We start from the raw sequence: 72,089 nt of genomic DNA on the forward strand, positions 1-72,089 counted from the left end.
TTCTCTCTGAAGGCTGAGGGACAGAAAACCCTGATCAGAACAATCAGACACATACACACTCCAAATTTTAAGCCAATGTTTTTCTCAAATGCCAGATGTACTGTGCTACTACCATCATATGTGGGAGACTGAAATCCAGCCGAAGTGTGTGAACATTTCCAGGATAAAGATACATGCAAATATGCCTCTCTTTTTAAAAAGAAAAGAAAAGTAGCAAATGATTCTATCGAGCTAGATTTGTTTTCAAGGCTTACCTGATAAACAGGAAGAAATTTGTTAACCAAAATGTAATCAAAGTGCAATGCCCTTTCTTATGTACCCACTCCCATCACAGCTGATTGCTGGGGAATAAATAGAAACAGCATCCTTTTATAATGAGCCTGCAAGTCCTGACTGGTTCTTGGAGAAATCACCATCACTTTTCATTGTGATGTCAGACATTTCAGCAGCAAGGAGAGGAAGAGGAATGAGGAAGTAGGAATGTACACAATGTTTCGACTTAGAAACATTTTGACTTGAAACAAGCCTTTTGAGTGTCTCAAGCTCAAAACAACCCCCCCCCTTTAAATAAAGGACCTGTTGCGAGCTTGAAACAAAACAACCCCATTTCGATACAAAGTGTTTTGATGTTTTGAGTGCCATTTCGGAGGCCTCTTTTCCCTTTGTTTTTTGGTTTTCTGGCACTGGCTTCCAATTGGTTTGCAAGCCTATGAGGGTTGGAGGAAAGGGTTAAACATTTGTTTAAAATTGCCTGCTGGCCCATTTCTTTTGTGGATTGGGAGGTAGGTAGCACCCATCATGCCCTACAACTCAATCCACTTTGGTTTCTCTAGGAGCAACCCATGGGGAACAATGGGGTGTTTCGAGTTTCCCCATTGTTCCCTATGGCCAAAACACTCGAAACATCATCATCAACTTTATTTGGTCTCTGGCCAGCAACACAAATAAATACATAACAGCACAAAACAAAACAACCATAAATTTCAGCTTAGCAATCTTATGTCTTAACTACAGTGGATACCATCATCTGTCTAATTCTATTAGCTGCCACACAGAACTTTGCCACACAATATGTAACATCAGAAACCTGGTCTGAGAGCAAGTAACAAATGTAAAAATCATCTGAACAGCCTGGAAAATTACTTAAATGAGGAGTAATACGTAAAGTTCAAATATCATTATAAAATTTACACTGTAATAGAACATGAGAAATTGACTCGAACATTCCATCACCACATGGGCACAAATGTAAGGTAGCTTTTTTAAAACTACCTCCAAAACGGCAGACTTTTTAAAGCGTGCCAATGAAAACATTCTTCTGTATTTAGGAAATGGACGTGATCTAAGATATCTTGTCGTTGCAATATTAAACAAATGATTCTCATAGATATTTTATTAGAGACACAGCTTAGCGCATCTCGCTGTGCAGTATCCAGAATCCTCTGCTTGAGGGCTACTTTGGCCTGATCATAACTCCTCTCAAGTATTAATTTGGGGGAAAATCCATATTGATGCAATTTCCTTTCAATTTGGGCTCTCTAGCTAGACAGGAAACCATCTGCCAGGACCAAAGGGATCAATCCCTTAAGGGGGGAAATCAGCTTTAAACAGAAATTACATGTCAGCACCCAGGCTCTAGTTTCCTTTTTAAAAAAATACCCATCACTAGGCATAGAACAACATTGGCAGCACAGCATGGGACTTGAAATAAGCTCCTCAAAAATCTTGTTTGAATCGTTTCCAATGATGCAAAGTCACTATATAGCGCACGTGCACCATAGAAAACTTGGGCCAAAGCTTTTGCGTTATACAGTCTAGCCATCTAATGGTGCAGCGGGGAAATAACTTGCCTAGGGAACAAGAGATTGCTGGTTCGAATCTCTGCTAGTGGTGTGCATGGTCCGGTAGAAGCCCAGCCCGGCACTTGCGGGGGTGTCTCTTTAAGGGGGGGATGGTACTTACACCCCCCCCCACCGCTCTTCCCCCTCCAGTGCTGGTGCTTTTAAAGATCTTCTTGGGGTGGCAGAGTTCCTCCCTGCTGCCCCTGCCCCCGTCGTTGTCCGTCAATGGCTTAAACGAAGAAGAGCTGGCGGAGCGCATGTGCCCTTCGCGGTGCGCACGCTCGTCTCCGCTGTGGGCACACGCACCGCGTGACGTATGCGGCGCGCGTGACCACTCTCTGTTATTGGCTTAGATTATCCTCTCGCCCAATTGGTCTTGCCCCCTAACCCTGCGCGGTGATTATCAATCTAGTTGGATACAGACAATTGAGGCCAAAATGGCTATCTTGGGCATCTCCCCTCAGGTCTTTGCATTGCATGGGTTATGATCAGGCAAAAGCAACCATCAAGCATCACATTACAGACATTGAGCGACAAACTGATCTCAGCAGAGTTCCAAAATTTTACATCAGTGACGGGCTCAGATATTCTGCTTCTTCTGCAGCATATCTCATTCAACTGGAGACCCTAAACCATAGAAAGGCATTCACTTTGGCTCACTGCTATGGCCTCCCCTCAGCAGTGCAGGGAAGCCGCTATAGAATGATTTCTTTTGCAGAGAGACTATGCTCCTGTGGCTCAGGACAGATCAAAACTACTGAGCATGTCCTTCTGTACTACTCATTCTATAAAGCTATCCATGCCTCGCTTATCCTCCCATTGCTGAACAAGTATCTGGGTCGTCCAAGCCAATTCTATAGTTTCCTGATACTCTCTGATTCTAAGCCTTCCATTACATACAGTGTTGCCAGGTTTTGTGCGGCTGCAATTGGCATCCGTTGGAGGTTGATGGTCTGTGAGCCCTTTTAGCCCCAATCTGAATCCCGGTGACTCTGGATAGACTTCATATTTGCTCACATCTCCCTTTTCTTTGATTTTATTGTTCTTAATGCCTTTTATAATTTTTGCTTTTATTGCTTTTTGTAATTTTTAATTATTATCCATTTTTTAAAAGCTTTTTTCTCTTTTAATATTAACACATATATATGTGATTATTTTATCTATTTTATAAACATAATCATTCTTAGTTTTGGAATTTTTATGAATTTTATGATTTGCAATCTGTAATAACTATCAGTGCCTTTAACATTAATCTGTATATGAAATTTTATGCAGGTCTCGGACCGTAATAAAGGTTGATTGATTAATTGATTTGTTATCCATGAGATCATGTGCATTCAGGAAAGAGAGAGACAACAAGCGTCCCACACAGACTGGAATTTAAAAGGCTTTATTGAAACTATGATTACATTCAGGCAACTAAGCATGCGGGCATGTAAGCAAAATACTTATTCATTGTGATGTAGAATTCTCAGCAACAATTTAAAATCATTCATTCTCACTGGAAACAGTTAACAGATTGTATGTGCATTGAACAATGTATGAATAGGTTTGCATGTCAAGGGCACAAATCCCATGACTTAACTTACATTGATAATATTACTTATGTAAAGCTCACTTTTATGTAAAGCTTTTGTACTTTGTGTTTTGCTTGTCAAATGACCGTAATAATAAAGATTTGATTTGATTACTAGGGTTACTAGAAAATATAGAAGAGGTCATAGCAAATGTTCTTTCAAAACATAGTTGTGATTTTTTGGTAATTTAATATAATCTCACATACTGTATATCTAACAGTCCTCTAAACCTGACTTTTCTCTCTCCATCTCACCCCGATCTAATATGATGTTTCTGATAAGGAAGCCATCACACAGAGAAAATAAAGAATAGTAAACTTTTTCTCAGCAACTGTGTGGTAGCTTCCTTATCAGAAACGTTTTACAATGCACATAACCACCTTTCTGCTGTAAAGCCCTAAAGCTTTTCCCTTGTTTTCTTGCTGAGTGGTGCTCAGTAGTGGTGTTCAAAGCACCATGTGACCACAGTAATATATTTCCACCTTTCACACCATGAAGAAGCTTCTCCTCCACCCCACACATAGCTTCCTGCTGATATGGTATGTGGAATCATGCACTGGTTGCCCCATCTCAGAAATACATGTACCACACATCAAAGGACTGGTACAGGAAAAGGCAACTAAAATGAGTGAGTGTCTAGAACACTTTCCCTGGGATTTTCAGTTTTGGATAAAAAAGGCAAAGCTGGGGAGATTATCTATATCTATATCTATATATATCTCAAACATATGGGATGAGTGAATGGAAAGACAATTTTCTTCCTCTATCATCACAATAATGGAACTCAGAGTTACACAACTCTACCGTTTTTAAAAGCTGGGGGAGGGGATAAGAGAAAGGAAGGAAGTGGAGGAGAGGAGAGTCCTGGGCTAGAGTAGTGTGCTGCTGTAGACCAGCACTCTGCTCTTCTCCTTTATATTTCCTTCCTCTCCCTTCCCAGAGGTCGGAGCAGAGGAAGAGATCAGCAGCAGTAGTAGTAGTGGAGAGTAAGGAGAGAACAGTCCCACGGCTGCGGCGGGGGGAGGGGGGGAGCACACTTGCTACAGCACTGGGAAGATGTGGAGTGAAGAGCTGGAGTCAGGGAAAAACAGAGGAGGGGAAGAGTGACGCACTTCTTAGGAGAAAGGGATGAGCCAGGAGAAAGAGTGGTGTGCTTTGTGCACTGCAGGGGGAATGGGGATGGAATGGTGTGGGGACAGGGGCTCACTGTGCCACCTCAGATCCTGGGCGGCAGGAGGGAGGGTGGTGCTTGGACCAGTCCCAGTGAGAAAAGCTGCACCTGTCATAAATTCCCTCTTCTTTACAACTATTAAAAAGGTACAAGACTCAGTAGGCTACCCTACACAAGAACAGAGACGCTCTTACCCCTGGACTTCAGGGCTGAAGTCCAGGGCCTCCACAGCCCCTGCCCCCCCCCCAAATTCTCTTTAGTCTGTCCCGGGTGGTGTGGCCACCCAGCAGACTATGATGATTCTTAATTTGCAGGGGTGGGGGGAGCTACAAAGGACTTTAGGTCCAGGCTCCAAAATTACCCAGGTGCACCTCTGCACAAGAAACATGGGGTAGGCCTAGGAACTGAACTTGGGATATCCAAACTAGGGATGTATAGAAGCTCCCTAGGAAATGCCACTTGTCTGATAAGAACTTATTGAGCTTTCCTTGAAAATTCTCAGACGCTTCTCCTGAGGAGGAGCTCTGGAAATAGCTCTGGATTTCACTTTTTCACATTTCTGTGCCCGCCCTAAACTCCTCTGCACATTCTTCTGTACAGTACCCCCTCTTATGACACACCAAAGATCGCCACACTAACCCATTTCATGGCACACCAAAAGGAAGAGAGCTTTACAAGGTCTCTGTTCCTCAGCTTTTGTCCTTCTGCCTCCATCTGCAATTGAAGGGATAATCATGTCGAACGGCAGCATTTTAGTTGTTCACCTACATGTCAGGTGTTAAATGTTACTGATCACAGTGGGCATGTTGATAGTGTTGGAGCTGCCATTGCAATCAGAGCACGTCTTCCTTCACAGGGAAGTGACAGCTCCAAGATGCTCCCAAGGACTGCCCAACACATTCAATCCCCATCACCATAAGCCAAGTTGCACATTACTACTCACAGCACATCCCAGGTCAGTGAATATTCTAATGAAGAGCTTCAAGGATAAGAAGTGGCCACTCATCCAAATGTCTCTTTCCTCTTCTCAGTCACTCAGAATGCTTCCTCCTGATTCATTTATGACTCGGGATGCAATGAATATCCATTACTTCTGTATTTGAGAATAAAACCTGCATATTTGTAGTTGGGGGGAAGTTTCATGAAAACAATGAGAGATTTCTCAGCAGTTAGTGCTGATCTGTGAAAACACAAAGGCTGTGACTTGTTATGCATATGCTGTACTATTGGGCCCATTGCAGAGCTGGTTCCCATAGCCAAACATGCAAAATAGCAAGCAAGAAGGTGTTTGGACTGGGAATGGTTAGGAGAAATAGTCCAATAGTCTATATACAAGCTTGTTGTTTTAATGAGGACATATTTTAAGCAGCACCCTGGCAGTCTGTGAAACAACAAGCTGCAACAGGGTTGCAGCTAGCTGAGTGGGTAAGGTATTTGATTGCTAATCCTCTATATTCTATATCTATATGGGTGGTTGGTGTCCTTTTGCAATGGGACCATAGTTCAGTGACAGAGCTTCCACTTTATGTGCAAAAGGACCCAGGTTCAATCTCTGGCATCTCCAAGTAGGGCAGGGTAAGACCCATCTGAAACCCTGGAGAACTGCTGCCAGTTGGTACACTGATCTGATCCAGTATAAGGCACTGCGAAAAAGCCTAAAACCACTAGGAAGCTATTCTGACAATCACTGAAAACTGGGCTAGGGGAGCCCAGCCTGGTTTTCAGTGACCATTGGAACCACCAGGCTTGCCGGCAAGCCCGGTGGTTCCATGGCGGCTAGCCTGCCTAAAATCCCCTACCCCTAAATGAGGTCAACGGAGCAAGCACTCCATTCACCTTGTCCTTTTGATCGTGTGTCAGCTGTGGCTGCCTGCAGCCATGACTGACACATTTGGGGTGGGGTGGGATGGGGTGGGAGGGGAGGGGGGACCCCAGGAAGGCAACATGCACTCACACCATGCCTTCCTGGGGTTTGGGGGGCCAGGATACTGCACTGCGGTGCTCCCCATCCTGAAACCCCCAGAGCTCCCCAATAGAGCACAGCTACTTATCTGAGTGGCCAATTTGACTGCCCAGCAACAAGCTACTACTCATGTGTGGGGAAAGTGGGCTAAGCCTGCTCTTTCCATCTGGCACTTCACACAGGTTGTGTGAAGCACCTCTAGGTGAACTAGCAAGACCATCAGGAATTTGAAAAAGAACCAGTGATGAGAAATAGCAGTACTCTTGTACTTTAGCCACTATTCAAAAATAGCATTCAAACTAATCATTCAGAAGCACTTTCTTTGTAAAAGTTACATATCCATTTTTAGATAAAGCCATCCCAAAGATGAAATGCCCCCTTTTCAGCAAGGGCAAAGTTTTCATGGAAAGAAAAAAGGAGTGTCAAACATCCTTATTTGTAACTCAATAGAAATGCTGCAAAGGATAGAGGTTGTATTGATTCAGACCTTTAGAAAGGGAAAGATGTTGCAAGAATTTGGCAAAAGTGGATAGAAGGATATCTCACCAAGCCTTAGCCATAAAAGCTAACAGTGGGACCAACCAATTCAGAGGTTTTTATAACTGTGATTGATCAGGTGCTGCAGGCAACCAACAGGGGTTGACTGGCTCCAGTATGTGTGAGGAGGGGTGTGCATGGAACCCGCTCTGGGTGGTTCAGTTTGAATTCAAACTGAATTCAAACCCAAACCACCAGTCTTCACATAAGAGGTGAAGGCCCGAGAGCATAGCGAACAGAGCATAGGCAACAGGGATAGCAAACAGGGCATTGGAGTTTAGTGGGAGTTTAGCAGGAAGTGTGCGGGAGAGCCTGGAACAACCAATGTGATCACAAGGAGCCCCGTGGAGAAGAGAAGGCAAGTACAAATCCCTCCCTCATATTCCTGAGAAAGGCTGTTTGGACAATTAAATAGCTGACCAATACAGCTGAGACCAATCCTTCTAATAAACTATCTCTAAATACTGTGGTCAGCCAACAAAACCAATTATGAAGATAGAAAGACAGCAGGGGAGGGGGCACTTCCCAATGTACTGCACAGAGTGTCACATGTATGACTATTTGCCCCATGGGCAGAAGTCATGGGTGTGTGCTCAGTGCAAGGAGCTCCTGGCTCTCAGGGAACAAGTTTGTTCCCTCGAGACCAAGGGGGTGGATACAGAGAAGCTCAGAGAGACAGAGAGGCATGTGAAAAAGATCTTCAGGGATGTGGTAGAGGCATCCCTCTCCAGGGCTGATAGCTCCTCTGCTATCAGGGAGAATGAAGGTCTTGGGCAAGGAGGACATCGGCCTGAGGAAGAGGGAAATGCTCCTTTGGAAGGGACCCCTTCCGTGGAAGATGAGCCCATATCCTCTCGCACAGGGGATACTCCTCCGGGGGGTGGGAGCCTCTTTGTAGCGGGCAATTCAATCATTAGAGGTATAGAGAGATGGGTTTGTGATTGTGTTGATCACACATTGACTTGCCTGCCTGGTACAAATGTTGCGGACATCACACAGCATCTAGATAGGCTGTTAGGCAGTGCTGGGGAGGAGACAGCGGTCGTGGTGCACATTGGCACCAACGATGTGGGGAAATGTGGTCGGGAGGTCCTGGAAGCCAAATTTAGGCTGATAGGTAGCATTTTGAAGTCCAGGACCCCCAAGGTAGCATTCTCAGAAATGCTACCTGTTCCACGTGCAGGTACAGTGAGTCAGGCAGTGCTGAGGGGTTTCAATGCGTGGATAAGATGTTGGTGCCTGGAGGAGGGGTTTAGATTTGTTAGGCACTGGGATAAATTTTGGGGCAAGCAAGGCATGTACAAAAGGGAAAGGCTGCACTTGAACCAAGATATAACCAGACTGCTGGCGCTTAAAATCAAAAGGGTTGCAGAGCAGCTTTTAGAATGATGCCTGGGGGAATAGCCGAAAAGAGTTGGACAATATCCGGTTCAGCAAATGCCATCCGAGAGTGCAAAGGATTCAGATAAAACAGACGGGGACAGAGCAGAACCACATAAAGAGAAGACAGAAGGCTGTGCCAGCTGGTCAAAGAGTCCAAAGAACGGTAGCATACATCAGGTTAAAAATTCAGCATATAGGTGCTTATATGCCAATGCCAGAAGCCTCCGAGCCAAGATGGGCGAGCTAGAGTGTTTGGTTGCTAACAACATGGTGGAACAGTGAGAACCAGTGGGACACGGTTATCCCTGGATATAAACTCTATAGAAAGGACAGGGAGGGGCACCTTGGAGGTTGAGTAGCACTGTATGTTAAAGAAGAGATAGAATCTAACAAGCTAGAAAACCTGGGTGGACTGGAGTCCTCCACAGAAACCCTGTGGGTGTCAATACAAGGCCTGAAAGGAAATGTGCTACTGGGGACGTGCTATCGTCCTCCAAATCAAAATGCTGACAGTGACTGGGAGTTGCAGGAGGAAATCGGGGAGGTGTCAAGGAGAGGCAGGGTTGTAATTATGGGTGACTTCAATTACCCACACATAGACTGGGTAAATTCACAGTCAGGTCATGATATGCTGAATGACTGTGCCCTAGAACAGTTGGTCTTGGAACCAACCAGAGAGAAGGCGACCTTGGACTTAATTCTGAGTGGCACCCAGGACCTGGTGCATGATGATGTCAGTGTCATAGACCCTTTAGGGAACAGTGACCATAGTGCAATCAAATTCAGCATACATGCGGGGAGAGAATCACCAAGGAAGTCTAACACAGACACTATGAATTTCAGAAGTGGAAACTTCTCCAAAATGAGTATGGTGAAAAGAAAGATGAAAGGGAAAATCAGGAGAGACACTTCACTCCATTCATGGAGTTTACTAAAAACCACAATACTAGAAGCCCATTTAGATTGTATACCCAAAAGGAGGAAAGGTACCACCAAGTCCAGGAGGATCCCAGCATGGCTAACAGGTAAAGTCAAGAAAGCTATAAAAGAGAAGAAGACTGCCTTCTGGAATTGGAAGTCCTGCCCAAATGAAGAGAACAGAAAGGAACACAAACTTTGGCAAAAGAAATGCAAGGTGACAATAAGGGAGGCAAAAAGAGAGTTTGAGGAACATTAGGTAAAAGCATCAAGGGGAATAACAAAGATTTCTTTAAAATTCATCTGATGCAAGAAACCTGCCAGGGAGGTGGTTGGACCATTAGACAATGAGGGAGTGAAGGGGATTATTAAGGAGGATGTGGAGGTTGCAGAGAAGCTAAATGAGTTATTTGTGTCCGTCTTCATGGCAGAGGATACTGAGCATATACCTGTTCCTGAACCAGGCTTTTCAGAGATGGAGGCTAAAGAACTGAGTCAGATAGAAGTAACAAGAGATGATGTTCTAAACGGTCTGGAAAAACTGAAAACTAGCAAATCACCAGGGCCTGATGGCATCCATCCAAGAGTCCTTAAAGAACTCAAATGTGAAATTGCCGACCTCCTTGCTAAAATATATAACTTATCCTTGCAATCAGACTCTGTACCTGAAGACTGGAAAATAGCCAATGCAATACGTCCATTCCTGTCGTAAACCTTTCCCACTAATCTGGAGCTATAATATCAGCCGCCGGAGAATGAAACACATGGCGGAAGTCAAACAACAAAGCCAGGCAGCAAGCAGATTCTTCAAACCATAGTTCAGTCCGGGTCGTAATCTCACCAGTCAGTCGAACAGAGTCCAAATCGTAATCCACAAACAGAGTCCAAAACATTCCAAGGTCAAAACACAGACAGACACGGCAAACAGGAACACAGCCAAGTATCTCAGTAAGAACAACATTGACACCAGCACAGTGGCTGTGGCAAAGCCGGCTAATAAAGGCTGAAACCATGTGCTGTTAATCATAGATCCTTGACTCAGCAACCTTGCTTGTTAGTCTAGCCATTCTGTGCATGCGGTCCTTTATCTCCTGCTGTCTCTTTGAGTGACACCTCTCCACCGCTGAGATCGGCCATCCTTCTTCCATAGGAACTGCTATGACAGGCCCTAACTCTTCTCCAGCCTCCTATGGGCTGGTCCTGCTCTCCTCTGCAAGTTCTGGACCTTGCACTCCCACCTCTGCTGCCATCCCTTCTGTCTCTTCCTCCTCCTTCTCCTCGGAGTCCATCCACGTGCTCATGACAGTTCCAGGCAAATTGATGGAAAGCATCGTTAAGGATAAAATTGTAAAGCACATAGAACAACAGGCCCTGCTGGAAGAGAACCAGCATGGCTTCTGCAAAGGTAAATCTTGCCTCATAAACCTTTTGGAGTTCTTTGAGAGTGTGAATAAGTGTGTGGATCAAGGTGATCCAGTTGACATAGACTTCCAAAAAGCATTCGACAAAGTTCTTCATCAAAGGCTCCTGAGAAAACTTAGCAGTCATGGGATAAGGGGACAAGTACATACAGTATCTGTATTGCTAACTGGTTGAAAGACAGGAAACAGAGGGTAGGTATAAATGGAGAGTTTTTACAATGAAGGGAAGTAAGAAGTGGGCCCCCCCAGGGATCTGTTCTGGGACCAGTGTTTTTTAATTTATTCATAAATGATCTAGAAGTAGGGGTAAGCAGCAAGGTGGCCAAATTTGCAGATGATACCAAACTCTTTTGGGTAGTGAAATCCCAAATGGATTGTGAGGAGCTCCAAAAGGATCTCTCCAAATTGGGTGAGTGGGCAACAAAATGGCAAATATACTTCAATGTTTGCAAGTGATGCTCATTGGGAAGAAAACCCCTAACTTCAAGTATACGTTGATGGGATCTCAGCTGTTGGTGACTGACCAGGAAAGGGATATTGGGGTGGTGGTGGACAGCTCAATGAAAGTGTCGACTCAATGTGCGGCAGCTATGAAAAAGGCCAATTCCATGCTAGGAATCATCAGGAAGGGGGTTGAAAATAAAACTGCTAATATTATAATGCCTTTAAACAAAACTATGGTGTGGCCACACCTACTGTGTACAATTCTGGTCACCACATCTAAAAAAGGACATTGTAGAACTGGAAATGGTGCAAAAGAGGGCAACCAAGATGATCAGGCACCTAAAGCACCTTTCTTAGGAGGGGAGGCTACAGCACCTGCGGCTATTTAGTTTAGAAAAAACATGACTTCAGGGAGATGTGATAGAGGTCTATAAAATCATGCATGGTGTGGACAAAGTAGAGAAAGAGAAATTCTTCTCCCTCTCACATAAGTCTAGACTACGGGTCATCCCATGAAATGGATTGCCAGGAAATCTAAGGCCAACAACCTGGATGGCTTTAAAAGGGGTTTGGATAACTTCATGGAGGAGAGGTCTATCAATGGCTACTAGTCAGAGGGCTATAGGCCACCACCAGCCTCAAAGGCAGGATGCCTCTGAGTACCAGTTGCAGGGTAGTAACAGCAGGAGAGGGGGTATGCCCTCAACTCCTGCCTGTAGGCTTCCAGTGGCATCTGGTGGACCACTGTGTGAAACAGGATGCTGGACTAGATGGGCCTTGGGCCTGATCCAGCAGGGCTGTTCTTATGACTATGTACCAGTTCAACCCGGTTTGAGTGCACAAACTAAACCACCTAGAGGAGCTGCTGCCAGCCCACCATCATGCCACTGTGAACAAGGTGACCTCCTGCCCTCCCACCCACCCTTTTCAAGCCCCTTTTAGTTGCTAGGGATCCCCCTTTGCTTGTAAAGGGGAGTCCTTACTGGATTCTGCTTTACAAGCATCTGAAACTGGTTGAACTGGGTGGAATCAGTTCGATCCCAAACAGGCCTGGTTCAGCTCAAACTTTGATCATCCCCCCCGCCTTGGGGGGGGGGCAGTCAGGTTCAAGCTGGAACCAGTCAAACCATGCCAGTTCAAATCGAACCAGTTCTGCATACCCCCTACGTGTGAGCTTCTCAGGAGCATCTGCTAGAGGCAGAGTGCTGGTCTGGGGATCTTTGGTCTAATCTAGTTAAGCAGTTCTTGTGAAAATGTACTTCAGAGAGAGCAGACTCCAGGTTTTTCAGGGGGGTCCCCCAGTCAGATGGACAGTGCTGACCATTGGCCCATGATAGGTTTCTGCCTGAAACAGATTACCAAATGGTGCCCCCTCCAGGGGCATAGCAAGGTTGGAGCGGCCCTGGGACAGGAAATGAAGATAGGCTCTAGGCCCCTTGTCTTCACACACACACACACACACACACACACACACACACACACAACCTTTGCTGCATAAGAACTGTAAGGTCATGATTAAAAAAAAAAAATGTTCACAGCAAGCTTAATTTATGCAGGTTGCAGAATCTGTCCAGATTTTCCTTGAGCAGAATTTAAGTTTCATTGTGAAGGGTTCGCACAAGGTAGACACTCAGCATTGGATACTGTCTGGGACCCTCACATAAGCTGGCTAAGCTTTCTGAATAAAGAGTAGGATATACATGTAATGAATATGTTCTTACAAAAAAGGCCTACACAACTGCTCACCTACCATACCAAATGCAGCCTACTTATAATCTCGGGTAGTTCACCCGGGGTCATTAAATCTGTTGGTTTTGCTCCCTGCCTCAGAAGGCCAAAATCTGCCTTTTGTAGATCTGCTACAATAAAGAAGATTAGAGGCAGGCTCTGGTCCAAAGATGATGTGAAACCTACAGATTTCCAAATCTAGCATTAAAAGATGAGAAGATACAGATTGTCTCATAAATCCATTCTTCGCCTCCCTAGAAAGCTCTCCCATCATATTTATTGGATCTAAGCAATAGCCTGGTATTCAGGGAAGTAGAGTACATAATAGCATGCTACTTTTTTCTTTTTGTGAAGGCAGATAAAAAACCAATTTCTTTGTTAGTTTTCACTATCACACATACATAAAACCCAGAACAAAACATAAAAATACAAACACATGCCACCTGGCTCAAAATAAGAGCAGAAGTGAATTCAAGCATGCAAAATAAAAATGCGATTAAGACTTAGTAACAACCATACATTTTATCACCGCATATTAAAAATACATGCAAGGCATCACCAGCCTGATTGCTATTTTTGCAGTCTAACAACCTTAGTTAAATTGGCGAAGGTAGTCACTCAGTAAACATTCTTTTGGCATTTATCACTTAGTAAATATGTCAGTTTCCCAGAAATTGGAAGATAATTAAAAGGAACAAGCCAGGTTGATGGAGTTGGTTATTTGTTTTAGATTGTTTTCTTTTGACACATTTGTGTCCCACCCTTCCTCCATCAAGCTCAGAGCAAAATCATAGGCTCAAAACAATCTGGTGAGGTAAGTTAGGTTGAGGGATCCTGAGCCCTTTCTTACAATCCTGTGAGCAGGCTTGACAGAGGGTAGCAGGGAAGGCTGAAACAGCTTACCTTCCCTGCAATCTAGGACAGTTGCTGGGCATGCACGTTGTGTGCCCAGACATGCCGCTGCTACCCCAGGTGGCACAGAAGGTCAGGGGACAGGATGTGTCCTCCTGGCCCCAAGAAATCCCACAATGTACCATGTGAGTGCAAAGTGCATTGTGGGGAACCCCCCAGAGATAGCTGGGAGCCCGATCCTGTTTCAATGCCGTCTGGGAGCAGCTGGCACTGACACATGAGCAGTTAACCCGGGTTAAGGACATTGTTAATGAAACTGTTCTGGAGTGCTGGCTAAACACGTCAATCGGGCTCTTGGGCTAACTTAGGGAATCAGTGTGACTATATGGAACAGTTTATTACAGTATCGATTTGTGCAAAGTTTTGGACTGGGAATGATGAGAATGCAGAAATATGACACAATCCCCTTTATTTAGGGATAACTAAAATGAAAAGATTGGTTAGGCAAGGTGATGAGGCAATAGAATCTTAACTCACAGTATTAACTAGAGTCTCACAGAGAGGCGTTTTAGCTTAAGGTCCAAATTATCAATTAAATCAGCTTAAGGCTTTACTTGAGAAAGGACCCAGTTGTAGACTTAAAGAGGAGAGAGAAGGGATCGAGGAGATTTAGAGGGATAGACAGTTAGTTTTACTGGTCCCAGTCCATTGGTGCATTGGGTGCACTTGCAGATTGGAGTGTACAGGTAGAATTCCTTGCAGGGGCAAGGTAGCAAGGCAGGAAAGAGAACAAGGAAGCGGTGCAGCATGACCACTCACGGGCTAAAGAACCAGCACGCTATAGGTCCACATAACTGTGGGAGTAGGTCCTTTCTCCTTGGGTCTGGGGCAGGTTCTGAGAGTTCTCTGGGTGTTTTGGGTGCTCTAAACATGTGCTTGGATCTGGGATACAAATAGGCAAATTCATTACCTGGGGCAATGCATAAGTCAGGTGCCCTGACTGCAGGGGCTGAAACTCCCACATAACAAAGAAGTTCATGTTTGCATGAACCAGTCAAGAAGGTGAGATCTTTAAGAAACAAAAGATGGATTGGCTGATCGAGAGGTATGCATGGTGTACTGAATAGGTGAACCCAAAAGCTTTATCTGAGACCAGGACATCTCTTCCTGGGAAAGAGATGGGTTTTCTCTGCCTGTTAACTATCCTACCTCTAGGTCTTTGCCAGCTCATTAACATTGTGATAGGAGACTGGGGGTGTGCCATCCTTATCTCGGTTGCTGTAGAAATGATTGCGAGGCTAATCCCATTGCCAAAGAAGGGAGTTAGCTATTTCTCATGTGAAGGTCTCTTTGACCTGGATCTGCTTGCTATTTTCCTTCTTTTTACAAGAGACACCATGGGGGACTACTCCCTACAGTTGTTTATGATTCTGACCTTGGGCAGTGTTGCCCCATGTTTGCTTGTGCGAAGTGACCAATATTGCATAGTGTGCCAAATATGGGCATGTGCAGAGTTTACGATCCCATGAGCTCAGGTGTCCAAGATGGAGGTTGCAAACCAGCAGCTCTGAATCACATAGAGGGATGCTGTTTTGCAACCACAAAACCAGCTCTTTCGGCAACAACGTGCTTGTGCCCTTAATCTCAGCCAACCAGCTGGCTCCCTAGGTGGGTTTGCCACCGAGACACCGCCAGGAGCCACACAGTTCCATAGTTCTCATGGGCAGCCAAGTCCAGGCTTAGCTGCTCGTGAGAACAGCCTCCCTGAACTGCCCAGTGCTACCCAGTGAACGCCACAACTGAGTCATAGCCAAACCTCTAGCTCAGTGGCAGGGAACATGCTTGCTGTGCAGAAAGTCTGGCAAAGTTCAAGGGCAACTCTGTTCATCACAGAGCTTGCTTTAAAGAGCTTGGTGGCTGGGCCTCTCCCCACTTGGGAGGGGGGAAAGGGTCACACACACAAGCACAGCATCCATGAAGCTTACAGTACAGCTCACCTGTTCTAGGAGGTGCTGTTCCCATAGTCTGGGAAACATATCAGCAGGGATTCAAACCAGCAACTTCTGGCTTGCTAGTATGAAACTAGGAGAGTGGGGTTTGTTTGTTTTTAAGTGTCAACTTTTGCAGTCAAGTTTATGTATCTTCTCCAGCCTCCAAGAGGGTAGACGATAGATTTATTTTATGCAGGAAAAATATGCAAGCAGCAATCCACACTTTAGCGTACATATATGCCCAATGAAATAAACAGGCTAAGCATGCCTAACTCTGTGTCTGCAGCTAAAGCAGCAACTACATCCCTCCCCAAATTATCCCCAAATTTTCAGTATCAGATAATAATAATATTCTGCAGATATTATCTGAGTGCTCAATGATTGTCAAGTATTCTCTGAATAGCTATAGTCTATATAGTGGATGCCATAGTAAATTTCAGTGTTTGACATTGAACGTTTGATAATATTGAAGAGCCACACTTGCAAAGGTGTTTCATATCTGACAGCAAATAATTTGTGGGCATGCAACTTTATTTAGTATTTCACAGCATTTAGAAGTTGATATGCAATAGTTTTAATCTTTTACAGCATTTAATATATGACATGCAATGGTATTTTAGACTCTCACAGTTTACAAAATTTCATCTTTGAAGACTGACATAATAATCAGGAGATTCCGACAAGTCTAAATCACTTGAATTGCGTGGTAACATTTCATACGCATAATGCAAATTTGAAAGATTTTGAAATTTCACATTGAAAAAATTGAGTAGTAACACTGGAAAATTCAGCAAAGATCAATTATTTTTGAACACTTGTTCCAACTGTAACTGTGGTCCTTTCAGTTAGATGCAGTGGGGTTTAATCAACATGTGCCAAAAATTTGGTGACCTAGTTAGTTACACAAAGTTAGTTAGACAAAGGAATAAGAAATATCTCTCAGGAAACAAGCAAAATTTGTCATATAGATCTCATTCTCATGGGCAGGAAATAAGCATGTGTTGTTTACCTTCGTTTCTAATTTCCCATTTTCCTCTCATTAAGCATTTCTAGATGAACTGGCTATCAGCATATGGTGCAACGAATAAGTGTGGGTGGCTGAGATAATGTGTGTGTGAAGAAAAGATGATATTTGAGTGGGTTGGAGAATGAGCAGATGGAAACATGGGAGAATAAGCCATTGGCAGGGGGAAAAGGTTTGTAAGTTCACAAACAACCACCTTTCAGATCAGAGTTAAATGGCAAATGCTGAACTGTGGGGGATTTGGAAACTCAGGACATCAAGCATAATTAAGGGTATGAAATTAAGTTTGTGATGGGAGCGTCTAAAAGAAGAAAAGAGAGCATTGTTGTAAACTGAACAGTGACAGCTGATGGGTTTGTGGGGACTCTTGGCATATGAGCTCCAAGGGTCTACGGCAGGGTTTCTTAACCTTGGGCCCCCAGATGTTGTTGGACAACAACTCCCATCATCCCCAGACATGGCCTTTGTGGCTGAGGTTGATGGGAGTTGTAGTCCAACAACATCTGGGGGCCCAAGGTTAAGAAACCCTGGTCTAAGGGGTAGGGGTTTTTTGGGGGCGGGTGCAGCAGTGATTCTTCTTCCTCCTCATTAGTGAATTGGGGGTGGGGGGTACCACCACCAGCTTCTACTTCTCCTACCCTCTGAGAAAGGAAAGAGGAAGAGCTGCTACCATGCATTCCTCTCATTCACCAAGGGAGAGGGGAGGGAGCAGTAGACATCATCAAGCCTCTCAACAGTGGCTCCTCTCCTTCTCTCCCCACCAGCACATGTGCTTTGAGAACCCCAAAGAGTGTACATCCCACAAAGTCTAATTACTCCTCCACTCCCGGATCCTTTCAGTTGTTAAGTGGCAGGGCCCCTTCACCTTTGAAACAATCATTTGAGGAGGGAGGCTTAATATCCATAATATTTAATGCACCCCTTCTTGGAATCCAATCAGCATCCCCCAAGGATGGGGGTGAATGCCTTCACAGAGGCTCAGAATTGGCTTTGGGAAAGCCAAGCTATTTTCACATCCCTCTGCTTATAAAGAGCCACATTCAGACCCTTCTGCATCCCCAGCAGAGGCTAGGAGGGAGGATATAAGGAGGCTCTGCACATGAGCAGCCCTATACAGGCTTGGGCAGCCCTACCTGAAGCACTGGGATCGAGGAAACCCCAGTGTTACTAATGGGGACAATGTTGTGATGACAGCCTCCCTCTGCAGTGAACACTGGGTGGTCCAGCTTTCGGGGACAGGGAACCTAGAAGGTAGTGTGTGTGTCTGTGTTTGTGTGTGTCCTTATGCACAGTAGACTCTAGGAGTCTTTGAGGTATATAAGCCCTCCACATTCACACACAACCATCAAATATTGTTGTCATTAAGAGTACTTGCCTCTGTATTGCCTCCGTATTGCCTCTGCGAGTTCACGTCCAGCGGAGTTATTCAGGGTTGTGAGGGGACTAGTATCTGCCCCCACTCCCTTGAACCAGAATTTGGAATCATCAGTTACCTGTTGCGATGTACTTAAAGAATTTTTCGCAGATAAAATCTCTCGGATTCGGACCAACTTAGATGGAGACTCCACAATTAATTTGATGTCTGAACTGGAGGTGTCCAACTGTTCCTCTTATGTGATTTGACTGGATCAGTTTCAGTTTGTGACTTCTGAGGATGTGGACAAGCTGCTTGGGGCGATGAGGCCTACCACTTGTTCTCTTGACCCTTGTCCAACATGGCTTGTTCAATCTAGCAGGGAGGCTGTTGTAGGCGGCCTGGTGGAACTCATAAATGCTTCTCTGAGGGAGGGCAGGATGCCTCCTTGTCTTAAGGAGGCAATTATTAGACCTCTTCTAAAGAAGCCTGCATTAGATCCCTCAGAGTTGAGCAATTATAGGCCTGTTTCCAATCTCCCATGGTTGGGCAAGGTAATTGAGAGGGTGGTGGCCTCTCAGTCTAGTCGGTCTTGGAGGAAACTGATTATCTGGACCCATTTCACACTGGTTTTCGGGTGGGCTATGGGGTAGAGACTGCCTTGGTCAGCCTGATGAATGATCTCCAACTGGGAATTGACAGCGGAAATGTGACTCTGTTGGTCCTTTTGGATCTCTCAGCAGCTTTCAATACTATCGACCATAGTATCCTTCTTGAATGTCTGAGTGTTGGGGGTGGGAGGCACTGTTTTACAGTGGTTCCGCTCCTACCTCTCGGACAGATTCCAGATGGTGTCGATTGGAGATTGTTGCTCTTCAAAATCTGAGCTTAAGTATGGTGTCCCTCAAGGCTCCATACTTTCTCCAATGCTTTTTAACATCTAGATGAAACCGCTGGGAGAGATCATCAGGGGATTTGGAGCTGGATGTTACCAGTACGCTGATGACACCCAGATCTACTTCTCCATGTCAACTTCTTCAGGAGATGGCATATCCTCCCTAAATGCCTTCCTGGAAAAAGTAATGGGCTGGATGAGGGAGAATAAACTGAAGCTGAATCCAGATAAGACGGAGGTACTTATTGTGCGGGGTCAGAACTCTAGATACGATCTTGATCGACCTGTTCTGGATGACGTCACACTTCCCCCAAAGGAACATGTTCGCAGTCTGGGAGTACTTCTGGATTCACACCTCTCTCTGGTTTCTCAGGTTGAGGCGGTGGCCAGGGGTGCTTTCTATCAGTTTCGGCTGATATGTCAGCTGCGTCCATTTCTAGAGACCAATGACCTCAAAACAGTGGTACATTTGTTGGTAACCTCCAGACTGGACTTCTGTAATGCACTCCATGTGGAGCTGCCTTTGTATGTAGTCCAGAAACTTCAGTTGGTTCAGAATGCGGCAGCCAGGTTGCTCTCTGGGTCATCTCGGAGAGACCACGTTACTCCTCTATTGATGGAGCTACACTGGCTTACAATAGGTTTCCGGGCAAAATACAAAGTGCTAGTTATTACTTACAAAGCCCTAAACGGCTTAGGCCCTGAGTATTTAAGAGAACGTCTTCTTCGCTATGTGCCCCACCACCCATTAAGGACACTTGAGGAGGTCTGTCTCCAGCTGCTGCCAACTTGTTTGGTGGCTACACAGAGACGGGCCTTCTCGGCTGCTGCCCCGAGATTGTGGAATGCGCTCCCTGCTGAGATACGAGCCTCCTCATCTCTGGCAATTTTTAAGAAACTTCTGAAAACACATCTCTTCAACCAAGCTTTCTCAGCTTTTTAAAATTTGTTTTTAAATTGTTTGGCTATTTAATTGGTGTTTTATGATGTTTTAATTGTTAATTATTTTATGCAGTTTTACAATTTCTGTTTTAATTGTTAATTGATTTTAATGGTGTTTTAATGTAAACCGCCCTGAGCCTTTTGGAAGGGCGGTATAAAAATTTTAATAATAAATAAATAAATAAATAAATAAATAATAAATTCACAGTGTCCTGTGTAGCACTGACTGGAAAGGAATGGGTGGGTGAGTATTCCATCTCTTGGCCCAATCAAAAGCCTGTGAGGAGAAATGGCAAACCTTGTGACTCTCCTGAAGGATGCTGACCTCACACTCAGACAACTGTAGTTCTAGCCCATTAGCCATCATTTGCTGCTAAGCATCAAGCTCTCTGCCTTGAATCCTTGGGGGTGGGGGAGAATACTTGCCATGCCTAATAATTGGCTTTGGCTTACCACGTGAGATTAAGGCAATATTTATAATTGGGCAATGGCTATTCTGAAGTGGGAGGCAGCATGAGTCATGGATAATCCAAAACTAGTTTTTAGCATTTCTAATTTCATCTTCGTTGAGTCCCTTGAAAATACAATTTGTCTTGCAATATGCTGTTTCAATAAAGCCAATTAGTGTGCCTGTGGTGCATCTGATTATCAAGAGCCGTCCCTAACCTTTGGGAAATTGGAAGGACTTTGGCTGCCCCTTATGTGTGCCTTGCGATGCAATTATCTCATTACAAGCATATCCTCTGTCATTAGTGTCATTTATGAGTATTTTGCAGAAGGCAGGAGAGGAAAATCCACAGAGGAGGCAAAAAAAGAAAGAGGCATCTACCCGCGTCAACAAAATTAAGAAGGGAGAGAGAAATAGATGTCATTCCTGCTGAGAGCCAGAATGGGGCCATGACCCATAGAGTGTATTCCAAGTGTCGCCACAGCTCTGTTGACCAGGTAAGAGCAGAAGACAGTCTCCTAGTTTTCATATTAGGCCTGGCCCATAAGGTGTAGGGTTGCCAGCTCCCAAAAGACTCAATTCTGGTACGTAGGCAGAGCTAGTAAGGATAGAGGCAAAAGCACAGTGCTGAGCGCAGAAAAAAAGATCCAGTTTAAATCAAGGTTTTAAATCAATTTTCCCCAATTTGAAATGCTTTTCCTAAACAAACATAGTAACTGTGTGCTGAAACAGTGGCCTGGTTTATGTAATTAGTTAGTTAGTATATTAATTTGTATACCTCCGCAAACTCATGTCTCTGGGTGGTTATTTTTGACTCTACCAACCAAACAGCAAGCTTGTTTACTTTCTTTCCATCAAATTGAGAAACCCTGTTTTGCCCAGTAACTGATGCCCTTTGCTTTTGGAAAGTTCTGGGCCTTTGCTAACGTGCAGGTCAGTGATATTTTGCCATGCAAAAGATACGTGGACTGCATTGCTACAGCTTTTTAATTATGTTCCTAGACTGGATAAAGATTTTATTTAGTGGCATGTATGTTTTTAAATTACCTTGCTAATTGGTCAAAGAGGCACCTTTATACATTGTTAGCTCTCTTATATTACATTCATAATGCTTAACTCATTTACATTCATCAACATTAACTAGCTGGATGTCAGAGGCGTATCTAGGGAAAATAGCACCTAGGGCAAGCACTGAAATTGCGCCCCTTGTCCAAAGTTGGATGTCTAAACATCTGACACCCATCTTTCAGATAACTTTACCATAATATCAGCTGAAAAATACAAGTCAAGCTCGTTAATCTTTTAATTTTTCAAAAACAATTTAGAAAACTACAAATTTCAGTATGCTGGGGCTCATGAAATACCCAAATACTATGTGGAGGTATACTTGGAAAACTAATGTCTAATTCTCTACTATGCATTGTAGCATCACTATTACATAAGTTTTTAAAAGAAATGGAGAATTTGACTTTTCCCTATTTACTCTGAAAATAATTAAAAGATATGCAGAGTAAACTGTGTCACTGCTTGGAATATATTCTAGTATTTCAGAAAGACAGTTAAAATGAGAGAAAGAGAGCAAGAAACTCCCAGTGGGCCTTAATACTAAGGATTTCGCACTGATTGAAAGATAAACTCACCATTAATAGCCATATTATTAAAACATCACATTTAACTCACTTATAACAAGAAGCAAAGTAAGAGCAAATGAATACAATCCTAGCTCATAAGCTTCAGCTCATTATTCACAAGCCCTGATTCACTCTGTACATAGTGCCAAACTGAATATGTGTACAGTGACTTATATTATATTAATTTTTAAAAAAAATACCTGTAGTCCCTAAAGGCTGTGGGGTGGGTCTGCAAAGGTTCCCGCTCCCCTCGCTGGCCTCTAGGGCTTTGCAGGGACCATTTGAGCATGTGTGGTGGCCATATATATATATATATATATATATATATATATATATATATATACTGTATATATGCCGCTGAAAACAAAATGGCTGCCACACATGCTCAAATGGCCTCTGCGAGGCCTGGCATGGGGGCCTCACAGAGGCCATTTGAACATGCACAGTGGCCATTTTGTTTTCAGTGGCCTTTTAAAAAAAAATTAATTTTTTAAAATGGCGCCTCCCTTCAAGTGGCGCCCGGGGCATGTGCCCTGCCTGCCCTACCCCTAGATACGCCCCTGTGAGTGATTATAGGCAGGGCTCGTGGAAGGGAAATTGTGCATTGGCTTCCATTCATGCCAGTGCATTTTCATACATATGCACTAGAATCAAGATAAGTGTTCCCTGTGACAAGAATTCCCAAATGTTGCTGACTACAACTCCGATAATCCATAGTCAAAGGCCATTGTAGTTGGGGATGCTGGCAGTTTTAGTCAACAACATCTCAGAATTCCTGTTAGAGGGAACACTGGTCAAGATAGACAGCATGGTGTAGTGGTTAGAGTGCTGGACTAGGACCAGGGAGACCCGAGTTCAAATCCCCATTTAGCCATGAGACTTGCTGGGTAACTCTGGGCCAGTCACTTCTCTCTCAGGCTAACCTACTTCACAGGGTTGTTGTGAAGAGAAACTTAAGTATGTGGTACACTGCTCTGGGCTCACTGGAGGAAGAGTGGGATATAAATGTTAAATAAATAAATAAACAAACAAACAAACAAACAAATAAATAAAATATGCTTCTGTACCCTTGCTGAAAGATGCGGCTCCTAGAGAGCCCGGAGAGTAGTCTGAAACCCGAAGAACCCAAAGTGACAAACACATGTGTGCAGATGACTGTCATTTTCAAAAGGCATCTGCAACCTCTCCCTCAAAAGGCAAAATAGAGACCATGTGAGGACACTGTTTCATCAAAAGCTAGTACCAGGATACAGTGACTGTCCCTGGCAAACAGAGGCCTTTGGAGCATATGCTTCCTCCCTGGGACATGCTGGATGCAACAACAGCCAGTGGGTAGCTTCTTGGTTCTGTGCCCCCCAAAATCTCTCCCTATCTGGTTGTAGCTGCTAAACATCCTTTGAGAGAAAACAGAAGTTACCGGAAAGTAATTTTCTTCGAAGTCCCTCATCAATCTTGAGTAGGAGAAGCCCCCCCCCCCCAGACCCCTGGCTTCTAATACAATGAAACGTTGCCATGCAGTTGAATAATTATTTTGATCTGAATTGTTTACACCCAGCTAAGACTGTTTAACACAAAGCCAAGGATAATCAATAGTTTCCAGACTGACCCAGATTCCACTGGCATAAATACATTCATTAAGACCGCAGCGGCTCCTATTTGTCCTGGGGCTTTGTATCAGCTAGTGCTGTCATTGCTTTTTATCTTTCACATTCTCGCTCCCTTTTTGCATCTCCTGGGACTCCGAGTCCTTGGTAACTTTAATGGCTCTGTTAATCAGGTTTTTGCTTCTTGCCACAGAAATGAACTGGTTTTGCCCTCATGCTCATTTCTCTGTTGAGGTCCCCTTCATTCTCAGGCCCGGCCCCCACACACCGTGCCTTTTCTCTATTGCTTGCAGCCCAATAATGTATGTTTTCTTCTTTTTCTCAGCTCTGCCTTCCAAGGGCACCACAATGCTACAGCATGAGGACAGTTACTTATTTAATTTTAAAGGGGTGAGAAGAAAGGCCAAATTCCACACCACCCAACTTCTGAGCTGGCTAGTGGCCTGACGTCCAAAATGCATTCTACAATCTTTTCTGGCCACTCAGACCGACCTGGGGATACCTGGAGAGGCCTCTCTGCTCATTAGTTTACCAATGCCAAGGGCACTGCTAAACTGTTTCATAAATTATAATTAAACCAATGCCAAAGTCATTGGTACCTTGTTTTTCAGACTATTGTTGGTTGGTTTTTACAGTTTTGTGAGCCAATCCAAATAGTTGAAATAGAAAGATGACTCAAATGTGTAAACAAAATAAACAATACTAGCTGAACTAGCGCACAGCATCTGCGCTGCTAGCCTCTCCTTGCCGCTTCCCCCACTCCCTTCCGTCCCATCTTTCCCCAGTCATTTTCGCCCACTGGCCACCTCCTTTGCCAGGGCCCGCTGCCTCCTCCACTGCTCTCCCCCTCCCAGCCCCCATGCCCACAACAGCCCCAATTGCTGCGCCAGCCTCCACCCGGCCATTTTCGGGAGCCCGCTACCGCCACCCACCCAGCCAGGCTCCTCTCGGCGGCGTGGCTCAGCCGCCTGCTGCCTCTTCCCCTCTCGCCGCCTTTTGCTAGCCGCCCCCAGCCGCCAGAGCGCCACCCCCTCAGTCTCCTCGTCCGGGATCCTCCAACCCCCAACCGACGTTTCCCTCAGTCACAAACTCTTGCAGCATGTCGCGAGAGTTCCGCCACCAAATTCTGGGCACGCATGGTCCCCAGAGAATTAAATATATAGATAAATAAAGGGGCAACTGTACCAGCACTTGCTGGGCATATCGGAGGCCTCAGAGGAGCTGAGGTAAGCCTAAGGCGCCAAGATATGACCCCCACCATTTCTGCTCTGTGGCAGGCAAAATGGAAGGCAAGTTAAACACCTGATAGCTGCTATCCAGTGGAGGGAGGGGTAGAGACATGACATTGGACAGCAGCTATCAGATTTTTATTTTTATTTTTATTTTTTTGAACAAGAGCTCTTGAGAGGAGCAGTCAGTCTGTCTGAGCAATGAGAGACATTCAGAAGCAGTATTTTCAAAGGCCCCTAACCATGCTTGTTCCTGGAATGGTGACATAGAGTTGAGAGCCTGTAAAGGGTGTTGGTGGCATTGATGGAGGAAGGATCAGGTCCTGGGTAGCAGTGACCAAAGATCTTGCAAAGTGGAATTCAGTAATTTAGGACAGCACTTGGCATGCAGAACATTCCAGGTGGTATTCAGTGGCTGAATGTGCTATACTGTGTTAGGCTGTAGCAGCACAGGCTATTGAGAAGCTATAAGAGTGCCATTCTGCCTGGCCTGCTGCCCTTGCTAAGCCTCTGAATAAGCTAATATCTAGATTTCATTAGCTATGTTGAAAAAAGTCTTAATTATCCATGCTGCAAGTAAAACATTATACAATTAACTGTATAACATTACATAATTTAATAATTCAATATACACTATGTTTTATGCCCATTTTGAGCCCTTGTCAAGCTTGTGCTCAGAACAGATGGCCGCATAGCCCCATCTGACTTAACACTACTGTCCTCCACTTCAGCTCTCAGTGTAGTCACCACATACCTAATTCAATCTTCTCTCTGCTCCAGTCTGGCTATAGCAAACAACTCATTTAAACAGACTGTCTGGCTACTAAAAAGAAGTACAGGTGAAACTCAGAAAATTAGAATATTGTGTAAAAGTGCATTAATTTCAGTAATGCAAATTAAAAGGTGAAACTGATATATGAGACAGACGCATTACATGCAAAGCGAGGTAAGTCAAGCCTTAATTTGTTATAATTGTGATGATCATGGCGTACAGCTCATGAAAACCCCTCAGAAAATTAGAATATTACATGGAACCAATAAGACAAGGATTGAAGATTAGAACAATATCGGACCTCTGAAAAGTATACAGTGTACTGTGCTTGATTGGCCAGCAAACTCGCCTGACCTGACCCCATAGAGAATCTATGGGGCATTGCCAAGAGAAGGATGAGAGACATGAGACCAAACAATGCAGAATTGCTGAAGGCCGCTAATGAAGCATCCTGGTCTTCCATAATACCTCATCAGTGCCACAGGCTGATAGCATCCATGCCACGCCGCATTGAGGCAGTAATTGCTGCAAAAGGGGCCCAAACCAAGTACTGAATACATATGCATGCTTATACTTTTCAGAGGTCCAATATTGTTCTATTCTTCAATCCTTGTCTTCTTGGTTCCATGTAATATTCTAATTTTCTGAAATTGTGGATTTGGGGTTTTCATGAGCTGTACGCCATGATCATCACAATTATAACAAATTAAGGCTTGACTTATCTCGCTTTGCATGTAATGCGTCTGTCTCATATATCAGTTTCACCTTTTAATTTGCATTACTGAAATTAATGGACTTTTGCACGATATTCTAATTTTCCGAGTTTCGCCTGTATTTTCACCTTCTGCCATGTTGAATTTTATTTACTAGCAAACACTCATCATGATGAAAGGATTCCTTGTTGAGAGAACACTAGCTGATATTAGGGGTGTGCACAAAACCAGTTTGGGTGGTTCAGTTCAAATTCAAACCAGCCTTGTACCGGGGAGGCTAGGTTTCAGTTTTGGTTTTGCTCCACACCAAAAATATCCACATACTAAACTTGTTGTGACCTCTAAACTGTGTGTGGATGCTTTTTCTCAATGGGATTCATTCACTGAGAGAAGAGAAAACGGTCAAACAGGCAAAAAACTAAAACCTTTTTTTAAAAAAACCCATGAACCCCACCGGCTTGGGGCTTGAGGGGAGAATGCTGGCCCAATGTGCCTTGCCCCCAAATCCACTTTGGGGTTCCCAGGCAGGCACCCCCCCTCAAGGGAGCAGATGAGGCTGCCTCAAATCCCCATTATTCCCTATGGGAAAAATGCAAAAATTGGAAAATCTTCAAAAAATGATTTAAAATTGCAGGAGTGTCTGATTGCTTTGGGGTTCAGTGGGTGGTAGGCACTCATGGGTGCCTACCACCCACCCAAGTTTTGTGTCCCTAGCAGGCCGCAATCCAACAGGCAGTGACACAACTAAAAAAGACACCAAGCTCCAAACCCAAAAACGACCACAGAAACAGACCTGCCTGCACAACTGCAAAACCAAGAACACCAAAACAAATGCCAAAGATCACTACAGCCACAACAAACATCTAGCAAGATGCTATGGCACAAGGGAGCAACACCAACCCAGCATGCAAACTGCAAAGAAAGAGAGTGAGCCAAAAACACACCACATTGAATGAGAACTTAAAATAACACACCCTGAGATGTTTTTATTCTCTTCTCTTTGGGCATGCAGTTACAATAAAGGAAAACCTGCCTCAGACTGGCAGGTCCACCACATCTTTGCTGGAAGCCGCACTGGCCCCAGACATGTGGTGGCACCAGATGACTTACTCATCATTGGCAGTGCATGTGGTGTTTGGTGTGCGCCTGTACGTGCTAGAACTAAACTGAAGAGGAAAAAGAAGGGAGGCCTATATACACATTTTACAAATACATTATTTACAAGTATATACACACATCCATCTATAAAGCTGTAGTATTTACACACCATCTACACAAACCAGAACTTCCAGAACACTATCTACACAAATAAAGGAAGATTTTTTTTTTAATGGCCACCACGCATGCACAAATGGCCTCTGTGTGGCCCTGGGCCATGCCAGGCCTCACAGAGGTCATCTGCACATGCACAGTGGGAGGCAAAATGGCAACTGCGCCGATCTGTGGAGGCCCGAACGGGCCAGAAAGTGTGGCCGAACGGGCCATGGCAGTGATTACCGAGGCTGGTGGGGGAGGGGGGACCTTCACGGACCCCCCCCCCCCGCGGCCTTTAGGAAGCCCCCCGAAGGGACTGAACCAAACCGGGGGGGGGTGTTCGAAGTGGGGCCAGACCGAACTGGTCCTGTCAGGTTCTAGTGCAGTTTGCACTCGAACCAAACGGGGCCAGCCGGTTCTGTGCACACCACTGGGGCAAATGGGCCTGCAAAGTCGGAGCCGCTGGAGGAGGCAGAAGCCCTGGCAGGCCGAGCACAAAGGCGGGATTGTGCGCCACTGCTTTGGAGGGAAAGTATTACTCAGAGAGGAAAGTATTGGTTTCCATGGCATGTTCCATCACGGTGGAGATAATGTGGCAAATAAACATCAGAATCCTATGATTTTTTTCCCCTCAGAGGGGGAGGAGTGACAGGCAAGTCATTCACTCTCTGAGTGGCGAGAAACGCCAATGGATAGGATACTTCCCCGGCCCTGGCAGCAGCAGCCAGCCAGTCTGCAGCAGAAGAAACCCCTGCTGGCTGCCAGCCCAAACGACAGCAACATTGCAGCCTGCTGCTGTCCCGGTCCTTCCACCTGGCCAGCCAACCATGACTAGAGTTTTCAGACACAGAATACATAACATAAATATATTTATTTATTGCAAAAAATGCATCTGGGGTGATATTTGCCACCGTAGGCACCCGCCTCGACTGCCTATTCCACAATCCACCTATGGATCGATAAGAATCTAAACACAGAATATTTCCCCAGTACCACCACCATCGACAGACCATGGGAAAGTACTAGTTCCCTGTTGCTTTCATTGACCATCTCTTCTCTCCCGTGATCCTAGCCTCCAATCCTACTCTTCCCCCTCTTCAGATTCCACTTCTTACACCAAAATACCAATCCCAACTCTCCCTCTCTCCCTCCCTCCCTCCCTCCCTCCCTCTTTCCCTCCCACCATCCCCCATCTTGGCTTCATCTCCCTCTGCCATGATGCATGCTCTCTTCCCCACGCCCACCCACCCCTCTCTCCTCCCATCTCCCTGAGCATGTTCTGTTCCCAGCCAGGCTTCAATACTACAAGCACAATACAACAAAATCAGATACATGCTGTGACTGAATAGCAAACTATGACCTGGCTGCCCTTGTGCTGTAAAAAACTTTTACATTCCTATTGCGACTCAGCTCGCCTGCTCTTTTCAGACTTTTCCAAAGGTCTGTGAACTGAATACATTTAATTCACAAGCATGAATTTAGATCAGAGAAGTCCAAACTGTGGGCTGTGGAGAAGATCTGGTCCCCAAAGCATATTTATTCTACTCAAGCTATGGATAAGAAAAATGCTCACATTTTCAGTTGTAATGGAAATACTCATTTATTATTGATTCCATGTCTATTTCATATATTAAGCCACCTAATGACGCAGCAGGGAAATGCTTGACTAACAAGCAGATGGTTACCGGTTCAAATCCCTGCTGGGACTATATTGGGCAGCAGCGATATAGGAAGATGCTGAAAGGAGGCAATGGTAAACCCCTCCTGTATTCTACCGAAACAAACCACAGGGCTCTGTGGGCACCAGGAGTCGAAATCGACTTGATGGCACACTTTATTTACTATTGTATTGCTCTCCTATGTGCATTCTGGAAAGGACAAGCTCTCAATATTCCTCTTGAAAATAGCTTACTTCAAACCATGCATAATTTTTAAATCACTTATTCACCCCATTGCATTTTTCCTAAACTAAAAAGCCTTTAATTTATGCTCTAGTTTTTCTGCACCTTTTCCAAATAATTGTCAATAAGCATTTTGAGATGTGATGACCAGAACTGTGCACAGTATTCCAAATGTAGCTGCAAAATAGATTTGTACAAGGGCATTACAATCCTGGCAATTTTATTTCCAATCTCATTTCTAATAATCTCTAGCATCAAATTTTTCACAGGCATTGCACACTGAGTCAATATTTTATTGAGCTATTCACTATAACCCCAAGATCACTTTCCTACTTAGTCATCATCAATTCAGACTCTATCTCTGTATATGTGAGTTAAAAAATTTTCCCCAGTGATGGAGTGTGCAAACTGGCTCAAATTGAATTGGGTTTGATTCAAACTCGCCCAGTTCAACCAGTTGAACTTAGAACCAGACCTGCACTCCAAAAAGGGGAGGGCAGTCCGAGTTTGAGCCAAACTGGGCCCAGTTCAGATCAAACCAGTTTGGCCTGGTCTGGCTGGTTCTAGTCATTGCAAAGGGGAATCTGGTAAGGATTCCACTTTACAAGCATCAGAGAAACCCTATGGGGTTAGAAAGGGTGGATGGAGGCGGCTGGTTACCTTATGCCTTGTGGTGGGCTGGTGGCAGCTCACCTAGGCCCTGCCAAAGCTCCCCCCATCAGCACAGGAATCCTTACCGGATTCCCCTTTGCAAGCACTAGAACCGGGTTGAACCAGTTCTAGGCATGAACTGAACTGCCGGCTGTTCTAATAAACTGGCTTGTGGATTAGGCGGTTCAGTTTCAGTTTGGTGTGAACTCAAACCGAACTGCCCAAAGCAGTTCTGTGCACATCCCTATCCAGTGATCATCACCTTACACAGGGGCGTAACTACTATTAGGCAAGGGGAGGCGGCTGCCTGGGGGCCCCCACGCCTCGAGGGGGCCCCCAGAGGCAAGTCACATGTGAAGTGTGTGTGTGTGTGTGTGTGTGTGTGTGTGTGTGTGTGTGTGTATCAGCGAGGGGCCCATTTTAAAATTTTGTCTCTGGGCCCACTCCAGCCTTGTTACGCCCCTGACCTTACATGTACTTGTATTGACTATCATTTGCCATTTTCTCCCAGTTCGGAGAGACAATTGTGGAGTTCTACATAGTCTGCTTGGGTTTTCACCATCTTGGGCAATTTGGTGCCATCTGCAAACTTGGCTGCTTCATTGCTCATCCTAACTCCAGATCATGTATGAGCAAGCTAAAAAGTGCTAGTTCTGATACAGATCTTTGGAGGATCCCACTTCCTTCCATCATCTATTCCTCCTCTCAGCCTCCAGTTCTTTAATTTGTTATTGATTCATAAGTGGACTGGTGGTCTTATCACTGACTGCTGCAAGACACAAGCTTAAGAACATAAGAACCGCCCTGCTGGATCAGGCCCAGCCCAAGGCCTATCTAGTCCAGCATCCTGTTTCACACAGTGGCCCACCAGATGCCTCCAAGAAGCCCACAGGCAGGGAGTAAGGGCTTGCCCTCTCTCCTGCTGTTGCTCCCCTGCAACCAGAGGCGTAACTAGGGAAAACGGTGCCCGGGGCAAGCACTGAAATGGTGCCCCCCCACCGTGCCCCCCCCACCGCCCCCCCAACATACTACATTATACTTAGGTTTTTCCTCACAAGCGCCCGCCGCCGCCGCCAAGCCAGGCTACTGACTGGCCGCCAGGCACCAGCAAAGCAATGGGGGGGCACGCAGGCGGCGCGGAAGGGACCGCTCGTGGGGAAGGGGGCACCGACGCGCTCCCTTGACTGCTGCAGTGCTGCTGCACTGAGCAGGAAACATTTGTATTAACAAAAAATAAAAAAATAAAATAAAATAAATTGGTCATGGCGGCGCCCCCCACGTGACCAGAAAAGATGGCGCCCGGGGCACATGCCCCCCCTGCCCCCCCTATAGTTACGCCTCTGCCTGCAACTGGTATTGAGAGGCATCTTGCCTCTGAGGCTGGAGGTGGCCTATAGCTATCAAGACTAGTAGCCATTGATAGATTTGTCCTCCACACATTTGTCTAAGCCCCTTTGAAAGCCATCCAAGCTGGTGGCCATTACCACATCCCATGACAAAGAATTCCATAGATTATGTGCTGTGTTTTATTATTATTACATTTATATCCCGCTTTTCCTTCAAGGAGCCCAGAGCGGTGTACACAACAACCCTGTTGTTGGACACAACAACCCTCACAACAACCCTGTGAAGTAGGTTAGGCTGAGAGAGAAGTGACTGGCCCAGAGTCACCCAGCTAGTAACATGGCTGAATGGGGATTTGAACTCGGGTCTCCCTGGTCCTAGTCCAGCATTCTAACCACTACACTATTATGAAATAAATGTTTACTAGGCCTGTGCAGCTTTAAAATGTTGGATGTGATCTCACCTGACATCCCACCCACCCTCTACCGCAAATTGTCAGGTCAAGTCAGATCAGAAGCACGACATTTCCTGGTATTGTCAGTTCCCTTTAACTTCCCAACATGGTTGGGGTTTCCCTTTAACTTTTAAATGGCAACCAGCCAAATGGCAACCAGTTGCCCTCGTAGCTGAGAGGCAGCAGACTGGCAATTTAACTTTCAAATGGCCCGCAAGGGATCTCTCAACTGAGAAGCAGCTTGCTGGTCATTTAACTTGGGGTCCAACAAACATGAGAGAACTCCAGTAAAGTTCTGCCAGGACAGGAGGAATTGTAGTTGGAGTTCCAACTGTTGGGGGTCCCTTCTGTTATGGTGAAATGCCTGACAAAGGCCATATCACTCACATGCCTGCCGGAGTGACATGATTGCACAGCTCTCATATTTACAACTTAAAGGCTGGCTCCTGCGAAACGTAAGAAATCAATGCCAAGAGAACAATAACTGAATAAGGTTGGCAGACACTGCTTCATAATACCCTTAAGACACAACTGAAACAACAGAATATATAGTAGTCAGCATATCTTTTCCAAGCTCTCCAAGGAGCTTGTGCTTTCCCAACAAGCCTCATCAAAGAAGCTTGACAGACTGAGCTGTTAGTAAGCACTTCCTTTTAGACAGAAGCTTTGAAAGGTTGCTGTCACTCAATAAAATGCTACCATTTGCTCAGTCTAAGAAATGGTCACACCATTTCTCTGCATTCTTTTCTAGCTTAGTTAGACCAATAACTAAGTTCTCCATTTATTTATTTATTTTAAATGGCTAGGCTGACATTAACATTAATGTTATAGCCCCTGGTGGCGCAGTGGTAAAACTGCCACCCTGTAACCAGAAGGTTACAAGTTCGATCCTGACCAGGGGCTCAAGGTTGACTCAGCCTTCCATCCTTCCGAGGTCGGTAAAATGAGTACCCAGAATGTTGGGGGCAATATGCTAAATCATTGTAAACCGCTTAGAGAGCTTCGGCTATAGAGCGGTATATAAATGTAAGTGCTATTGCTATTGCTATTAACATTATTATTTTTGTTTACACAGTCAGACAGGTGTTATTGACTGGTTTGTTTTATCCAGACATTGAGTCCTTCCCAAGGACCTGGGATGGCTGAATTTTATTATCAGTGTTGTTGTTATTATTACAAATATTGTCAAATTTTCTCACTTATTTCAGGTGAAATAAGTGAGTTAAAAGTGGAGAAGAAAGTGAAATATTTGGGAGTTTGGTTAACAAATAATAACTCTGTGCTGTTTTCAAATAATTATGTTAAAACATGGAACTCAATGAAAAAAGATTTGCAAAGATGGTCTAAAATGAATTTATCTTTGATGGGAAGAATTTCAGTGGTGAAGATGAATGTTTTGCCTAAAATGTTATTTCTCTTTCAGACTATTCCTATAATTAATAATTTGACTTGTTTTAGGCAATGGCAGAAGGATATAACTAAATTTGTTTGGCAGGGGAAAAAGACCAAGAATAAATTTTAAGAATTTAACAGATGCAAAGGAAAGGGGTGGTCTTACCTTGCCAGACTTAAGGTTGTATTTTGATGCTGTATGTTTGACATGGCTAAAGGAATGGATAACATTGAGAAACCCTAGAGTCCTTGATCTGGAGGGATTTGATAGAAGGTTTGGATGGCATGCTTATCTATGGTATGAAAAAACTAAAGTACATAAAGATTTTTTGAATCACTATGTAAGAAGGAGTTTAATGAGGGTATGGTTAAAATATAAAAATTGGTTGGAACCAAAAACTCCGTTATGGATATCCCCGATAGAAGCTTTAGCACGTAAAGAAGTAAATATGCAGATGTCTGGGGGTACATATAGAGATCTGTTGTATTTTCATGGAAACGATTGTAAGTTAAAATCTTTAACTGAATTACAAAATGTGGTTAGAGATTGGTTTCAGTACTATCAGTTAAATGAGGTGTATAAGAAAGACCTTAAAGTTGGATTTGAAGATCAGATTTTGAATTTTGAGAAGGGATTATGCCAAGACGATGAAAAATTAATTTCTAAAATGTATAAATTATTACTTTTGGAGGAGACTAGAGAGGAATTGGTTAAAACAACCATGATAAAATGGGCTCAAGATGTTGGACATAATATAGAAATGGCAGCATGGGAGAAGCTATGGAAAAGTGATTTAAAATTTACTGCTTGTTATGCTTTGAAGGAAAATTATTACAAAATGATGTATAGATGGTATCTAATGCCTAAAAAACTGGCATTAATGTATAAAAATGTTTCAAACAAATGTTGGAAGTGTGGGCATACTGAAGGTACTTCTTTTCATATGTGGTGGACCTGTGGGAGGGCCAAGGCCTATTGGGACATGATATATAATGAATTGAAGAAGATACTTAAAGTGACATTTCCTAAGAAGCCAGAATCCTTCCTGCTAGGAATAACACAAGGAGCAATTCCTACAAGTAATTTAACTTTTTTTAATGTATGCTTCTACGGCGACCAGAATATTATATGCACAGAAATGGAAGACTAACAAACTGCCTTCAAAAGAAGATTGGCTAATAAAAACTTTAGAATATGCAGAAATGGCAAAACTTACAACACTGATCAGAGACCAAAGTTTAGAACGTTTCAAGGAAGATTGGAAACCTTTTTTGGTTTATTTAAAGAATTATTTTCCTACTATGGATCTTACAGCAGGATTTGAAATTTGAAATGCAAGTTGGGCAGATTAATGGTGGTGGAAGGTTTAAATTTGTGTTGTTGTTTTTTAATTAATATTACAATAAGGGTAAAATTTATAGTTGGTATCACGAAAAGAGGTGCGTGGGAAGTCAACCTGTAACTGTGTTTATTATGATTGTTATGGTTACTATTATTGTTAAAAGTTAATAAAAAATTTGAAACACACACACAAAAAAACAAATATTGTCACAGAATATAGGCTGTTCCCAGTAAAGTTGTTTTTGGTAGTTGGCTGATGGTGATTTCTGTGGCCCCTATGGTGCTCTTCAAGTTGTTTTGGAATTGCACCTAGGGCAACAATTACTACTGGGATTTATATTTTTTTAACTGTTAAGCGATGTTTTTCCAGTGAAGCAACATATTATTATTTCTTGTTTACACAGTCAGACAGGTGTTATTGACTGGTTTGTTTTATCCAGACATCGAGTCCTTTCCAAGGACCTGGGATGGCTGAATTTTATCATCAATACTGTTGGTTATTATAGATATCGTAGCAAAATATAGGCTGTTCCCAGTAAAGCTGCTTTTTGTAATGGCTGATGGTGATTTCTGTGGCCCCTATGGTGTTGAGGTGCTCTTCAAGGTCTTTTGGAACTGCACCCAGGGCGCCAATTACCACTGGGATTATTTTGGTCTTTTTCTGCCACAGCCTTTCAATTTCAGTTTGTAGATCTTTGTATTTTGTGATTTTTTTCTATTTCTTTTTCTTCTATTCTGCTATCCCCTGGTATTGCTATGTCGATTATTTTAACTTGTTTTTCTTTCTTCTCGACTACAGTTATATCTGGTGTATTGTGTGGCAGATGTTTGTCTGTTTGTAGTCGGAAGTCCCATAATATTTCTACATCTTCATTTTCTACCACTTTTTCAATTTTATGGTCCCACCAATGTTTGGCTACAGGTAGCTTGTATTTTTTGCAGATGTTCCAGTGTATCATCCCTGCTACCTTGTCATGCCTTTGTTTGTAGTCAGTCTGTGCGATCTTTTTACAACAGCTGATTAGGTGGTCCACTGTTTCATCTGCTTCTTTACAAAGGCAGCACTTACTGTTTGTTGTGGATTTTTCGACTTTTGCTCTTATTGCATTTGTTCTTAGTGCCTGTTCTTGCGCAGCCAGTATTAAACCCTCTGTTTCTTTCTTCAAGCAACCATTCTTAAGCCATTGCCAGGTCTTGGTGATGTCTGTCCACTTATATTGTGCAAATATTGACCATGCAGGGGCTTATTTTTCCATTTTTCTGCTCGGTTCTTGATTTCTTCTTTCTTGTAGGCCTGCTTTGTTTCATTGGTGTTGAATAGTTTCGCATTATTGACCATTTGAAGTGCAACTTCTTCACTGTCCTTGATATATTCTTCAAGGCCTCTTTTCTCCTCCTCTACTGTTTGATGGACTTGCAGCATTCCTCTTCCACCTGAGCTGCGAGGGAGGTAGAGCCTATCTACATCACTGCGGGGGTGCAGAGCATGATTGATGGTCATGATTTTCCTGCTCTTACGATCTAGCGTCTCTAGCTCTGCCTGGGTCCAGTCTATTATTCCTGCAGTGTATCTGATAACAGGTATAGCCCAGGTGTTTATGGCTTGTATGGTGTTCCCGCCATTGAGTTTGGACTTGAGGATTTTTCTAACTCTCCTGATGTATTCACTTCCAATTTTTCTTTTAACTTCAGTGTGTGCAATGTTATCAGCCTGGAGAATGCCCAAGTATTTGTAATGTTCTTTCTCTTCCAGGTTCTTGATCTTGCTTCCATTGGGCAGTTCTATTCCTTCTGTTTTTCTTATTTTCCCTCTGTTCATTATTAATGCAGCATACTTGTCTAGTTCAAACTCCATTGCTATATCGCTACTGAATATACGGACAGTGTTTAGCAGTGATTTGATTTCTGACTGGGACTTTCCATACAACTTCAGATCATCCATGTACAGCAGATGGTTGATTTGACTTGATGTTTTAGATGTTTGGTATCCGAGGCCTGTTTTGTTTAGTATTTGTGAAAGTGTGGTCATGGCGATTACAAACAACAGAGGGGATAGTGAGTCTCCTTGGAAAATGCCTCTTCTAATGCTAACCTGTCCAAGTGTCTCACCATTGATTGTTAACTGTGTACTCCACATGCTCATTGCTTTTTTTATAAATATCTGAATGTTTTTGCTGACACCAGTTGTTTCTAAACATTTTAGTATCCATGTGTGAGGCAATGAATCAAAGGCTTTCTTGTAGTCAATCCATGCAACACTTGGATTGGTTTTTATTATAATAATAATAATATTATTATTGTTGTTGTTCTTATTGTTATTACCCCACACCCAAGAAGACATGAGACATGAGTGTTGATGTAAATTAGGGCTACAATTTATTTTAACTTTTAAACAGCAACTTTAAATAACAGGGATTGACTGCCCACCCCATACAGTGCAGTATCTATAGGCACGCGCCACCAGGGCATGCCTAGCCTATGGTATGGGGTGACACACCTTGGCTCCAGGCAGCCCCCAATGCTCTAAAGCATGGGCTGCCCATCCTAGCTGGCCTAATGCCAGGCCTCTGCCATAGCCGCACTCCCTGGTAGCCATTCAGTGATTCTGGGAAGCTTAGCCAGACCGAGTAGGTTGATCCAGGGCAGATCTCCCTGAGCCGTGCAGCCTCTCGAGAGTTGCCCTGTCCCACCTATAGCCAAACGCTTACCTGAAGGTGTTCACCAGCCTAAGATGTTATTCCCAACCACACTGTACCTGCCAAAATTGTGACCGACAGAAATTAGCCTGGCTATCTAACTAGGGTTAGTACAGTCAGGAGCAGGCAAAAAAGGATGCGCACCCCCGACCAATCAGGTGAGTGCCCAGAAAACTCCTGCCCAGCACCAAAAGGCGACCAGTAAGAGCCCAGACTGTACCTTAGGGAGGGCAGGTGGGTGCTTTCACAGAGCAAACTGAAGGCCAGCAGAGTCAGAGCGAGACACACGGCTGAAGCCCTCCAGCCAATGGGGCCTCTCCTTGCCTCATGCTTCTTGCTGGGTGGGCCGGGCAAACACGCCACGCCGCTCTGCTCTTCCAAAAATGGCTCAGGGTGGTTTATACAGTGAAACAGCAAACAAATAAGATGGAACCCTATCCCCAAAGGGCTCACAATCTAAAAAGAAACATAAAATAGACACCAGCAACAGTCACTGACCTGCATTCACAAGCTCTTGCTTATGTTAAACAGCTTGGTTTTGTTCGAGCAATCTAGGGTTTGTGGCTGTGGATGTAAAAGAGATTTCTCAGGCAGTCGGACTTCAGCAATGTTCTTGTGGTCACTCTCCAGGAATTCATTGTTGCTTTCCCATGCTCCCCACTTCTGCAAGCTGTTCATACATTTATGTTCACTGCTTGAGGTCTACAGCACTTGTGTGTGTGGATGATCTAACACCAGTGATAGAATTCCCATATAACTTCATGTTGTCCCAAACATAATAGTAGTCAATAGAGTCACATCACACAATGGGGGCATTCACACGACCTACCAGGCAACTGGATTGGGTGGAAGGCTTCGCAAACCTTGCCTTCCCCCCCCCCCCAGATGATCATTTTTTGTTTGGTGGGAGTACGGAGCATGCCCCCACACAACCCCTGCTGCTCCATGCAGCGCGGATTGCTCTGAGGCCAGGACTCATTGTCCCATCCTCCGGGTATCCCACAGTGCACCAAGCACAGTGCATGGGGGGTGGATTACCCCAGGGTACGGGTGCTCTAGGTGCCCATATCTGTGTCAGCGTGAGCTGCAACTAGCTTGTGCTGCCACACAATCCTGGCAACTGGGTTAGGGGCACGTTTGTGCCTTCAACCTAGCTAAGAGCTGGGCTTTGGTGCAAGATCTGGCATCAAGGCCAAGTTGAAGACAGATCATCCTGGAGAGAATCTATCTATGTGGTGACTAAGAGTCAACACGGACATGAGGCACTCAATCAATCAATCAATCAATCAAGGGGACCATCACAAAAGGTAAGGGGGATGGATCTCAGACCCTCCTGTAGTTTGAGCACTATACAGAATAAAGAGAGATAATCCCTCAACACAGAGGTTATGCAGAATTTTACTAAAATTCCTCACTGTAATGTAATCAGTTAACGAAAGCAATCAGTGTATAATTTCTTCACTCTTTATATTAGTGTGTGCACCTTGGATTTACCAGCTGCGTTGGTGTGGTTTTGCAATCCATTTTCTATCGTGTTTTTCTATGCTATTGGCCAGTCGGGATACATCATTCAGTTGAAATATCCCGCTAATCCAACCAGTTGCTCTTTGTGCATTTTATCTAAAAGCCTTTTGTTACAAGAGCATTTGTATAATAGCCTCACTTTTAAAGACCTTGCTGAGAGAGGCACAATTGCTTTCAAGCCACTTTGAGTGACCTTGCAGTAAACACTAGCAGGTTGTGAAAGGCAGGATGCAAGAAAGCTTTTCATTGCTCCAGGGAACTGCGGCAAAGAAAAGGGTTAGAACAGTCAAGTCTCTTTCATAGGATCTGAAGGTGGCTGGATTCTAAGTTGCATCTTGACAATAGTCATGTGGCACCAGTCTTCCTTATGAAGTAAATTTTAGAAAGGAGGCTGCTCCCCTGCAAAAATGTAGCAAATCTGTAAGTACATACAGTCTGCTATGAATAGGAGGACCCTATTGTCCACAAAGAGCTTTGCCCGTCTTCACAGTTGAGATCTGTTCCAAATATTCATCCTAATTGTGTGACAAATATTATCTGTGTGCAAAGAATAGAACTGTCCTGTGCCATCCAGGCTGTGAGCACCTTGGTTGCTGAACAGAGCCTGGAGGAGACTAATCTGTGATGTGAGTAATCCAGTAGCAACAAGCAGATGGCAAAGCAAGAACTGGTGCCTGATAGCCAGAGACAGCTTCCAGGGAAGATGGATGTTGCTTCATAAGGACCTAAGAAAAGCCTTGCTGAATTAAGCCAATAATCCCTGTTGCTGCTCTCTCCTCCCTCCTAAAGAACTATTCACTTGCAAGAATGTCCCTGAGAGTCACAAAGCTGCTCAGCTCTCCTCAACAGGCTGGGCAGCTTTCCCAAAGGTAGATTCACTTACAAACACTAATTAGGATCACAGAAATTCATTTCCCCTACACTGCCTCTCCACACACAGCTACTGTTGTTTGCTTCAAGAGAGAAGCTGTTATTTTCCTCAAGACTGGCTTAAGCGGGGTGGTTAACTTACCGCTTCTTTCATGCCACGATCCTGACCCGGATTGCCTCCATAGCTGGTATTTACAATGAAAAATACGGAGGGGCCAAACTACACATTTAAAGTAATGTGTAGTTTGGCTCTCTGCCTGTAAATAACTCTCTGCTAAGCAGTTCTCCCAGTGCTGACAAGAAAGCTGCTTGCCACAGCAAGCTCAGTGGCTTTCTGTCAAGTGTCAAGTGCATACCCAGACTGCGATGTGTATATACACTTCTGGTCCAGGTGTGTATATACACTTCTGAGTGTATATGAGTGAGTGTGCACTCATGTGTGTGCACATAAGTGCTTAGGTGTGTGATGAATATCATTTGTGAAAGAAGTGAGTGCAGTCTGTGTGCAACTGTGCATGCACGCTCATATGCCTGAGGGCCTTTTCGTATGACCTGTGCAATCACAGTTAAAAGGCTAACCACAGGCACTGAGCCAGGCTCAGTCCTGTGAAGCATGACATGAGAAATGCTATCCTGGCGATCATTGTTCTGCAGTCGGAGTTAACTAGGATGACACTATGATTGGCAGATTATAAATGCCAATTGTCATTTAAGCCTAGTTAACCAAAGCAGCAGGATCTAGGATAGCTGCTACAGTGTGGGTTCTCATGTCACACTCTGCAGGAGTGTGTCCAGACCAGCAATCATTGTTAACTCTTTAACTACAATCACGTGGGTCGTGAGAACAGGCTGTATGTGTAAATAAAGAGCCAATTGATAAAATTCCACAGAATTCCTTTTGTTGGTTCTATCACTGAATTTTCCAACCTTACCCATGTTTTTACCAACTCCTTTAAAACCACTCTGTTTGTCTTCTCCCTGGCTGAAAAATTGAAATAAGAAGTTTCCTGTACTGTGGCAGAATAAGTGATCACCTCATTACTGTTGCTAACATTTATCACCCATTGGCTTCCATTCTCTCAACATAGTGGTTTTACTTCTGTCAAAGGGTTATTATTTCTCTAAAAAAGCTGAAGAACTAAAAACAAACAGATTGGCACATAAAAAGCAATGTAATGAGTAAAATGGCAGTTAATTAGATTCTGAGTTTAACTGGATAGTCATCCATTAGAATAGGGGTGACCAATTTCAGGATTATCAGGGGCAGCTCTGCTCTCCAGACAGACAGCAGGCCAAGGGTGGGAATGGTTGGCTCCATAGTAAGTTGAGGCTATCTAGCATCCAGGACTTCAGTTATGGAGTATAGGCATAGCTTTGTATACAAATATGCATATCTACATATGACATACAAAATCCAAAAGTAAAATGTTGCACTACAGTGACACACTGGAGCACAGTGAAAAAATTGGACTATGACTAAATGCCAGAAGACTAAACTAATAACAATGGGTTTGTTAAGCTAATAACCAGCTTTAGAATTGATATTGAAGGCATTGAAGTGGTGGATAGCTTCTGCCTTTTAGGATCGACCATCAACAGTAAAGGATCCAGCAGTCAAGAAATACACCGCAGACTAGCAGTTGGTAGGGTTGCAATAAAGGCCTTGGAAAGGATATTTAGATGTCATGACATGTCTATACCTATAATGATTAGAATCGTTCAGACAATGATTTTTCCCAGGACACTCTACGGATACAAAAGCTGAACTCTGAAGAAGCAAAATAGAAAAAGCATTGACGCTTTTTAACTTTGCTGCTGGAGAAGACTTTTGAGGATACCATGGACAGCCAGGAAAACAAACAAATGGATCATAGAACAAATCAATCCAGAATTTTCACTCGAGGCACAAATGACCAGGCTCAGACTATCATACTTCAGACATGTTATGTGAAGACCCAGCTCCCTTGAGAAGTCCATAATGCTGGGGGAAGTTAAAGGAAACAGAAGAACAGGACGACCAGCAGCATGGTGGATGGACTCGATTACGTCAGCAATGAATGCACCACTGAGAGACCTTAAAGGCCAAGTTGAAGACAGATCATCCTGGAGAGAATCTATCTATGTGGTCGCTAAGGGTCGACACCGACTTGATGGCACTTAATCAATCACAGTGTGGATTGTTTACTACTCCTGTAACTTGAAAAGGTTTTAGGTAGGGCCACCAAGGGCTCATCAAAAATTGCTTTAAGGATTCATATCTACCCCATAAGGTGCCAGTTGACCATCCCTGAATGAAAGAAACTGTTAGATGCAGGCTAGGAGTTTAGAATGAAGAGCCTGTTCACACACCGAGCCTCTTCTCATGAGCAGTGAGAAGGGCTCATGGGCAAGCTTCAGGGAAGGGGAGTTAAACCTACCTTCCCTGCAGGTGGTCGTCTCCCCTTCCCTGGGTGGGCAGATTGCCTGCCCAGACGAGCAACAGCTTCCCCCACAGCTCCAAGGGATGGGGTCCCGGGATATGCCACTGCACAGCGCCCCACCCCCAGAGCTCCAATAATGTACCAAGCGAGTGTGCAGTGCATTAGGGGAATCCCCCTCCCCTCCCTGAGTGTGCCAGCTGTGGCTGACACACAAACAAAAATCCAAGGTTAAGGGAGTGCTCGCTCCCTTAACCTCATTTTACTGGTTTGCCGCTGGGGAGCCGCCAGGATCGGCCCAATCCTGGCAGTTCACACATACATGCAAAACTGGGCTGGGCTCACTTAGCCTGGTTTTGGACATGCATGTGAATAGCTTCATTGTGTAAAGTGTACCGGTAAGGTTTTTCTACATGTATATCTAAAACTGTAATGTGTGAATGGGACAAACATATGTCTGAAAATACACTTATTATATAGGTATACTAATCAGAAAACCAGAAGTAGCTGCTGTTATCTCTCAGTCCAGGGATTCCCAATGTGCAGCTGGGAATAATGTGAGTTGTAATCCAGCAGAGTCTGGGTCACAAGGTTGGGAACCCTGACTTAGCCTAATCAATGTCACAGGGCTGTGAAAGGATGAAATGGGGAGGGCATCCTATGCAGCACTCTGAGTGGCTGAGATATGAAGTAAAAAAAAAAAACACATTTAAAAAAATACAAATAATTTATACAAAAAATACACATTTTGTGGAACTGCAAAATAGGGGAAAGGATGTGATTCAACTGTAAATCATCTGTTTCAGTGCATTCATAGGTGGTGCACATGTGCTAGATAGCTGTACCCAATTATATCTTCCCAGAGCAATTAGACATAAATACAAATCATCCTGTGGTGATCCATTTATGGTTTAGAACTGCATTTAGATATATACTCATGAAGGTTCCTTAATGTTCTAGCAGAGAAGAGGTCAAACCCCCAGGAGGAAAACCTCATTCTTAAAGTCTGTGTCCAAGAATAAGATAGTGAGAATCCACCAAATCATATCAACCAGATTCCCAGGAACTATTTTCCTATGTCTCATGCCTAATTATGTAACATGCTGTAATATTCAAAAGGGCAGTTCACACAAAAGGCAGTTCACTCAAGTGTCCTCCCCAGGTTTGGGAGCTGTGCGTGCTTCCAATTTTTGTTCGTGTGTGAGCAAACAACTGGGTAGGAGGAGGCAGGCATGATTATGTGTGAGACAGGAGCTGGGTAGGACAGCTTTTCCTCCTACCTTGGGAAAATGTTGGGTATGAAAGCTGTTTAGGGCAGCACTATCCTATTGAAGGATAGTAAAGGTTTTTTACTGTCCCTTCTGAAACATAAGAATATTAGAAATCAGACTAAAGTACACCTAGTCCATTTCCATCAGCAGCCAACCAAATGCTGGAAGCCCACAATCAGGAGCACAATATTGGTTGCACCCTATTGTGTGCACCCAACATCTGGTACTATTTCTGTACATGGAGATTCCATTTCGCTTTCATGAACAGCAGCTGAGCGTGACTCAGGATGAGTCTACATGTGAAGCCGTTTCAGTTGGGAATGAGGCTGTAGAGCAGGCCTGCTCAACTTAGGCCCCCCAGCTGTTTTTGGACTACAGCTCCCATAATCCCCAGCCACAGTGGCCAATAGCCAGGGATTATGGGAATTGTAGGCCAACATCTGCAGGAGGGCCGAAGTTGAGCAGGCCTGCTGTAGAGTTTCAGGATGAGGTGATAGAATTGAGTGTATCACTTCAGAAAGCAAATAATAATAATTTTTTTTTTAATGTTTCATCATGCTTTAAGAAACTCCCTGCAGCATCCTATTGTGGTTGTCTGCGAGGCAAGCAGATCAGATTGCAGCACCATGGACAGCTCCATGGGACAAGTAATCAAGGATAGACTGAGCTCTTAAATACCTCTGAGCTCAGACAATAGATTCCTGGGCTCCACCTCCTTTGCTGCAGAGTGGAAGCCTCAAAGGGACAGCCTTCTGGAATCTGGCATGCCCTCTCCTCCACACTATCTGATCACATCTGGCTTGCTGCCAATGTTAGCAAGCACATGCAGATATCAGGGAGTGCAATGGTGTACAAAGGACCAGCTCTTCAGAGGGCTAGGATTCCAAAGGGGATCTCAGGCTCCGAGGATGCTGTTTCAGGGGAAGCTAGCTCCAGGGCCTGATGTCAAGGTCCAGGGCTGGTTTTAGCATTGTTGGTACTGCCTTCCCAAGGTCTGACTCTGTGTCACTTTTCTGGGCAGGAGTCATGACACTCTGGGCCATGACATTCAAAGCGTGTTAGAGTGAACTAGCACATCAAGGAGATAGTAGGAAGAGGGCTGGGTTAGAACCTGTTCTAGTTTTCTATTTGCAAGGAGACTTTTTAATGTAGGGTTATATTATTAATGGTATGCTGGGATACTCTATTCAATGATAGCATCTGCATTTACAATCTGGAGTGATGCAATCCAGTTGTGCATCTCAGAACTCAGCCACATGCAGTCATCCTGCTGCATGTGTAGATCTGGCCTAAAAAAATATTACAGAAGAGAAGCATCCTTTGCAGCAAACTCTGATTGTCCCCAGACCCCAGCCCAAGAAGACACGTAGACTTATTATGGGTAAAAAGGGCCACAACTTTATTAACAGGAACAACAGACATGGTTGACTGGAATGCCAGGTGATTAATCACCCTTAGAGAACAGTGCGGGCCACTAGGCCCGGGTTAGGACTCTACATCCTACCCAGCGCCTTACTGGGCGACACACCCTGGCTCGGGAAACAGGCAGGTACGCCCCGCCCAATTCCTTCAAAGCCAACCCCCCCTTTAGAAGAGGGGATCTGGATACTTCAAGGTCTTCACCCACCCCGGACTGCACAGCCCAAAGGTTGGTGAAGTCCTGCAGCAGGTTTCATGGCAATCCATTCTCCCCGTGCCGCACAGGCCACAAAGGAGCAATTGACCAGTCAACCTTTTAAATATCCAAGGATGCTCACCGATGTTCTATCCCTCAACTTACCCCCCAACCCGCACTGTTACTGCCATTGTGACCAGCCTAACTCTAACTAAACACCTGGGTACAGAACGGAGTAGGCGAAAAAACCTCCAACAGTGGCCAATGCGTTGGGAGCAAAAATTCCTACTCAGCCCCCTCGGGCGACCAATCACTAGACCCGCTCTGCACCAGGGGAGGGAGGGAGGGTAATGCCCAGGCCGAACTGAGGAGTTTGGGGCGTGGATCAGCCGATCACGGCTGAAACCACGCCCCCAAACCTAAAGGGCCAATCGGCCCGCTTCTTGGGCCTCATGCAGGGCAGGGCTGGGACAAACTCCCTCCCCTCTGCATGAGGCCAAGGGGAGGGGGATTCCTAGGAAATAGCTCATTTTCCATTTTTCTCTCAATGTGTGTTCATTCAAGCATCAGAAAATTGAGAGAATTCCACTATTTAATATTCCTATTGACATTAATGATTTACTGCCTAATTCACTAATTGGTTCCTGGGAAGAGATAGCAGTTGGTGTATCTTGGTATCTCTCGTTTATTTCTGTGAGAGTTTCTCCCTAAAACTAAATTACAGCCAATATTCTACAATTTCAAAAACTTGGTTTCCAAAATCAAAATCCCAAGACAGCAGGAAGAGAAATCTGTGGCTAGGATTGCTATTGACTTTAGCAGCAGCAGGCTCCAAACCAGCTGTCACATTCTGAAAGAATTACAAATATATCCCATGTGTATTTCGCTGGTTCTTTTTAACCCTTGGAAGATTTTGCTTATCCCCTTTCATTCCTCAAATACACGCCTGATTTAAAATCATCCAACTACATGGTTGGTTTCTGAATGAGAGTTTTGGCTGAGATACTTAAATATGTGTAAACGTTTGTTTTAATCTGTATTGTAGGGATGTGCAAACTGGCACAAAATCAACCATTTGTTCATGGTCATGCAAATGGCCAGTGTGCCTGTGTGGCAGCCCCAAAAATGGCCGCTGTACATACATAGAGGGCCGAAATGGTCCCAAAACAGGCTCGGGGGTGGGGGAGGCTCCCAGGAGCCTCCCTGTTGGCTTGCATCTCCAGGCTTGGAGATTGCACTTTGTATATGCTCAGGAGCTGCACAGCAATGTGAACTCCCAGTTTATGGTATACATGAGGACAAGTCGCTTAGTTGGTAGTGGGCTAGTCGCCCCTGGATTTGGCTGCAAACAAAGCAAATTGGAACGGGGATAAGATGCATCCCCTCTCCCCAGATGGAAGTCCCAGTTAAGTAGACTCAAGAGTTAACTATATCAAGTTAACTTTCAAGGACACACTGTAATTAGAGTGAACCACCTCACTTCCCTCCTTTCACAGGCGATAACACACTCTAACGAGCAGATTATGCCAAGCAGGAAGAAAGTAGGTAAGATGGTGAAGTACTGTTCTCCCCATTACAGAGTGACGTAGACTTAGAGATGTCCCCATTGAAACTATTGATAGGATTATTGGAGAGCCCATCCCGACACGGATATTCTTTCACACACCTGCATACTCTGATTTTCATCACAAACAGCCTTACTTGCAAAAGGCACACCCCATCGTTACACCCAGGAAAGAACGATCAGAAACAATGCATTCCCAACAGGCCCATCTGGGCTCTTCCACTCAGCAAAGCATGTCAATAGGCATGTGCCCCCAAGGCACATTTGGGGATATAAGTATCCCCAGTTCCATGACACAGCGTGCTCCCTTGTGCCTCTCACTTGGAACTCAATCAGACGTTCCAACATACCATCTTCATGCTCTCTTGTGCTTTACACTTGGGACTCCATCGGATGCTCTCTACAATATTTGTGCTCCTTTGGTCTTGCCACCTGGGACTCCACTGCAACAAGCACTCCCTTGAGCTCTGCTCAGGATTCCCATCCAGCCACCTTTGTGCTCCCGCGGATGCTATACTTGGGGCCCCATGGAGCATTCCATATGCTCTCTTGCAACCTACAAAGAGCTTGAAATCACTATCTGGATCAGTCCTTGTGCCAGTCCTTACAGCTTGGCTCACACCTATAGGAAGCTGGATCGAGAAGCCATTCTCGTGGGCATCCCTCCTTATACTAATCCTTGCAACCCTCCTGCTCTCACTGTCCCCAAAGGATGTGAGTCTCCAGCTGCTCGAAGCTCCACTGCCTAGAGAAAAGTGCAATATAGCGGTTGTCCCGCTCTCAGGACCCTAATCTATAACTTCTTGTCAAACTTCCCCCTTCCCCCTCTCTTAGCATCTTTCTCTTGCCTGCCTAGGAAACTTACACAATTAGACCTTAAGCTAAAACACCTCATGGTTGTTGGTTTATTTAGAAACATACTTTATTGCTCTTTAAGTTAGAAATGCCTTGCTATCGTTAAATGGCTTAGTAACATATTTTTGTTGCCTTAAGCACACCATTTTCTTCCTGTGTCCCCCTTATTCTAAATAAATTCAATTTTGAAACTATATCCTTGTCTCAAATCCAGGAATTTCTTGAGTCAAAATGTTTGCGCAAATTAAAACTGGTGACGGGGACCCCTTTAATAGCTAATTCCCCACACAAGCCTGAACATTGGGGTTGCCGACCAATCACCCCTGGGTCAGTTTCATTAACAACACAGTCTATCCACATGATGAAAGCCCAAGGGTCAGGGAGATCCCAAAAATATTTAAGTGCAGTGCAGTCAAGATCGAACGTTATACTGTGTGCATTAGAAGTGAGATTTGCACCTTATAGGTACATAAGGGGGATGCCTTCTGCTGAACCAGGCTGTTGGTCCATCTATCTCAGTACCACCTATGCTGACTGGCAGTGGCTCTCCAGTGTCTCAGGCAGTGGCCTTTCCTAGCGCTACCTGGAGATGCCAGGGATTGGACCTGGCTGTGCTGGCAAAACAATATCTAGCCAATGTTTACATTTCAAGTGGTATTCCAAGACCAACAGACCAAGACTACTGGTAAGGCCAGCTCTAGGGGATGGCAAGGGAGGGCATTTGCTGGGGCCCCGACACTAGTTAAGGGCTCACTTCATCAATAATGACACCATTCCCACCTGCACAGAGCATTTAAGAAGGTCAAAATCAACACGAAAGGATTCTCGTTTTCTTCATTTCACCTCAGCTGTTTTAGATAAGGGAGCCTACTGATGGTTCCTTGCTTGAGGGACCCCGCCCTTAAAAAAAAAAATTCTGGGAAGAATGCTGGCCGCTGGCTTTGCTTGTTTCACATCATATTATTTTTAAAAAAGCATTTACAGTATATTCCAATCTTCCACCAAGGTAGGTTAAGCTGAGGGAGAAGTGACTGGCACCCCATGAGTTTCATGGCTGAAGGGGGATTTGAACTCAGGTTTCCCCAGTCCTAGTCCAGCACTCTAACCACTGCACCATGCTGGCTAAAATCACAGATTCTACACTTTGTCCATAAGCATGCATAGGACATTTTTTTTAGAAAACATCTGCCTTTTCACTGGCACTTAATTATCTTGATGATTAATATGGCAAGGTGATTAACACCTTTTAATCACCTTGCCATATTAATCATCAAGATAATTAAGTGTCAGTAAGAAGACAGACAGTAAAAAGACAGGCCCTGCCCCCTGCTTCTTATAATCAAAAGGAAGTTTGTTCTGCTATGTAACCCTTGTATACCTACATACGCCAATGACTGTTGCTGGTGTCTATCTTATGGTTCTTTTTAGACTGTGAGCCCTTTGGGGACAGGGAGCCATCTTATTTATTTATTATTTATCTGTGTAAACCGCCCTGAGCCATTTTTGGAAGGGCGGTATAGAAATTGAATTAATAAGTAAATAATAATAAATACATATACTGAAGCTATTCTCGTAAGCAGCCAAGACCAGGCTAGGGGAGAGCTAAGCCTGGGCTTGCCTGCCCATGAGAACCGGTGGGAGTTGCATGGCTGCAGTGGCCCCCACGGAGACCACAGGTTAGACCACAGGTTAGACAAGTTTAAGGGTCCACTCACACCCTTAACTTGGGCTCACTGCTCGTGTGCCAGCGTCATCTGTTCCCAGCCCAGGAGCGGGCTCATGAGTGCATGGTGGGATTTCTGAGGGCTGGGACAACATGCCCCGACCCCCGTGCTGCAGGCAAGCAACCCTGCTCATCTGGGAACATGTTCCACACTCCCGACAGGAGAACTTTGTCATCTGGAGGGAAGGTACATTGATCAAGCCTCCCCTACCCTCCCCCACCTGCCCCCTGCCCTATCATGAGAAAGGACTTCACTATTTAAGCAGAGTTCAGTAAAGGTAAAGTTGTGCCATCAAGTCGGTGTCGACTCCTGGTGACCACAGAGCCCTGTGGTTTTCTTTGGTAGAATACAGGAGGGGGTTGCCATTGCCATCTCCCGTGCAGTATGAGATGATGCCTTTCAGTACCTTTCTCTATTGCTGCTGCCTGATATAGGTGTTTCCCATATTCTGTGAAACATACCAGCAGGGATTTGAACCAGCAACCTCTTGCTCGCTAGGCAAGTCATAGGAACATAGGAAGCTGCCATATACGGAGTCAGACCCTTGGTCTATCTAGCTCAGTATTGTCCACACAGACTGGCAGCGGCTTCTTCAAGGTTGCAGGCAGGAGTCTCTCTCAGCCCTATCTTGGAGAAGCCAGGGAGGGAACTTGAAACCTTCTGCTCTTCCCAGAGCGGCTTCATCCCCTGAGGGGAATATCTTGCAGTGCTCACACATCAAGTCTCCCATTCAGATGCAAACAGGGCAGACCCTGCTTACCTATGGGGACAAGTCATGCTTGCTACCACAAGACCAGCTCTCCTCTCCACTTTCCCCACTGTGCCATTAGGTGAGCTCAGTACAAGTTAATAAATGCCTTTGACTAGTAGTTAATTGTGCCATATTACATGATTATTATAAGGTCATGAATACTGTATGGAAAGAATATTCATCTTTATTTTCTGTTTCTTTTTATCCTTTCCTTTTGACTCATTTAATTTTTTTTAAGGAACTACCTCACTCCAATTAAATCCCATATGCCCAACTGCACTAAAATGTAATTCACACTGTACATTTTTTTCCTTTGGACATTCCACAACATTTGTATAGCTGCATGTTCAAATAAACTATTTTCAAATAACATACTTTTCGGGTTGAACCCTAGTCATAAGCAGGGGTGTGCACAGAACCGGCTAGTCTGGTGTGGTTCGAGTCCGAACTGGACCTGAACCGGACCGGGCCAGTTCAGTCTGGCATCCCTTTGAACCCCGCCCTGGTTCGGTTTGGTCCAGGAGGGTGTTCACATTTTTTTTTACACTTACGCCCTCCAGGGGAGTTGTCCAAGGTGGCAGGGGGGGTATCTGCAGAGGTCCCCCCTCCCCCCCACCGGCCTCCCTTATTCCTGAAATTGGCCGTTCGGCCACTCTTTGGCCGGTTTTCAGCCCTCCTCCCTCAGCACAGCAGCCATTTTGGAGGCCGCTGTGCCTGTGCAAAAGGCCTCTGCATGACCTGGCATGACCCATGCATGGGGAGGGGGAACCTCTGTGGACCACCACCACCACCTCAGACAACACCCCCAGAGGAGATAAGTGTAGCGGGGGGGGGGAGGTTTACATTAAACCAACTTTTAAAAAAACCCAACTTCGTGAACCCCCAGGTGAGTTCGGTCCAGGGTTGGACTGAACAGGGGATGGTTCGGTCAGACTCCAAAAAGTCGAACCCAACCAGTTTGATGTCGAACCTTTTCTATGTTGAACCTGTTTACACATCCCTAGCCATGAGCCCCTTGTGGGGGAAGGCAACAGAAAGCCCAAGCGCTGCACCCTGTGGAGCAGCTAACCCCTGCAGAAGGGCGCTGAGGGGTATAACTGGTTGCTCCTTGTCCCAGATGTGACCAATCAGGATGGCCAATGGGGAGCAGAAATGTCAACAGTTTTCAGAGGCCCAACAAAATAAAGACCAAGGAAAGCATGTTTCAGGTCCTATTCCAACCCTAGTGATGCAACTGTAGGGCTGAAGAGGAGTGGCAGGAAACCTAGCCTGCCCTTACCTTGTCAAATACTTTGACTGAGTGAAGTCTCACCTTCTTCCTTTGTGGGATTGGTGGCTTCATATAGAGACGTATAGATGCCAACACATCCCTACCTCACAGGGCCTTGTATGCTGAAGATTTACTCCAGGAATCGCAAACAAGGTGTGCAGGATACACAGACCCGCCCTTAGACTCCTGGGTAAAAGCTGTGTTTTTCCAGCAAGTTGGTATAAGTGAATCATTAATTAACACTAACCCTTGGAACAAAGTCAAATTAGGAGGTTAATAACAACTGCCTGACAAATTGCTCTGCTGGGCTGAAGCGAAAGGTAACACTAGTTTACTACGCGGTTTGAAAACAAAACAACACACGAACAACCTTGTCATTTAGCAGACTTGTTTGCCACTCATAATTCCATGGGGAAAGAGAGAGGGAACTACATCCTGACTGAGTAAGACGCTTTGCAATCCCCCTAGCTCTCAGCAGCTTGTAAGAGCTGAGAAAGTTACCAGAAATTGGAATGTTCAACTCACAATCACAAATGACAGAAAGACCTGTCATCCTTCAGTTCATATCTTCCCAGCAAGAGATTGTTTAAAGCGATCCATTTATAGTTTATTTGCCCAGTTAGGTTTTAATTTCCCCAGTGATAGAACTATCAGTTCCCTTGGCGACTCCATGACCTGGTATACAGGTTTGTCATGACAACGTTACGGTGTGGCCTGCTGTATTTGTTGTTAGCACTGAACCAAGTAATTGCTACACATTTTGCAGCCATCATGTTCAGCCGATTCAGCCAGCCTCAAGCTGGTTCTGAGTTTTCTCTCATTTTACAGAGTTAACAAAACAAATTCTAATGTCATTTTCTAAAGAAAATAAATCTTAACTAACTAAAACAGGACAGCCAACCAAATTACTGAAAGAAGAAATGAAAGACAGCAAGATGTATATATTATCTCAGTTCATACCATTATGCAAGTAAAGTTATGCCCTTTCAAATATCTTCATAGACAAAGTCGTGAAGAAACAAAAACATACTGAGACCAAAAACTGGATATAAAAAATTGACACACTTAGATACAAAACAAACTGTTCTCCGAGATATTTATAAGTTGGACATACAAAAGCTGGCCATGCATCATCATAAAATCAGTATATGACAAATATTTCTATAGTGCTTTTCAACAGAGGTTCCCAAAGCAGTTTACATAGATATAAACAAATAAATAAAATGGCTCCCTGTCCCCAAAGGGCTCACACTCTAAAAAAGGAACATAAGACAGACAGCAACCACTGGAGGGATGCTATGCTGGGGATGGAGAGGACCAGTTGCTCTTCCCCTGCTAGATAAAGAGAATGGCCAAAAAACAAGGTATGGTTTTTTTAAAAATCCACATAGAAAATCTCACCTGCTGAGTACAAACCTGTATTTTTATTGTTCATTTAAGCTATGGGTTCTGGAGCACATCTGGATCACTGACCATTTAAAGCCGAGGCCAGGCCAGGAGCACCACCATCAGCACACTCCAGTGGTGAGCAATGTCAACAGATGTTTGCCTTTAGGTATGACCCTTAGGAATAGTCCAAGGCAAGAACATAGATTACCATCACTCTGTGAGCTGACTGCTTAGGTTTGAATCATAGGCGGCTTTTCCTCTTCCTTCTTTGTTATTAGCTAATTTGGGATGACTGCTGGGCTGAATGGTATAATGAGTAGAGGATTCATTAGTAAGGTGTTGTTTTGAAAACGGCTATTGCAAACTAGAGATGCAGATACATTTCTTGGAAATACAAGGAATCACCTGCGTCTTTGATCCTTCCCCATCATGATAGCCTTAGTTCTATTTATTACTAATGCACCAGTGTAAGGGAATTTCCCTTCATACCGAAATTAGATCACTGCTGAGGAAAATGAAACCCTTGCTCATAGCAATGATGTGGCAAATGTCCAGCTGTCTCTACCTTGTCATTATGAGGCGAGGTGTTCGAGCAGGTGGTTGATCTGCAATTCCAAATAAAGCAGATTATCTTTCCATTCAAGCTGGACCAACAGTAACCGTGGCTGGGATCTAGCATCTAGTTCCTAGTCACTGATGGCGGCGCTAGATATTTTGTAAAATGTAGGTGCTGCAGAAGTATTGTAAGACCTGGAGGGAGAGATGCAAACTTGAGAAAACCAATGAGAGGTGGGCTCCTCTTCTCACCTATGCATGGTGGTACATTCTCTGCTCCCCACTACCAGTGTCTCTCTCTGCAGGTAGTCTACCTTAGCTTGAGATTGCTGTAAAGCACAATACACTGGAATTGTGGTGGAGTTGAGTAAATTAAGCCACCTAATGGCACAGCAGGGATAATGGCAGATTAAGGCATAGCAGAGGAGGTGTCTGCCTACGGTGGCAAAATTTGAGGAGCAGCTGCCACTCATCAAATTTTGCTGTGCCTCTCTTGGGGCTGTGTGTGGTAGCTGTGGGGAGGGGCGTGAGAGGAACCTCCCCCTTTTTGTCTATAAAAATCACCTGCAGGGAGGATAGAGGGGGGCGAGGAGGGAAGTACCCCCCCTTTACCTTTTAAAGTGCCGTCCATCCATGATTTCTCCCGGTGGTGGCACCTCCCCTCCAGTAACATCCATCCCTTGCAAAGGGGGCATCAGCTGGCTCGCTCACCGCTCAGATCCAGAGAGCTTGAGCAAGCTCCTCCCCAGGTAGCAGGAGACAAGCTGGTAACCAAGGATTTCAGGAGCCAGAGGATCCATCCAGGAGCTGAGAGTCAGGAGCACACTAAAGGTCAGCCGAGAAGACAATCAGGAACCAAAGGGTCAAACCAGTACTCAGGAATAAACCAGAGGTCACACAACTAGACAGTCAGGAGAAGTAACAGAGACCAAGCACACCAGGATAAGAAGACCCTGATAGTGAAGCAAGGTCTGCTTCAGTCAGGTGTAGAATCCAGAGAATGAAAGGCTGCAATACACAGAGATCAGGCAGTATAATACAATCAACAGCATTTAGAATTTAAAGAAGAAAATCTTTTCATCCTTTAGCACAGCAAAGCAGCACCGCCAGCCTGTTATTCTGCTTGTTTGCTATCTGCCCCACCCCAAGTCTAGGACTGGATTAAGCTGTAACTAATCTAAATCATTGTTCAAGAGCTGGCCTGGCTCAAGGAAAGGTTTAATTAGAAACACCAGACAGCAAGAAGCCTTTTATCCTTCCTGCTATGGGAGAAGCCAAAGGGTGATCCCATAGGGTGGGGCCTGACTAGAACCTCAGAGGCTTAAGTCTTAACTACTACAGTGCAGAGAGCTGCCACAAGGGACAGCAACACTGAGAGCCTCAGAGCAACAGAACATGATAGCGGATACATTCACACGTAACGGGGAACTGGAGTTGTAGGGACCTCAGGTTTCCTTACTGTTACGTTTGAACACGTGCAACTCCAGTCCCATCCATTGTATGGCCCATGGTATTGTTCCTGAGACTCCAACTTGAACCCTTGGTTTGTACTGAGTTCCGCTGCTCAAACTGAGGGTCCACGGAGCCTCTGTTGCATCTGAATGCAGCACTAGAGGCTCCATTTGGCCAGACTGGAATTGAGGAAGGAAGCTCCTCCCTCTCTTCCTCCATGATTGGCTGTGTGGGCTGTCCTTCAAGCAAGAAGGAAGCCCACACAGCCTATTCACCCTCGTCTCTGCAGTCTTGCTGGCTGCAGAAAGTAGAGATGTGCAAACAGGTTCGACAATGAACGTGTTCAGCGTTGCACTAGTTCGTTTCGACCATTCGGGGTCGAACCAAACCATCCTCTGTTCAATCCAATCCCAGAATGAACACCCCCCAACCATTCAGGGGTTTGTGATTTCTGGTTTTTTTAATTTTTTTTAACTTACCCCCTCTGGGGGAGTTGTTGGGGTGGCAGGGTGGTCCGCAGAGGTTCCCTCTCCCACCTCCAGCCTCCCTAGATGCCCATACTGGCCAGATGGATGGCTCATTGGCCCCTTCAGGCCTTCCCACTCCAGCGTGGTTGCCATCTTGGAGGCCGCCACACCTGCGCAATTGGCCTCTGCATGGCCAAAATGGCCGACGCACCGGAGGGGGGAGGCCTGAAGAGCCGGATGGCTGGCTGGTATGGGCACCAAGGGAGGCCGGGGAGGGGAGGGGAACCTCCCTTGACCCCCACTCCACCTCCAACAACTCCCCTGGAGGGGGTAAGTAAAAAAATTTTTTTAATGAAATTTACCAAAAATAAAAATAAAAATTGTAAACCGCCCCCCCAGACCAGGGGGGGGGGTTGTGACCAAACTGACCCGGTCCAGATCCGGTCCAGACTCGAACCAAACAGGACCAGCCAGTTCCGTACACACTCCTAGCAAAGAATACACTTTCCCTGTCATCTGAAAGAGGATAGGAGGTGTGTGTGGGGGGGGGGGGGGAGTGGAGCCGCAGGTCCATTGGAACTGTGGTTCCACATGATGTGCAAATGTGGTCAGCCATTCATTTTTCATGATTGTTTTTAACCAGAGAGTAACAGTGTAATATGACTTTAGCCATCAGCTCCAGACCAGGGCTCCAATGTGCAGCCACCATCTCCCAGCCATTTTGTTTTAATATATGATCCACAACACAATGTAATTGTAGGATATTGTTAAAATTGGAGCTCCAGTTCAGAGCCAACAATTAAAACAAAATTATACTATTACTTTTTATTTTTTTAAAAAAGAAAAACAACAATAAAATTGATATAAACAAAAAAATCCCCATGAAAATCAAATTGAAGGATATATAAAAACCCAAAACCAAATATGTAAATCAAATAATTGGGCAGGAGGGGGAGAGAAACCATACCCCTATCAGCAACGGATAATATATTTCTTCTTTAACAATGTAGTCACTATTTCAGTGCAAATATTCCATTCAGAACGCCCCAAAACAAATAATGTGCACGGCCCTCCTGCAGCTTGTGGAAGCGACTGTTCCCACCACTCACCACTGTGCATTTCCCAGTGTCAGTGGAGACAGTGTCTCTTCCCCTAAAGAGAAGCAGAGCCTGCTGGGTCCCAGTGATTTCTGGGAAGGCACATAGGGAGTGCTGGGAAGTGGAATCCTTTCCAGCACTTTCCACATAGATACAGTATCTATGAGCAATGTGCTCTTCAGATGCTACTGGGGCTCAGAGGAGCTTCATTCCTCTCTAATGGGCTTCACCAGCTCTGGGGACAGCACTGCAGTGCACAGACTTGGGCAGTGGGGGATAGTTGCCTCTATGTGGTGCCAGGGAGCTGAGCATATTACAGTATTTGGCTTTGGGTATTTGAAGCCAAATATTTTCAAAGGCCTAATTGTTACTTTAGCAATAGCAATAGCACTTACATTTATATACCGCTCTATAGCTGGAAGCTCTCTAAGCGGTTTACAATGATTTAGCATATTGCCCCCAACATTCTGGGTACTCATTTTACCGACCTCAGAAGGATGGAAGGCTGAGTCAACTTTCCACTTTGCCTTTTAGTGATCTTTATTTACTTCCGTCTGCTTTGGTGTCGTGTCATTCTTATTTTCCCATTGGTACATTTTATTTCTACACAAGTTATTATGTTTTATTTCCAGTTTGCAGAACTAGAAAAGGGGCAGAAGAGGGCAAGCAAGATGATCAGGGCCCTAGAGCACCTTTCCTGTGAGGCAAGGCTACAACACCTGGGGCTTTTTAGTTTAGGAAAAAGACAACTGCGGGGAGACATGATAGAGGTCTATAAAATCAGGCATGGTGTGGAGAAAGTGGATGCAGAGAAATTCTTCTCCCTCTCACATAACACTAGAACCAGGGGTCATCCTAAGAAATTGGTTGTCAGGAAATCTAGGACCAACAAACGGAAGTACTTTTTCACACAACACATAATCCACTTGTGGAATTCTCTGCCACAAGATATGGTGACAGCCAACAACCTGGCTGGCTTTAAGAAGGGTTTGGAATAACTTCATGGAGAGAGTTCTATCATCGGCTACTAGTTGGAGGGCTAAAGGCCACCTCCAGCCTCAAAGGCAGGATGCCTCTGAATACCAGTTTTAGGGGAGTAACAGCAGGAGAGAGGGCATGCCCTCAATTCCTGCCTGTGGCTTCCAGCAGCATCTGGTGGGCCACTGTGCAAAACAGGATGCTGGACTAGATGGGCCTTGGGCCTGATCCAGCAGGGTTGTTCTTATGTTCTTATGTACAAACAATCCCACTTTCCTCTATGTCTAGCCTCACTATCAGCAAATCATGTGCTATTTCCATAGCCTCTTTCCAACCTGAAACATTTGCTGGTCAGTAATACTGGAATTTCACTGGGGTTTTAATGACTGTTTCAAAGCCCAGGTCTGCAATGTTAATGCTGCACCTCACATTTTCCACTGAAAAGCATGGGCTTATATTATTTTTCTCTGGGCATTATAGGTTTTCACTTTTTTGACTTACTCTGCAATTTGGTTGCACATATTAACTTTCATTTTGTAGGAACTCTGTTGTGCCAAAGATCTAATTGAGCCATAAACTGCTCCTAGTTGACAGAGTCATGGCAGGTTTCTTGCTTCACTTTTCTTCCACTGAATTTAATTAGGAATTGTGTGTACATTGCATCTGAAATAGTTGAAAGCATTCCTGTTTAACAAAGAAAGAAAGCGGCTATAAAACAGAAATGCATTTTTTCTCTTCCCTCGACCTCAGATTTGGCAGTCTTATTATGCTCATCAGCATCTGAGGTTGACACATACAGTAAGCAATATTTTTATCAATTTCTCAGAGAGAAAATGTTCTCAACTATCATCAAGGAAACTCCAATATGTCAAACTTTTCCAGTGCCATAGAAATAAAACTGCCAGTATCTGAAATGAAGAGCAGGTGTTTTTCTCTCCAAAATGTGTCTGAAAAGTGAGATTCAGGTGACAAGTTCAGGTGCAGAGCTATATTTAGATGTAGGAGCCTGGGTCCAACACTGATCTCTTCTATCTATGTTTAGATTTGTAATCCTGGGTTTTTAAAAAATGAAAATCTTCAGAGTAGTTCCATCAACAATAAAGGATCGAGCAATCAAGAAATACACCGCAGACTAGCATTTGGTACAGTTGCAATGAAGGCCTTGAAAAGGATATTTAGATGCTGTGACGTGTCTAAGCCTACAAAGATTAGAATCATTCAGACAATGGTTTTTCCTGTGACACTCTATGGATGCGAAAGCTGGACTTTGAAGAAGCAAGATAGAAAAAGTGTTGATGCTTTTGAACTTTGGTGCTGGAGAAGACTTTTGAGGACATCATGAACAGCCAGGAAAACACACAAATGGATCATAGAACAAATCAATACAGAATTTTCACTCGAGGCATAAATGGCCAGGCTCAGACTAGCATACTTCGGACACATTGAGGAGATTCTTATGATCCACCAAAAGCAGGCTAAGGGAGCCTGGCCCGCTTTAGGAGGATCATGTGCTGTCATGGGAGACCTGCGGCTCCTGGCAGCAAACCCTCCTAATTCCCCCTCCCCTTAGACGAGGTTAGTGGAGCGAGTGCTCCACTAACCCCATCTATTTGATTGTGTATTGCTGCGCTCCACACAGCAGCAACACACGAGGAGAGCCCTGCCAGGAGGCTGAAATAAGACTCACGGCCCTGGGGGTCTCTCCAGGATGCCCCGCGCACTTGCGCGGGGCATCCTGGAACTTCTGGGATGTGGGATATGGCCCTTGATCCCCTCAGCCCCCACTGGCTCCATGATGGAGCTGGCAGTCGTGTGGGCAGCTGATTCAGCCGCCCAGGGCTGCAGGAATGATCATCTGTGGGGAAAGCGGGCTAAGCCCGCTCTCCCCACAAACCCCATTCAGGCAAGTCTCACTGATCATGAGACTCACCTCCCTCTGCAAAAACCCAGCTCCCTTGAGAAGTCCATAATGCTAGGGAAAGTTGAAGGAAAGAGAAGAAGAGGAAAACCAGCAGCAAGGTGGATGGACTCGATTACGACAGCAATGAATGCACCACTGAGAGACCTTAATGGCCAAGCAGAAGACAGATCATCCTGGAGAAAATCTATCTATGTAGTCGCTAAGAGTCGACACCGACTTGACGGCACTTAATCAATCAATCAATCAATCAATCAATCAACATGGGCATCACTATGTAATGTTCATGCATCTGTGAAAGAGCACTATTGTGCTACATGAAAAAATTGTGCAAATGCAGTATGTTAGCCAGAAAACATGAAATAAAACAATTCTGTTATATAGATTAACATTTAAATAATAAACAAAATCACCACAGAGTATCATAAAACTATAGTTCCTAAGTGACTCAACAGTTTGGTTGTCTCACATGCTTCTAAAAGAAGCAACAGAATGGATCCGAATTCTGCTACTGGAGGGCCACCATTGAAAAAGCTGTAAACACATGAAAAAAGTCATGTAAGCCAGAGCCAGCATGGTGTAGTGGTTAGAGTGCTGGACTAGGACCGGGGAGACCCGAGTTCAAATCCCCATTCAGCCATGATACCAGCTGGGTGACTGGGCCAGTCACTTCTCTCTCAGCCTAACCTACTTCACAGGGTTGTTGTGGAAGAGAAACTCAAGTATGTAGTACATCACTCTGGGCTCCTTGGAGGAAGAGCGGGATATAAATGTAATAATAATAATAATAAGAAGACGAAGAAGAAGAAGAAGAAGTAGTAGTAGTAGTAGTAGTAGGGATTTCTCCAGACCGGTCCGACACTAAGAACAAATGCAATAAGAGCAAAAGTTGAAAAATCCACAACGAGCAGCAAGTGCCGCCTTTGTAAAGAAGCAGATGAAACAGTGGACCACCTAATCAGCTGTTGTAAAAAGATCGCACAGACTGACTACAAACAAAGGCATGACAAAGTAGCAGGGATGATAAACTGGAACATCTGCAAAAAATACAAGCTACCTGTAGCCAAGAATTGGTGGGACCATAAAATTGAAAAAGTTGAAGAAAATGAAGATGTAGAAGTATTATGGGACTTCCGTCTACAAACAGACAAACATCTGCCACACAATACACCAGATATAACTGTAGTCGAGAAGAAAGAAAAACAAGTTAAAATAATCGACATAGCAATACCAGTGGATAGCAGAATAGAAGAAAAAGAAATAGAAAAAATCACCAAATACAAAGATCTACAAATTGAAATTGAAAGGCTATGGCAGAAAAAGACCCAAATAATCCCAGTGGTAATTGGCGCCCTGGGTGCAGTTCCAAAAGACCTTGAAGAGCACCTCAACACCATAGGGGCCACAGAAATCACCATCAGCCAATTACAAAAAGCAGCTTTACTGGGAACAGCCTATATTCTGCGACGATACCTATAACAACAGCAACAACATTGACAATAAAATTCTGGCATCCCAGGTCCTTGGGAAGGACTCAATGTCTGGATAAAACAAACCAGTCAATAACACCTGTCTGACTGTGTAAAATAATAATAATAAAAAGTAGGGATTTCTCCAGACGAAGCCCATTCTTTAAAAAAAAACAAAAACATTTAATTCAATTTTTGGTCTGAAGCCCATTCTAAGGGCCTCCGGACTGATCCGGACCTGTGACCGGTTCGGCGGTCCAGCACTGGGGAGGGTGGAACTTTAAGGGTGGGGGAGAGTGTACTTACCGCTCCTGCCACTTTCCCCCCTCCAGCGCTCACCATTTTGTAAGCATTTGGGGCGACAGGGTACCTTCCTGCCGCCCCTATCCCAGTTCCTTGTCAAATGGCTTCAAAAACCTCACTGCGCATGTCATGTTCTGCATTGTGGGCATGTGCACGTTGGGCATGCATGCACGCAACGCACAGACATGACACGCACAATGCACGGATGTGACGCGTGCAATCTGCACATGCGCAGTGAGGCTTTTGAAGCCATTTGATGAGGAATGGGGGTAGGACCACGGAGGTGCGGTTCCATGCACACCACTAGACAAAAGCCCTATCAGAGTAAGGGTTTCTCTAGTCACACAAACACCAGAGGAGCCCTACAGGATTAGGCCAAATGGCCATCATCCAGCATCCTGCTCCCACCATTAGCCAGCCTCCAAATGCTCCCAGAAAGTCCACAACTTGAGCATGAAGGTAACAGCCTTCCCTAATTCTTTGCCCCCATTTTTTTTAAACAATCACTAATCTCTGATGTGGTGACATCCATAATAGGCCCTCATTTCCAGAAATCAGATCATGCTGGGGGGAGGGGCCTATATTTATTATTATTATTTATTATTTATTATTAAAACTTTTATACTGCCCTTCCAAAAGGCTCAGGAGAATCTACCATGTGTTCATTATGTGGCCTTAGTTAAGTCTCTTCCTCATGGCCTCAGTTCTTCAACTGTAAAATTGGGATAAAGGATGCTTCTAACACAGGGTGCTTGTTTGTGTGGGCACACTTGATCAAAACTGTGTGATGCACTTCAGATGCAAATGAAATGTGCCATTGAAACAGTAATAGTAGTGGAACTTTGCACAGATGGGATTTGGAAATACAAAGTAATTGATGACTGACAACCTGTTAGCTGAAATCTAGCCCCACACCATGATGAATTAAAGTTGTGCTGTTGCGTCGGTGTCGGGTCCTGGAGACCACAGAGCCCTGTGGTTGTCTTTGGTAGAATACAGAAGAGGTTTACCATTGCTTCCTCCCATGCAGTATGAGGTGATGCCTTTCAGCATCTTCCTGTATCGCTGCTGCCCAATATCAGTGTTTCCCATAGTCTGGGAAACATACCTGCGGGGATTTGAACCAGCAGCCTCTTACTCGCTGGGCAAGTTACTTCTCCGCTGCACCAGGCATTGCTTCACTTCCTTGAATTCTGTTCTTACCACATTAAATGTTGTTTCCATGTGACATCATCAGCCATACAGAATATATGTTTCAATAGGGTTTGGTTGTCATTTCTCAACATGCATGCTCATTCCACTGTTTAATCCAGACCAGTCCAGCTTTAGGCAGAATCCTTTGACAAAGCTGAATATCAAAAGTCTTGGCACAGACATCATCACCTCAAAGCACCTGCAAGTGGCAAGTGGGGCTGTGTGCATAGTAGTCCAAGTCAGATAACTGAAAAGAGCGCTTCTCTTGTCTGTGGAGAGAAAAAGAGTGAGTCAGTCAGTCAGTCAGTCTCTCTCTCTCTGTCTCTCTCTCTCTCTCTCTCTCTCACTGTGAAACTGAAGTGCTTCTCTTCGATCATGCAGGGCAGGGCAGGCAATTAGGCCAGAAAGCTGTCTTTGGGCCAGCTTACCTTACTTGAGTGTCTTTCAAAGTCAGACATTAACTTGAACAAATTCTTGCACCAGATGTTCATTATCAATATGTGAATGTAAGAGTTCACATGTTTTCAGGTATGACTTGGAATGTTTTCTAGCTGTGATTTGGCCATTGTGAATTTAGGAATGTGCTCAGTCAGTCTCCCAATGTGGGCAAAATACCCATTCATCCTTAGCTGTTTGTGGTCCAGCATGCACTCAACTCTTTAGGAACTTCCCACTGCTGCTGCGGCAGACTACCAGCTTCCACCACTAAACAGGGGAGGGGAACCAACATCTTTATCAGAGGGCATCATGAGGCAGCAGCAGAAGCACCAGGTGCAAGCACACAGGTGCTGAGAGGATAGTAGTGCCCAGCGAGAGCCACCTATATCATCTGTGCCCACACCAGATCTACTCAGCAGTATTGAAGTAACAGTCCCTGGCTTCTGCCATTGCCCTGTGATGCCCTCCAAGAAGGGTGGCCGGTTTCCCTCTCCTGTTCTGCAGCACTCAAAAATGCAATCTGTGAACTACTGCACAAGCCACAAGTGCAATTAAAATACACAGCCTCTTGATTTGTATGAAATGACTGGTCCATAACCCAGCACTGAACAATGTATTGTTCAGTTAATGTTCATAAAAATGCTTTGCAAACAGAAAATAGGGATGTGCACGGACCAAGGTCTTTGTGCACTGGTTTGGCACTGAGCCGTTTCGGACAAGGTCCTAAATGGTTCACACCACATGGAAGGGAGCAGTGAGTAAGATCTTTTTTAAAAGAGGAGAGCAACCCTTGCCTGCTCTCTGCTGCTGCATACAACTTCCTGCTGCTACGGTGCTGCCCCCAAGAACCCATGTGCAGTGCCGGCACATGTGCAGATGCCATTTGCATGCCAGCACCACACATAGGTTCTTGGGGGCAGCAGCACCGTTGCAGCAGGAGCTGCATGCAGAAGCAGCGAGCAGGCAAGGGCTGCTCTCCCCTTTTAAAGATCCCATTTGCCGCTAGCTGCTCACCGCCCCCCTCCCCGTGGCACCGAACCAGTGCATGAACCTCGGTTCATGCATGTTCCTAGGAGAAAACCATTACTGAACAAGCTTAATGATTGCTCATACGATTTAGTATGCTAAGGCTACAATTCTGGGCATGATTACCTGAACTCAGTGGGACTTACTTGCAAGTGTGGGCCTATATGGAAGCCTGCCTTGATTTATTGTATTGGCGCACAGGAACATTTGTTAAGGCTTAAATGGGATTGATAGACCATCTGGTGGAAAAATCTAATTAAAGATCTCATATTCTTGTGGGGTTTGTTGTGAATCTCCTTTGACACCTTTGTTGTGTGATACTGGCTAGGCGACTTTTACCCAGCGTGCTTTTTTCAGATCAATACGAGTGTTTTCAAAGCCACAATGACACTTGTGAACAATGGAAGTAATGGTAAAAGATGGAAAGAGATGAACAGAAACCCTTGTCTGTACCTTTCCTTCTGCTTTTATTTGGTGGGAGATAATTAGAAAAGTGAATTTCATCAAAGAGAGAGCCGGAAGGAGGGTGGAAAAAGAAACAATCCAATTCTTGGTGGGCCATTATAAACAGAAATAGCACAGCACTTCAGCCTCAAGAACTACCTCTTAAGGGGCGGGGTGGTGGTAAAAGAAAGAAATGTGCAGTTAAGTGGTGGAAAAAATAAATTCTGACTTCACCTCTGGCTTCTCTAGTAGACAGATAGGAACATAGGAACCCAGGAAGCTTATACCAAATCAGTCCATCAGTCCATCTAGCTCAGTATTGTCTACATAGACTGGCAGCAGTAGCTTATCCAAGGTTGCTGGCAGAAGTTTCTGTCAGCCCTATCTTGGAGATGGCAGGGAGGGAAGTTGGAACCTTCTGCACGCAAGTATGCAGGTACTAGAGATGTACATGCAATGCATTTCAGACACTGAATCACAGCACATCCCTTTAACATGGAGGGCTTACACATCCCCTTTAACACAAGGAAAGCAGGTCCATACCTGCTCCTCTGCGACTCACCACCATTTCCTTAATCTCGGCATCCCCACTCCCCAAGCTCTCATCACGCACCAACGGCACTCTCCCCTAGCTGCCCGGGTGATGCCAGCATGCACAGTGTGGCCATGTGTGTGACAGTGTTACACAGGGACATCTGGGTGAGAGCACTGCCGGCATGTGTTGATAGCTGGGGGTGTGTGTGTGCCATGATTAAGGAAGTAGTAGTGAGTGGTGTTAAAGGGGATGTGTAAGCCCTCTGTGTTAAAGGGATGTGTTGATATTCGGCATCCAAATCATGTCTCGTGCACATCCCTAGCAGATACTCTTCCCCTAAGGTAAATATCTTAGAGTGCTCACATGTAGTCTCTCATTCAAATGCAAACCAGGGCAGACCTTGCTTAACAAAGGGGACAATTCATGCTTGCGATCACAAGACCAGCTCTCCTCCCAAATGAATTAGGAGTATGCAGCTATGGCCAGGATTTTGGTTCCCTTTGAGGAAGGAAGGGGAGACCCAGAGCAGATGTATGAAACCCTCTTGAGAAATGTTGTTTGTCTTGCCAGAGCCAAAATTGCACCAAATATTCTTCACCTTTGATTCAGGGTGATACTACACCCTGAATCCAATTCATTACAATGGGGTGGAAAGTCTCCCCGAAAATACCTGGATTGTGTAAACATCCCGATTTTTTTCAAAATAGGGTGTTTTTTTAACTTTGGTAAAAAGAAACAAAAAATAAATATTAACATGTCTATAAATTCTTTTGGGTACTGTTGTTTTCCTAGTTGTTGTTTCTGCCCTTGGCTACTGCTGCTGCTTCTTTCCTTGATAATTTGGTGAGATAACTTATATGATTTATCTATGATTAGTCATATGAGTTATCTCTCCCAGTTAGAAATCAAATAGTGTGTGAGGTTAAAGCAGCAAGGCATCATAGCCCAACAGATTAGGCTGTGTTCCATTGAGGGCTAGTGAGGGCAGTTGAAAATGAAGAGAAGTGAAGGCAGTTTAAACCAATGACTAAAGATTTTCATAAGGAATGCTGAAAAATCATGGAAAGGGGGCTCATTTTCCTCTTGCTAGATTCCTCAGAAGTTTGTCTAAACAACAACCTCAAAGTTTCTTTGAATTTTAATGTAGATTAATTCCAGTGTCAAATCTATCATCGTCATCGTCGTCATCAACAGCAGCAGTCATGTCAGTACTGGGACCACACAACCAATCTAGATGGCATGTTAAAGATATAATGTTCCCTCCCACTGTGTATTCCTAATAGCAGCTGTAGGGAGGTGATGTGGACCTGGATCTGGAGCCTTGGTCCTGACAATCCACCCACAGAACTGCTATTTGCTATGAGGTGGAAACCACCATTGGTGTGAATGGTAGCTCCCTTCCTGGGGCTAGCAGCAGCTTTTTGTCAGGACCACAGCACAGACAGGGAAATAGCCCCTCCCCGTGTGTTGCAGTCCCAGTCTTGATTTGTCCCTTCAGAACTGCTATTTCATGTAAGTTCTTTAAAAAGAAAAGAATGCATAATCACTCTTCTAGTATTATGTGCATTTTGACCCTTAGGTAGCTTTTTAAAAGTGTGGCTTCACACAGCCACTGGCAAGTCAGTATGTAGGGAAGATATAGGTTAAATTGTGGATACTGGGAGTGTACACTCCCAATGGGACTGCCATCTGAACCCAACCAGATTGCTAAATTGCATTACTGAGTTCCACCTGACTTTTGCCCAAGATGCTTTACCCACTTGTCACCAAGAGTTGAAGATGAGTGACAAATCTCAGGCAAACATTTGGCAAAACTCAGTAACTGATATGGGAGGTGGACTTGGGTGGGTTCAGACCTAGGTGGCCAGATTTGGCTTTTTTAAAGCCAAATTCTGGCTTACAGCCCATTTGACCCACGAGTATACCCCTTAGGTTCTGGCCACCCTGGAGACTGTTAGAATTCTTAAGCATTGCTCTTAGCACCACAGTAACCTCTTCTGGCCACTAGAGGCATGGGGAGTTATGTTAATAGGCCTCTCTTGGCCAGTTAAGAGTCTATTAGAATTGTTCCATTATTGTTGTTGAAGGCTAGTGTCTGTTTGGGTATGCTGTTCAAGGGCTCTCCCTCAGTATATGATGTTTTAGTTTCTTAAAGAATCTTTATTTGTTTTTAACTCAACCCTCTGTCTCCAGATAATTTCTTGGGCTGAACTTATTTACCATACTCGGCTGTGTCAGGGTTTAAATGTTTTTCCTCACACCCCTCAACACAGACATCACACCCACTGGATCATTTTCAGTGTGTGACTCCTGAGGAAGTGGATAAACTGCTTCAGACTGCACACCCTATGACCTGTTTTCTTGACCCATGCCCAACTTGGCTTATCCCATCTGATAATCACATTATCAGAGAGGGTCTGGTAAATATTATAAATGTTTCTCTTAGGGAGGGTAGGATGTCTCCTTGTCTTAAGGAGGCTGTTATTAGACCACTTTTGAAGAAACCTGCATTGGATTCCTTGGAGTTTGCTAATTACAGACCTGTTTCTAACCTTCCATGGTTGGGCAAGGGTGGTGGTCTCTCAGCTCCAGGCAGTTTTGGATGATGCAGATTATCTAGACCCGTTTCAAACTGGCTTTCATGTGGGCTATGGAGTTGAAACTGCCTTGGTCGGCCTGATGGATGATCTCCAACCAGCTAATGACAGAGGGAGCGTGACTCTGAGGATCTCCAAGGGAGGAGAGCTGGTCTTGTGGTAGCAAGCATGACTTGTCCCCTTAGCTAAGCAGGGTCCACCCTGGTTGCATATGAATGGGAGACTTGATGTGTGAGCACTATAAGATATTCCCCTTCGGGGATGGAGCTGCTCTGGGAATTGCATCTAGGCTCCAAGTTCCCTCCCTGGCATCTCCAAGATAGGGCCAAGAGAGATTCCTGCCTGCATCCTTGGAAAAGCCACTGCCGGTCTGTGAAGACAATACTGAGCTAGATGGACCAATGGTCTGACTCAGTATATGGCAGCTTCCTATGTTCCTAACCTTCTGGATCTCTCTGTGGCTTTCGATACCATCAGCCATGGTATCCTTCTGGACCACCTGAGGGAGGTGGGATTGGGTGGCACTGTTTTACAGTGGCTCCACTTCTACCTCTCTGGTAGATTCCAGATGGTGTCACTTGGAGACTGTTGCTCTGCAAAGCGGGAACTGAAGTGTGTAGTTCCACAAGGCTCTATACTGTCTCCAATGCTCTTTAACATCTACAATAAACCACTTGGAGAGATCATCAGGAGGTTTGGTGCTGGGTGTTAGCAATATGCTGACACACAGATTTACTTCTCCATGTCGACCTCATCAAGAAATGGCACATCTTCCCTAAATACCTGCTTGGAGTTGGTAATGGGCTGGATGAGGGATAATAAACTGAGGTTGAATCCAAATAAGACAGAGGTACTGACTGGAGGAGGTTGGGACCTGAGAAATGGCTTAGATCTGCCTGCTCTGGATGGGGTTACACTCCCTGTGAAAGATCAGGTATGTAGCTTGGGAGTGCTCCTGGACCCAAAACTCTCCCTGTTTTCTCAGGTTGAGGCAGTGGCTAGGAACACTTTTTATCATCTTCAGCTACGTCCATTTCTAAAGGGGAATGTCAAATGACCTTAAAACAGTGGTACATATGCTGGTAAGTGGTAACCTCCAGACTTGACTACTATAATATGCTCTACATGGGGATGCAGCAGCCAGATTGGTCTCTGGGATAACACAAAGGGACTATATAACACCAGTTTTGAAAGAACTGCACTGGCTGCCAATATTTATTTATTTATTTATTTATACATACCACCCAAAACTTGTGTGTCTGGGCAGTTTACAACAGATAAAAACAACATTAAAACATTAGTTAGAAACAAAAACAAGAAGTTTAAAATATGACAATTAAATTTTTTTAAAACAATATTCTAAAACAACATTAAAAACAATCAGAACAGTATCAGTTAAAAGCCTGGGTGAACAGGTGTGTCTTTAGACTTTTTAAAAGCTGTCAGGGATGGGGAGGCTCTTATTTCACAATATGTTTCCGGATGAAATACAAAGTGCTGGTTATTACCTACAAAGCCCTTAAAAGCTTGCGTCTAGGCTTGTGTACTGTGTGTACTGTGTATGTGTGCGCTGCTAGCTAGGAGGGGGGAGGGAGGGAGGCAGGGAGGCAGGGGGGAGGAAAGGGGAGGGGGAGAGGGATGTAGAGGGGATTAAAGGGGGGAGGGTCCGGCTCAGAGTTGCTCAGCCACATATTTGTGCACACACGTGCTCACGTGTGTGCTTCGGTGGGAGAGACCAGACTCTCATCATCTGCCAGACCGGGGTTGGGGGCAGGTGAGGCGGTGGTGGGCTGGAAGGGAGGGAGGATGGAGGGTGGTGAAGAGGAAGGGGGGAGGATGAGAGGGGAGGGATGGAGGGAGGCATGGGGGGGAGGGAGTTGGAGGGGGGAGGAAAAAACATGTAGACAGACACACACCACACTACACACAGAAAGCATCCACACACAGAGACAGTGCTAGGCATCCATTCACACAGACAGACAGACAGACAACAGGAAGAGACAGACTGAGCCTGCACCACACACACACACACAGACCCAATTCCCCCCCTGCACAGTTATCAATCAATATGTTGTGTTGGCAGCCAGTTCATTGCTATTCTGATGGTTTTGGGTTTTTTGCCATCAGCCAACATCAACAGTGACCACAATCAAGATGAACATAAGATGATAATAATTCATTCGTTTCATTAGAAAAAATCATCCAATCATTTTCTCCATGTAAACCAAGCCCCCCACACATGATTTCTGGCAACATTTTCAATAAAATCAATTCATTTGGCATTCATCATTTTGTTCTCCCTTTGTCACCTTTTTTTCTTTCTTTTGCATAATTTTGAGGCTTGATTTTAACATGGGGTTTTTAAAGAAAAATTTATTTACATGTTTATTTACATACAGTATTTACATATCTACACTGCATTTTAGAACGTATACCCGCCGCTGCCGCTAAGTCTAGTACTCTGTGGGCTGTGCTACTTTGGGGGGGTGTGCCGTGCCCACGCCAGGTCCCCAAATGCTGTCAGGTGGATAGATAAAGGGCCTGTGCTGGTCAGCATTGGGTTTCTTTTTAGGTGGGCGTGGGCATTGTAAACATCTGGCCAGTCGCAGCACTACAACTACGACTACAACTGCATCTCTGTGTGGGCACACTACACGCTGTGACTGGCTGGCACGGCTCAGCATCTGTCACGTCAGCTCAGCTAGAGGTGGAAGGGGGGAGGGTAGGGATAAGCACAGAGGTCGAGCCAGGCAGGTGACCAACCATGGGGCAACCCACGGTAATCACTCGCCCGGCTCAAACTCCAGCTTGGGGTAGCCCAACAGGGAGAGGTTCACCTTAAGGAAGACCAGCTGCTCCACCAGACCAGGGTCCAAGCGGGAGCGAGAGGGTGTCACCACGTCCCCGGCACGTGAAAACACCCGCTCGCTCTGGACACTGGTTGGGGGGCAGGAGAGGAGGCGCACAGCCACCACCGCCAGGTCCGGCCAGACTTGGCGGCGGCTCGCCCAGAACTGTGCGCAGTCCACGCCGTCTCCCTCCACAGGCTCCTCCAAGTACTGCGCAATGCATTGCTCAGCACTGGAGGGGGGCCTGGCAGGTCGAGCCTCCCGCATACCAGGCATGGCGCCATAGCAGAACCGCTGAAACCACTGGGCGGATCTCGAGTCGGTAGCAAGTGGCTGCTGCGATGGCGCCGCCTGGGATGCCGCGCTGCTGGACTGGGAAGAGGGAGGGGAAGGGGAAGCTGACGCCGGCTGGCCGCCCATGCTGCTGCTGGGTGCGGGTTGGGCCGCGAGGGCTGCCCCCGAACCACTACCAACACCCTGGTCTCTGCGGGCCCTAGCGGCCTCCTTCTCCCTAACCTTCTCGACCAGGATGCCCCTCCACCTGGGCAATTCGTCGGCACTCACGGCATTGCCCTTGAGGGCTGGGTGACAGAGACAAGCGAGGACATACTCCTCCCTGTCTCCCAGCACATCAACGAGCCGCTTGTCAACCCCAGACCTCAGCCTCCCAGCCAGAGCACGACCCTCTGGCGTGGTCAGAGAGATATGGAGTCCACCCATCAGCTTCTCGAGACCAACAGCTGTGGGCAGCGCCTGGCTCAAGGGAGTGGTGTCGCCACACAAGCCCTTCGTGGCAAGCTGGAAGGGCTCGAGTGCCGACACCGCCTCGGACATCTGCTTCCACTCTGCGTTCGAGAAGTCGCAGACATCCAAGGACTCGTCCCTCGCCAGGGCGACAAGGGCTCTCTCCTGCTCCAACAGGCGCTGGAACAGGAGGAAGGTGGAGTTCCACCGCGTCTCCACATCCGTAGGGATGAGATGGCGAGGAAGGCCAAGGTCATCCTGCTTCTGGCGAAGCAGTCTCCTGGAATTCTCGCTGCGGTGGAAGTGGGCGGCCAGCTTGCGAGACTTATCCACAAGCGTGGCCGTGGCAGCAACAGCAGCTGGGATGGGGCGGGCCCCCTTCTCCTGGGACGTCTTCAGCTCCTTAAGGCCAAGGGCGTCCCTGACGGTCAGATGGAGCGTGTGTGCCATACACCGTATGTTCACACAGTCCATGACTGTCTCGACAGCGGCGGTAACGTTGGCTCCATTGTCGGTGACAATGAAGCCGCGGGAGAGGTGTGGACACCCGCCAATCCACTCCTCTATCTGGCGGTCGAGTACGGCCGCCACCTCCTCCGCGGTGTGCCTCGTGTCCATCGTCTCCACGTGCAGGACGGCCCACCTGTGCCGTAGTGCAGCGGGAGCCACGCCGGACCCGGAAGCATTGCCCGCGGAGGTCCCCTCACTCTCCGGTCCCCACCAGTGGGCAGTGAGGGCCAGGAAAGAAGCGTGCATCCCACTGACACTGGTCCAGAGGTCAGTCGTGAAATGCACGCTTGTCCCGGCCGGAGCTGCACGCAGCTCGGCCGACACGAGCTCCCTGCACCGGCGGTACAGGGAGGGGACCATGTTCCGGCTGAACGTGGTCCTTGAGGGGATGACGTATTCGGGAGCCAGGTATTGGAGAATCCGGCGGAAGCCGTTGTTCTCGACCACCTGAAACGGCTGGTCATCGGTGGAAATCATCTCCCCTATGAGGTGGGTGAGGTGATGATGGTCCACGCGAACAATACGCTGGCTGCCCGAGGACTGCGTCCACCGCTGGACGGGCAGTGTAGCCTGCCTGCTGGCTGGCACACTGCCGCTGCCCGCCCTAGTGGCAGATGCACAAGGCGCACTAGTGCTGCCAGCCTGTCCCCTGAGACCTGGGTGGTGACGCTCTATGTGTCTCCACATAGGCGTCGTACCCAGGTGCGCAGGGTCCCTTCCACAGCTGACAAGCATCCTGTAGTGGACACAGCGGGCGTGGAATGGGGCATCTTGAGGGACCTCAAAATGCA

This window comes from Hemicordylus capensis, chromosome 2, assembly GCF_027244095.1.
Source record: "Hemicordylus capensis ecotype Gifberg chromosome 2, rHemCap1.1.pri, whole genome shotgun sequence".
In the NCBI taxonomy this organism is placed as follows: Eukaryota; Metazoa; Chordata; class Lepidosauria; order Squamata; family Cordylidae; genus Hemicordylus; species Hemicordylus capensis.